This window comes from Lithobates pipiens, unplaced genomic scaffold (assembly GCF_037356315.1).
Source record: "Lithobates pipiens isolate NorthernLeopardFrog02 unplaced genomic scaffold, aLitPip1_a1.2 Scaffold_19, whole genome shotgun sequence".
NCBI lineage: Eukaryota > Metazoa > Chordata > Amphibia > Anura > Ranidae > Lithobates > Lithobates pipiens.
The window spans coordinates 17,043,560-17,115,648 of record NW_027507764.1 but is presented as its reverse complement, the minus strand read 5'-3'; the positions used below and the strand labels follow the sequence as shown (position 1 = coordinate 17,115,648).

The 72,089-nt window shown below is 45.5% G+C and overlaps 1 protein-coding gene across 1 annotated transcript; it reads right to left on the bottom strand.

Moving 5' to 3' along the window:
• Positions 1 to 32,942: 32,942 nt before the first annotated feature.
• On the bottom strand, positions 32,943 to 66,628 carry LOC143997915 (fucolectin-like). The gene is made up of 3 exons (XM_077493737.1): positions 66,502 to 66,628; positions 63,616 to 63,898; positions 32,943 to 33,647 (listed from the first exon to the last, which is right to left on the bottom strand). The coding sequence occupies exons 1-3, from the start codon at positions 66,572 to 66,574 to the stop codon at positions 33,479 to 33,481; spliced, it is 525 nt and encodes a 174-aa protein (XP_077349863.1). The 5' UTR covers positions 66,575 to 66,628; the 3' UTR covers positions 32,943 to 33,478.
• Between the last annotated feature and the right edge of the window lie 5,461 nt (positions 66,629 to 72,089).

The window sequence follows — 72,089 nt, the reverse complement described above, 5'->3', positions numbered from 1 at the left end:
CTCCAGTCAATTTCTGGGTAGTTAAAATCCCCCATTATTATCACTGTCCCAGCCCTTGCAGCCCTTTCCATCTGTGCAAGGAGCTGAGTCTCCACCTCCTCATTCACATTGGGTGGTCTATAACAAATTCCAACGATTAACTTTGAACTACATCCATCTAAATGCAGTTCCACCCATAATGCTTCGGACTCATCACACTCTCCATCCACCAGGTCCTCTTTCACACTTGATTTGAGATCACTTCTCACATAGAGACAGACCCCGCCACCTTTCCTTTTTACCCTGTCTCTCCGAAAGAGTGCATAGCCAGGAATATTAATAGCCCAGTCATGTGAGGATTGAAGCCAAGTTTCAGCAATACCGATTACATCATAGCTCTCCTCATGCACCACAGCTTCCAACTCACCTATTTTGCTTGGCAGACTTCTGGCATTGGTGAACAAACACATTAATGCATTATTACATTTTGCTCTGGTGTTTTTCATATTATTTTTAGTAGTACAAATTGCACTATAGTTTTCAATGGCTGTTTGCAACATGAGAAATTTCTTGTCACCTGCCATATCCCACCCCCCATCTATCCCCATTTCACCCTCCATTAATGTCTGACCCCTAACTGACCTGTCTGCCCAATGTACTTCTGGTTCACCCTCCCCCCTCAAACCCAGTGCATTTACAATAACCTAACCCATGTTCTGCTATATTTTACCACTATTGTTCTCACTTTGACAGATCTGCAAACAAATGCAAATGTCCGTATACAAACCATTTTAACTTGTTCCCTGGTCTCTGGAAAAAGGAACACACAAGTGATTACACACAATTCTTATGTTAATCAGCAGTATTGGATATTACTCAGGAAAAGTTTACAAAGACTGACAATAAGAGAAGAGTAAAGAAACACAAGCAAAAAAACAATACTCATAACAGAAACATCTTTTAACCACACAAAAGAAAAACCACAATACCAATTCAGAGGTTTATCCCTGAAAGTACAAAACAAAAAAAAAACAAAAAAATGTATATCTATATCAAGGTCCTCTATCATATTCTGAACCTGAAACTCCCATCAAACCTTTTTCATAGCCAGGAAACATTGACCAGAATATTCTTACCATACCTGCAGCTCACTAAGTTCTGCTAACATCGTTTCTCTCAGTGCTATATTTGAGTAACCATGCGTCTACCTCCATTTTGACTCTACGCAACTGTCCTACATATTGCTTTTTAGTTTGTAGACCCCGCATTTGCGTTTTACACAGAAAATGGGTTTGATTACTATGGGTTCCATGCTTTGGATGGCTACCCCACCTGGCTGAATAACACACATGAAGCCTTGGGGTCGTTTTCGGGTATAATTTCCTTTCGATATCATTATTCGCTGCCCGACAATATTTTGAAATGTGACCCCCCCCCCTTTTACACAAAAAACATTTTAGTTCTGGTTTCCCTGCATAGGCCATTTTTTTAGCATATGGCGCTCGAAACCCACATTGCTGGATAATATTACTGCGATTGGAATGAACAGACTTTACACTTTCGTTGTTTGAGGAGTCATCAGAAGTTTCAACTCCTGAATCAATTTCAAGTGCAGTTATCCCACCTTTATTTGCTTCTTCCACATCGATTCCCATCACAGTACTATCATTTGCAGTGATAATAGCATACGGGTTTTCTTCATGTTTCACTTCTAGTTTTTCTATACACTGAGCATGTGCGGAGGGTACCTCCACCATTGCACACTTGGAGGATAATTCCATTATGGCTGCTTGTGCCTTAAGCATTGTGATAACCTGCAAATTCTCAGCCTCCCTTTGATTCAAAGAGGCAATGCAACTTTCTCTTAATTTGCACGTTTGTTCTAATTCATCTAATCTCTGTTGCAATACACATTTCTCAGTCACTAATTGTTTAATCCGACTACGAGCATCTGCATCAGCCTTTTCAATCCCCATTGCTATATCACTTACCTGTTCCATCACTTTTTCTCTATCAGCAAACCATTCTAATTCTTTCTGTTCCGCAATTTCTTTCATTCTCAGCAACATGCATACAGAATTGACTATTCTCTTTTTCTTGCCCTTTTTTGAAGATTTTTTATACTTTATGGCATCATTATGAGTATTGCATTGTTTCAATAGATCATTGAATTGGTGTGTTAACGCATCCTTTCCTATACTGTTAAATTGAATAAAAGCATTTTTCCCAAGAAACTCTTCAAAGATATCCATTGACACGCTAATTAGCCTATCCACACTAAGGTTGCTCCACCAGTTGCTTAGACAATAGAAACCAGACAAACAACTAGATAACCCCCCACAAAGACACAGCTGTTTAAAAACTAGTTTACCTCTAGTCCTACCAACAAACAAAAAACAAAACAATAAAAAACAGATACGAACATTTAAATCTACAGTGACTTGTGGTTCTACAGCATACAAGACACAAGGCACACTCTTAATCAATGCCTTGGTCTTCTATTGAACCAGAGCTATTTCCCTCTCACGTGGGTAGAAATGAAAACCTATATTTCCCCCACTTTTTTTCTTTTTCCTCAAAGATGTATGGTCATTCCTGTCAATCTCTAACCAACACTTTGCATTAGCAATACACTAGACAAACAGATACCAAGCACACACAGAGACACAGATGAAGCTGTTTAGAAGCTAGCTTTGACCTGTAGTCCCACTCCAAATACAAAAAAACGCAAAAAAACCCGCAAAAAACAAAAAACAAATACAAATCCGTTTACCCACGAATTTCGTTAGGAGAACACACTCTTATTCAATGCCCTCCTATCCGATAGCAGGCCATAGGGAATTTCTATTGGGACCGAGCTTTGCCACAATCACGTGGATATTTCCACTTTTCCCTCAAAATTGTATGGTTTATCCTGTCAATCTGCGGTTATATCACATAACCAGGGATGATCAGTCCCTATCTCGCCAGTGCGCCAAATTGCCCTCTGGTTACAGGTTTGCAGCAAACACAACAATAACGTACATATATATATATATATCAGTCACAGTTCTCACCAGGTTTTACGCGTGCGTTTTCTACCAGTGAAATATCTCACAGAATTTTCCTGCTCATCCAAGCGTGGTTTCAGAATTCGCGAGCCAGCGCCAATCTTGTCCACGCTAGAGATGACTTTCAGTTCTGGGTGTCTGAGGATCTGTGCTTACAGGGACTCAAACAAAAATACCTTAGATTTTTGTGGATTCTGTGAAAAATACGTTTTACACGCCTTCTGGGGTGCCAAATGATGTAACTGATCAATTCAATTGATCAAATCTATTGTTATTATCAGTTATATATTCCTTTGTCTAGTCCCTATAGTTTAGTTAGTCTATCAATATGCCAAGCACATGTTATTGTTAATATCACAATATTACCACCATTGGCTATGAAATCAATACACGGTCTAAGATCAATTAAATCTCATTTATTTCCCAAGGAAATAAGAAAGCATGCATAAGGTATCAATAGAAGTTACAAGAATACATAGCATACAATCAAAGTACAATACAAGCCTTATACTTATCCGACCTTGGCAGCTAAGCCTCATGATGGAAGTGAGAGACCGAGCTCATTGTTGCAACCCTTTTTGTTAAACATACCTCAGCCATACCACACCCCATAGCCCACCCTACTTTTCCCGTGGACCAATCAGCGTCTCTGGGGCGTTTCCTCCCCCAGACTAATCACCTCGGACAGTCCTGCCATACTTGGCCTCTGGGGGGCAGTGTCTGCCCATGAATTGCAACGCCTCCGACTGGATTCCCATCTTGTTGTTCGATCTCGGACGCCCCTCCCGCTCACCAACTGTCTTCTTTGTTCTTGCAGACAGGCCGGCACCATATTGTCTTTGAAGTTCAGTACATTCCAGGTGGGCTGAATAGAACTCATTCTGCTATCCAGATTGTGTCTTGGTGTCACATTCCTTCCTTTTAAACAGGTGGGACTGCATGGTATCAATATGGCTGAGTTCGGCTGTACAAACAGCTGTGTAGATGTATAATATTAATTCCTGTTTGATTCCAACAGGCACTATTCCTCCCACTGACACCAATGATGGGGCACTATTCCTCCCACTGACACCAATGATGGGGCACTATTCCTCCCACTGATACCAATGATGGGGCACTATTCCTCCCACTGATACCAATGATGGGGCACTATTCATCCCACTGAAACCAATGATGGGACACTATTCCTCCCACTGACACCAATGATGGGACACTATTCCTCCCACTGACACCAATGATGGGACACTATTCCTCCCACTGACACCAATGATGGGACACTATTCATCCCACTGAAACCAATGATGGGACACTATTCCTCCCACTGATACCAATGATGGGGCACTATTCATCCCACTGAAACCAATGATGGGACACTATTCCTCCCACTGACACCAATGATGGGACACTATTCCTCCCACTGACACCAATGATGGGACACTATTCCTCCCACTGACACCAATGATGGGACACTATTCCTCCCACTGACACCAATGATGGGAAACTGTTCCTTCCACTGACACCAATGATGGGGCTAGGGATGAGCCGAACACCCCCCCGGTTCGGTTCGCACCAGAACTTTCGAACGGACCCCAAATTCGTACGAACGTTAGAACCCCATTGAAGTCTATGGGACTCAAACGTTCGAAATTAAAAGTGCTAAATTTAACGGCTAATATGCACTGATTTTAACCACTTCAATACAGGGCACTTTCGCCCCCTTCCTTCCCAGCCCAATTTTCAGCTTTCAGCGCTCTAGCGCTTTCAGTGACAATTGCGCGGTCATGCTACACTGTACCCAAATGAAATTTTTATCATTTTGTTCGCACAAATAGAGCTTTATTTTGGTGGTATTTATTCACGACTCCGTTTTTTTTTTTTTGCGATATAAGCGCAAAAAAGCGGAAATTTGGAAAAAAAAACCAATATTTTCTTTTTTCTACTTCAATAAAAATCCAATAAAATCAAATTTTGTCATAAATTTAAGCCAAAATGTATTCTGCTACATGTTTTTGGTAAAAAAAAATCCGTTAAGTGTATAATAATTGGTTTGTGTGATCACGGACATATGTACGCAAATGATCATGTACATATGTGTGCAGGTGATCACGTACATATGTGTGCAGATAATCATTGGGACATGTGATTTTAGTGGGACATATGTGGGGGACATGTTTTTATTATTAGGGACATGTGTTTTTATTATTTGGGGACATGTATGTTTTGGGGACATATGTGGGGACATTGTGTTTATACTGTGTGATGTGTTTACTGTGTGGTGTGTTTACTGTGTACACTAGACTGGTGATCAGTGAGTAAAAAGCTGTAAAAAGCAGCTCATACTCACTGATCAGCAGCCGGCTGCAGCGATCTGCTCTCCTCTCCACAGCGATGACTTCTGTGTGAGGAGAGGAGGAGCCGATTGCCTAGCAACCGGCTGTTTGTTTACATCACATGACAGCCGTGATTGGACACGGCCGTCATGTGATCAGGAGGGCCAATCACAGAGCCCTCCTGCTGATCTGAGATGCGCCGTGTCCGGGTGACACGGGCGCATCGGGATCGCGCCGCTGCGCGGGCACGCGCGCGCGCGATCCCGCTCCTCCTGATGGACGTTCCTGAACGTCCTATCAGGAGTAGGCGGCTCCCACCCGGCCGTATATGTGCATTGGCCGGGTGGGAAGTGGTTAATGATGATTAAAGTGAAAAAAAAAAGTTAAATATTCCTTTAAATATGGTGCCTGGGGGGTGTCTGTAGTATGCCTGTGAAGTGCCACGTGTTTCCCGTGTTTAGAACAGTCCCTGCACAAAATGACATTAAACGGAAATAACACCATTTAAAGCTGCTTGCGGTTTTAATGTTATATCTGGTTCCTGCAATATGGTTGAAAATTATTGAGAAAAATGGCATGGGCAGCCCTCCCTGACCATTACCAGCCTATTTGGGTCTTGTACGCATATTAAGGGGAACCCTGTACCAATATTTAAAAAAGGAAATGCGTGTGGCCCCCAGGCCCTATATACTCAGAACAGCAGTATACAGGCGGTGCAAACAAGACAGGGACTGTGTAGGTTTGTTGTGTTAAGTTGAATCTGTTTGTAATTTTCAACTGGTACATTTTTAAAGTGTAGCTCCAGTCAAAAAAACGATTTTTAAGCTTTTTGGAAAACATAGGGAAGGGTTATCACCCCTGTATAATTTGTTTTGTCGTCCATCTTTTTTCATCTCACTTGCTGTTGTCTCCTTCCGTTTGCAAGTAGGAGATGTTTGTAAGTTGGATGTTTGAAAGTAGAGGCCTGCCCTATATGCTCTGCAGAAATGGCGGAACAAGGTGTTGGTTTTGCCACAACATTGTAAGCCCTCAAAGTGACTCTTGGTGGGCGCTGGAGCGTCCTGCTGTGAACGATTATATCAAGAATTGTAATTACATGCCATTGTTGAACAGTGGTAGAAAAATTGACCTTTGGTGGTTGTGGTGCTGGTGCCACAACACTATAAGTCCTCACCGTTACTCTGGGTGGGCACAGGAAGGGGCCCTACTGTGAAATATTATATCAAGAATTGTAATTACATGTCCCTGTTAAACAGGGGCAGAAAAATTTGGCCTTAGGCACTGGTGCTGGTGCCACCACACTGCAACCTCTCCCATATACTCTAGTTTTATTGCAGCAATTAGCCCTGCTGCAAAGCATTGCATCAAAAATTGTACTTAAACGCCCCTGTTAAACAGGGGCATAAAAATTGGGCCTTAGGCATTGGTGCTGGTGCCACCACACTGCAACCTCTTCCATATACTCTAGTTTTATTGCAGGAATTAGCCCTGCTGCAAAGCATTGCATCAAAAATTGTACTTAAACGCCCCTGTTAAACAGGGGCAGAAAAATTGGGCTGATGGCATCAACCAGAACCAGAAATGTTCTTCCAACATATCAGCGGAGGAGGAAGAGGATAGACAATCAACATAACAGGACAGTCACTCAGCATCAGCATAGGCAGTCTTGAAGGGATGTGATATTTCAAAAAAAATTATTCTGTTACATCAGCTTCAGGTGCTTGGTAGCTGTGGGTGATCCAAGACTGATTCATCTTGATGAAGGTCAGTCGATCAACTGATTCGGTGGACAGGCGCACCCTGTGATCGGTAACAAAGCCACCAGCAGCACTGAAGGTGCGTTCCGAAAGAACGCTGGATGCAGGACAGGCCAGTAGCTCAATTGCATACTGTGCAAGCTCTGGCCAGTGATCCATCCTCAAGACCCAGTAAGCCAGAGGATTTTTGGTGGGAAAGGTGTCCAAGTCTGACCTTGCCTAGGTATTCCTGCACCATGTAAATCAGACGCTGGCGATGGGTGCTGGAACCGATCATACCTTGGGGCTGCGGACTAAAAAATTGTCTGAAAGCATCAGTCAGACGGCCAGCCTCTCCACCACTCCTTCTGACCGATGCCTCAGCAACACGTTGTCCAGGACCAGGAGTTTGTAACATCCCAGTCTCTGGGAACGCGTTGCACAGACCTTTCTGCAAGGCCTCCCGGAGATGTCTCATCCTCTGCTCCCTCTGCGATGGCAAGATAAGGTCGGCAACCTTACCCTTGTACCGTGGATCAAGGAGAGTGGCCAGCCAGTAATGGTCCCTCTCCTTGATCCGAAGAATACAAGGATCCTTCCGCAGGCTTTGCAGGATCAGGGAGGCCATGCAGCGTAGGTTAGCTGAGGCATTCGGTCCGGAGTCCTCTGGGTCACTAAGGACAACATGATCCGCAGCTACCTCCTCCCAGCCACGTACAAGTCCACGTGTTTCTTGGGACTGTAAATCATCCCTACAAGACTGCTGCTGCTGCTGCTGCTGATGCTGAGTGCCAGCCTCCACCTCCATGCTGACACAATCATCCTCCTCTTCCTCCTCCTCCTCTTCCTGTGTGATGGGTGGCACAGCAGGAACACTGTCTGGATAAAGGAGGCCTTGAGAGGCAAGGAAGTCCTCCTCTTCCTGCCTCTGTTCTGCCTCAAGTGCCCTGTCCATTATTCCACGCAGCGTATGCTCCAAGAGGTGGACAAGAGGTACAGTGTCACTGATGCATGCACTGTCACTGCTCACCATCCTTGTGGCCTCCTCAAACGGTGACAGGACAGCGCATGCATCCCTGAGAAAAAACCTGTCCTGGTGCCGTAGTCGCACAGGTACTCATTGATGGCCCTCTGCTGCGTGTGCAGCCGCTGCAGCATGGCCAACGTTGAGTTCCATCTGGTGGGCATGTCACATATAAGGCGGTTCTTGGGCAGGTTTAACTCCTTTTGGAGCTCAGCCAGCCGAGCACAGGCATTAAATGATCGGCAGAAATGCACACAGACTTTCCTGGCCTGCTTCAGGACATCCTGTAAGCCCGGGTACCTGCCCAAGAACCGCTGCACCACCAGGTTAAGGACGTGAGCTACACAGGGCACATGGGTCAGTTGTCCCTGTCGGAGGGCGGAGAGGAGATTGGTGCCATTGTCGCAAACCACCATTCCTGGCTTAAGCTGGCGTGGCGTCAACCACCTCTCGGCCTGCCCCTGCAGAGCTGACAAAACATCCGCCCCAGTGTGGCTCCTGTCCCCCAAACAAACCAGCGCAAGCACGGCATGGCATTGTTTTGCCTGCGTACTTGCGTAGCCCCTGGAACGCCTACGGAGCACCGCTGGTTCTGAGGACAGAGCACTGGAAGAGGCCATGGAGGAAGAAGAAGAGGAGGGGGTGGAGGAGAGAGGTGTGTCACAACCAATAGTAGCATTTTGGAGGCGTGGTGGCGGAACAACCTCCAACACTACTGCGCCTTGTCCTGCATCCTTCCCAGCTGCCAGAAGAGTGACCCAATGGGCCGTGAAAGACAGGTAACGTCCCTGTCCATGCCTGCTGGACCATGAGTCAGCGGTAATATGCACCTTACCGCTGAACACCCTGCCCAGCGAGGTAAGGACATTGCCTTCCACATGCCAGTAGAGAGCCGGAATCGCCTTCCATGAGAAAAAGTGGCGTTTGGGGACCTGCCACTGAGGAACCGCACATTGTACAAACTCACGGAAGGGGGCCGAGTCTACCAACTGAAAAGGCAGCAGTTGAAGTGCTAGCAATTTAGCCAAGCTAGCATTCAACCGCTGGGCATGTGGATGGCTGGGAGTGAACTTCTTTCGCCGGTCCAGCAGCTGGGGCAGGGACATTTGCCTGCTATAATCGGACGTGGGTGTACCGCTAGCAGAGTTCCCGGAAGCACTTGGCTGTGACACACCTAATTCTACACCTTCATTCCTCTCAGAGCAGGTTTCAGAGAGGACTGAAGGTCTAGTGGGGTTGGAGATGCCAGCTGATGAGGAGCAAGGAGAGGTCCGCTTTGTTCTTTGGTGTGGGTCTTTGAGCTACGCTTGCCAACGAGCTGCATGGCAGGTCAACATATGTCTGGTCAAGCATGTGGTGCCCAAGCGGCTGATGTTTTGGCCACGCGAGATACGCTTGAGACATATGTTGCAAATAGCAGCGGTGCGATCTGATGCACTCGTCTCAAAAAAGGCCCACACCAAAGATCTTTTAGAATAACGTGAAGAGGCAGCGCCCTGCATAGGCGGAGCTCTGCGGTGTGATTCAGTCGGTGTGCTGCCCCTAAGCTGGCCCCCGGAGGGCATCCTGCCTCGTTGGACATGTGCCTCCTCCTCCTCCTCCTCTCTCCTTCCAGGCACCCACGTGGAGTCAGTGCCCTCATCATCCCCTCCCTCTTCATCGCTGTAGCAAACCTGGCAGTATGCTGCAGCTTGTGGAACATGACTGCCAGATTGCTGTCCTTCTTGAGCATCCCCTCTCTCTGCGCTCACGCTACTACCTTCCTCTAACTGAGTGTCATCATCAGAGCCCACAAAACACTGGGCATCCTCCTGGAGCATGTACCCAACACTGTGCTCAAAGAGTTCAGGAGACTCCTCAGGAGGACGTGGTGGGTCTAGGGAAGGAATCACTGATGATGACATTGAGAGGAGGGAAGACGATGCGTTGGCAGCTGCTTTGCTAGTACCCTGAGACTGGGTGAGAGAGGATGAGGAGGATGAAGCTTGGTCATCCACTCTACCAAGTCGTGGCATGTTGCAGCTCAACATGTCCAGCTGCCGAAAAGAAGGACAAGCGTGTCCCATGGCCACGTGCTGATGACAATGCACCGCGTCCACGACCAGCACTGTTGTCTCTAGACACAGAGCCTGCTTGCCCTCTTTTATCGGCTCGGGCCTGTCTGCCTCTCCTTGCTGGCCTTCCAGACATGGTAATGGCCTGAAGGGAGTTGGGTAAAAAAGCAGTTGGGTAGTGTATATTGTGCTAGAGGCACACAACACCCACTAACTCCTGCAGATGCCTTTATTATAGAACACCAGAGATAAAGGGGTATATACAGATGTATACTGTGCTGTGCTGGAGGCACACACAACTTCCAATAACTCCTGCAGATGGCAAGTGGGCTCAAATAGAGAAGAGCTATGTAGGTGGATATAGCGGTATGTACTGGGTACAGAGCACGCAGACAGCACGCACTAGCTCCTAACACTACTGACTGCAAGCTCTATTATAAAAGATAGATCACTAGCTATATAGGTGAGGTGAATATAGCGGTGTATACTGCGGTCAGGGCACGCAGACAACAACCACTACACAACAGCAAGATCGAAAATCGCCTGAAAACGATTGGTGTGTACTGTGTTGAAGGTACACAGAACACCCACTAACTCCTGCAGATGCCTTTATTATAGAACACCAGAGATAAAGGGGTATATACAGATGTATACTGTGCTGTTCTGGAGGCACACACAACTTCCAATAACTCCTGCAGATGGCAAGTGGGCTCAAATAGAGAACAGCTATGTAGGTGGATATAGTGGTATGTACTGGGTACAGAGCACGCAGACAGCACGCACAAGCTCCTAACACTACTGACTGCAAGCTCTATTATAAAAGATAGATCACTAGCTATATAGGTGAGGTGAATATAGCGGTCTATACTGCGGTCAGGGCACGCAGACAACAACCACTACACAACAGCAAGATCGAAAATCGGCCGAAAAGGATCGGCGTGTACTGTGTTGAAGGTACACAGAACACCCACTGCTTCAGACGCCAACACACTACACAAGGCCGCCGCGCTGGCGGCCTTATATAGTGTGGGGCGTGCACTACACAGCCTGAGCTATGATTGGCCACAGGCATCCTGCCTGTGGCCAATCATGGCTCTCCTCGCTGCTGGCGCTGCGATTGGCCAAGCATGCGGGCTCACAGTGCATGCTTGGCCAATCATGAGCCAGCAATGCACTGCGCCATCACAGTGCATTGTGGGCCGTGAGCGCCACACGAATTTGGAGCGAACGGACCAAAATGTTCGGACTTCGCCGAACGGACGAACAGCCGATGTTCGAGTCGAACGTATGTTCGACTTGAACACGAAGCTCATCCCTAGATGGGGCATTATTCCTCCCACTGACACCAATGATGGGGCACTATTCCTCCCACTGACATCAATGATGATTCACTATTCCTCTCACTCACACCAACAACTGGTCACTATTCCTCCCACTGACACCAATGATGGGGCACTATTCCTCCCACTGCCACCAATGATGGGACACTATTCCTCCCACTGACACCAATGATGGGACACTTTTACTCCCACTGACACCAATGATGGGACACTATTCCTCCCACTGACACCAATGATGGGAAACTGTTCCTCCCACTGACACCAATGATGGGGCACTGTTCCTCCCACTGACACCAATGATGGGGCATTATTCCTCCCAGTGACACCAATGATGGGACACTATTCCTCCCACTGACACCAATGATGGGACACTATTCCTCCCACTGACACCAATGATGTGGCAATATTCCTCCCACTGACACCAATGATGGGGCACTATTCCTTCCACTGACACCAATGATGGGGCACTATTCCTCCCACTGACACCAATGAGGTGGCAATATTCCTCCCACTGACACCAATGATGGGGCACTATTCCTTCCACTGACACCAATGATGGGACACTATTCCTCCCACTGACACCAATGATGGGACACTATTCTTCCCACTGACACCAATGATGGGACAATATTCCTCCCACTGACACCAATGATGGGGCACTATTGATGTTATATTAAAAAGAATCAAGCGACCAAATTTATACAAAAGTAAAAAACAAAACCATATTATAAAACGTCAACAGAAAACAAAGAAATACACATCAACGTCCAGAATATATACAATATATACATAGTCTATTAGCAAAACATGTTTAGAAAACTATTTACATAAAGCAGCAGGGAGGGCCTAAGAGGCACAACCCATCACCTATGTACGCAGCCATTTATCAAAAATGAATCATAAATGAAAAAATCTTGGGTGACAAGAGACAGACAGCCACACCCGGGAAAGAGACTCCTGGCAGTCAGGGAGGCTTGAAACCCCTCCACGCCTTCAACCAAGCCCCCTGACTCCGCTTGTCTCTCTCAAGCACCCGAATCTTCTCCACTTCATGCAGAATGTCATACACCACCACCTCAACAGGAAGGATTTTATGCCAAATGCTGACCTGACACCGTGCGTTCCAGGTGAAATAACGGACTACTAGGCTAACTAGAAAAAGTGTATCCAAACAAAAAACCCCACCAGTATTGAATGCTCCGTACACCCACTCAGCATAACCCAGCCTGGAGAGGAAAGGGACACCGAGGGCCCGCCCCACCTGTTTGTACACCTCTATGTTAAAGGGGCAATGAAGCAGAAAATGGTCCATAGTCTCCTCCTCACCTGCACACTCCTCCCGAGGACAGCTACGATCCACCCCACTGCGGAATTTCAAATTGCCCCGAACATAGAGCCTCCCATGGAAGCACAACCAGGCCAGATCCCTAAATTTAGGGGGTACTCTGTCCAAATTAATCAATCTTAACCCTACCCTCAAAACTGGGCCTGGGCAATCCCTTAAGGCCAGTGGGTCATGAAAGACTTTGCTCAAGACTCGACTCATAAGAACTTTCCTCGGAACCGATCTGAGATCTTCAGCCGACAATCGCCACTGCCGCAGTAACTTCAGGCATGGAGCAACATAGGCTGGTAGCTGACCACGATGACCCCTGAGATTCTTCACTTGGCCACCTTCTTCCCAAAGTCGCAGAAAAGGCCTAAACCAAGATCTAAATATGCCTACCCATCCAGGAGGTTCCACTGCAAGCATATTACCAATGTTAAATTTGAGAAATAGCAGTGAAAAGAAAAGAACTGGGTTGACCATACCTAAGCCACCCTCCCTCCTGGATAGATAGATGACATTCCTCTTGATGGGGTTCAGTCTGTTCCCCCACAGCATCTGGAAGAACACACTACTGACCCTAGCATAGAGAGACACTGGCAAGATGCAGACAAAGCTGACATACAAGAAGATCGGAATCAGGTAAGTCTTAATCAGATCAACCCTTTCCCTCAAAGATAACTTCCATCTCTTCCAGCTGACCACCTTAGTATTGGCAATTTCCAGTCTGCCTTCCCAGTTTTTGAGGCCATAATCGCCGGGTCCAAATTCAATGCCAAGAATCTTAATTCTTTCCTGGGGCACTGGAAAGGTGTCCGGGAGATCAAACCCCTCACCTTCCTTTCCCATCCAAAAAACTTCACTCTTTTCCTGATTGATCTTGGAGCCTGATGCTTCAGAATACCGTGATGTCAGAGAGACCACCTCCTCTGCTTCATCATCCCCAGTGACAATCACCGACACATCGTCCGCATAGGCAACAACCCTCAAAGGTGGCTCACCCGGGAGCCCCACTGGCACCCCACACAACATGCCGCTCTCTAGCCTCCTGATGAAGGGGTCGATTGCAAACACATAGAGCAGGGGATTCAGAGGACAACCCTGGCGCACCCCGGAGCCAACCTCAAAGGACTGCCCAACCCAACCATTAACAAGAGGAAAGCTTTCTGTCCCCTTATACAAGACCTTTAACCAATCGACAAAACCACCCGGCAGACCGTACTTACTAAGGAGCAACCACAGGTACTCATGGTTAACACGATCAAAAGCCTTTGCCTGATCCAATGTCAGCAAATACTTTCCCCAGCCTGCAGCCCTGCACTGCTCCAAGGCCTCCCGGACAGCTAAAACCACTGTGAAGGTGCTTCTACCCTGGACCGAACAGTGCTGATGGCGAGAAAGCAAAGACTCTGCTACTGACGATAGGCGCCAAAAAATAATCTTTGCCAGTATCTTTCTATCAACATTAAGAAGGCTCATGGGGCGCCAATTCTCAATCATCTAAAGATCTTTACCCTTTGAAAGAAGAATCACAGCCGAGTGCCTCATGGAAAGGGAAAGCACCCCCTCAGCAAGGCAACTGTTAAAAACCTCTACCAAATGTGGGGCCAGAATAGACTTAAAGGCTTTGTAAAACTCAGCCATCAAGCCATCCGGTCCAGGTGATTTTTTGAGGGCAAGCTGATCAATTGCCCTCATCACCTCATCAACTGTGATGTCCTCTGTCAAATTCATCAATGGAACATCTCCACCATTTAGACCTGGAGTAGAGTCCAAAAAGCTGTCCATCTTGTCACGGTCAAGCTCTTTCCTCCCAAGAAGGTCAGCATAAAAGGACCTCACGACTTCCAGGATCCCTGACCTGGACTTTGTCAAGGAACCTGTACTGTCCTTAAGGCCAACAACTGTTTTAACAGCTACACCTTGTTTGCAGTTCTGGTAAGGGTCAGGTGAGTGGTACTTCCCATAGTCCCTCTCCAGAACCAAAGAGGCATGCCGGTCATATTGACACTTCCTGAGGAGGAGTTTCACTTCAGAGATTGCCCCAGGATCTCCTCCTATCAAGACAAGAATATCCAGCTTCCTCCGTAAACGTTGGTAGGTCATGTACTTATTAAACTGCTTTCCATTGGCTAGGCCCCTGAAGAATCCAGCGATCCTCTTTTTGGTCAGCTCCCACCACTCAGCCTTGCTGCTACAAAAGTCCAGGATGGTCACCTGAGCCTGAAAGAATTCCTCAAAGGATTGTCTAACATGTTCTTCCTTGAGTAGAGTCGAATTCAATCTCCAGGTGCCCTTGCCCCTCTGAGGGGCGTCTGAAGCATTCAGGACCACAGATAGCATACAGTGATCAGAGAACTCTACTGCCTGCACCACTGGGGGCGAGAAAGCAGAGGTCTCCTTAAAAAAAAACTATTTATCCTACTCTGACTACTACCTCGATGAAAGGTGAACCCGGTGTCACCTGGGAGGTGCTTAATGTGCACATCCACAAGACTAGCATCCCTAACCATACTATTTAAAAAAACGCTATCATATCCCAGCCTGTCCTTGAAGTCCTTCCTGTCCTTGGGCCTAGTTACTGTATTAAAGTCACCTCCAAAGACCACTTGCCGGGATGTAAAAAGAAATGGCTTGATCCTTGTAAAAAGGCATTTCCTGTCCCACTTTGTGTGCGGCCCATAAACATTAATTAGGCGCAGGTCCTGCCCCCCCACAAGGACGTCTAAGACCATACATCTCCCAATCTCCACCTCAATAACCCGCCGGACATTTACCATACCGGTTTTAAACAACACCGCCACACCGCCGTAAGGCTCGGCCGCAAGAGACCAGTAAGATGGACCATACCTCTACTCTCTCTTGGCCATATGAATATCTGCCAAGGAGGTGAGCCTAGTCTCTTGCAAAAATAAAATTTCAGCGTCTTATTGGCTGAACAAAAAGGCCATGGAATGAGCTCTTACTGACTTAATGCTGGCAACATTTATTGTCACCGCTTTTAACGGAGGGGGAACCGCCATTTGGGTTATTGGGTGGATTGCTTCTTAGCTCCCCTCTGCTGCTCATCACCAGAAGCCTCTCTCTTTCTTGAGGCCGCCTCAAACTCCATTTTAGAATCGGAACTTCGTTCTGAGGAAGCTCCAGATGAAGAAACATACCATTCAGAGGTCCTACGATGGTTGGAGACAGGCACTGGAGCCCGTTCCATCCTCACCACCTGCTTCCGCTTCCCAACCTTCCTTCTCTCCTCCAGGTACTGCAGATCAGCTTCAGAGATGCCATAATCTCTGTTTTTTTTTTTTTTGGAGTCTTCACAGAAAACTCCTTTATAGAGGAAGTAGCGACCTTTTTAGTACCTGCTACTACTCCTGGTGGGGGTGGTGTTCCCTTTGAGACAGACTTAGAGGGGGGGGGGGTAACTGACATGGGGGACACAGACTTGGAAGGACTTCTCCAGAGCAGAACTCTGTTCCGTTCGGCAGACACAAACAGCCGCACCATTCCATCTCAATAGGATCAATAGGGCCTATCCAGCCATCAGGTAGATTCATATAACATCTTACAACCTGTGGTGGTTTGGATTCAAGACACAGATTCCATTCCACACTGACCCGATTCATGTTTATGGGGAACAAGTACTATATATTTTTCCTCTAGAGTCACTGTCAATGTAGATAGACAACAAATATTATAATGGGACTAGGATAGTGAGTAAAGCCTTCGCGCTAATTCAAGGTAAAAAAATGTATATGAAGAAAAAGGGGGGGGGGGGTGATATTCCTCTTATAAACCAGTGCATAAATACATATATATAAAATATATATAAAAAAAGAAAGGGGTAATAATACTCTTATAACATGGTGCATAAATATGTGAATAGGCAAAAAATGCACTTGACCAATAATTTCAGACAAACGTTATACGTGTAAATATGCAATAAAGTGCTAGTGCATTGCAGCTGGACCTAAATGATATTACACATGATACCACAATAGCAATTAAAAATATAGAATGGTCCTGCGCAACCCAAATGTTAATAAAAAGTGCTACGTGCTTAAAATCAAAATTAATATAAGTGCATAAAAAAATATAAATGCATAAAAAAGGCACAAAGAACAGTCCCAAAAAACAGTCCCAAAATCTTGATTCAATAGCATCAAATGCGTTCAAGGAATGGTACAAAGAAAGATGTTCATATAAACACGGGAAACTCTATGCTCCCGGAACTCTCACCTCAGAACTTTTAAAAAACAGGCACATCAAGTATATCAGACAGCTTCCGTTCCGTTCTTAGCCACCAGAGGATCTTCAATAATAAATGATTGGAATACCATGTATATCCATGCTAGGCCACCAGAGGGCCAAACATCACTGTATTATTAGATGGTGTCTGCGATGGCGATATCTGCTGATATGTGCAGCTCAAAGAGGAAACATAGGGAGAGAAGAGGGGCTCTAATAGTGTAGTAATTTATTAAAAAATTGGGTACAATCAGTTAAAAATAAGATCAGACTCTCACATTTAAAATCTAAGACAGCGCATAAAGAAAGGTGTACTGGCGTCTTCCGCCAGTCTTACTTCACTTCCGGTATCGCGTCACGGCCACTCCCTACGCGTTGCGTCAATCACGTGACTTCTTCAGGGGATCGTGATTGGTCATGAGCACCTTCCTTAAATACACCATAACCGGAAGTGCCCGCACGGCCATCTTGGTCATGGTCATTTAGGAAAAATAAACAGATGGAAACCGGAAGTATAGATTCGGCCATCTTAGATATGGCAATGTTAAAATATACTTAGTATTGGTATCTGGGCAAGACTAATTAGATGATATAATGAATAGAGTGTTATAGCATCCATAGAGACAATAGACATCAAATTATTTAAATGATGTAAAACGTATCATAGCAGCGGTATGATTGGAAAAATATATATAATTGGGAAAATGAAAATAGAAATAAAATAAAAATGAAAATAAAGATAAAAATAAAAATAAAAACAAAAATAAATATAAAAATAAGAAATGAAAATGCAAATAAAATTAAAAATAAACATGAAAATAAAATTAAAAATAAACATGAAAATAAAAATGAAAATGAAAATAAAAATAAACATAAAAATAAAAATAAGCAACCCTGCATACCGGAAATGAAGTAAGACTTCAAATATATGTAAATAAAGTACAAACACGTCAAATCGAGTATGACCTATCAGGAAGAAAGTAACATACATACTTTCCTATACATGTATTAAAAGATCATAGAAAAAAGTTTTCCTTATTTTATATATATATATATATATATATATATATATATATATATATATATATATATATATATATAAATAAAGAAAATTTAAAATTACTCAAAAAGCAATTTAAATCAAATTCAACGTTTAGGCCTTCGGGAATGAAAGTTCTCATCGTATATATCCATCTGGACTCTTTTTGGCTGATGGTTCTAATCTTATGACTGCCCCTCCATGATGGGTTATATCTCTCAATCCCCCAAAACTGTAAATGGGAGGGGTCCCTATTATGTACTAAGTCAAAATGCCTAGAAACATTATGTTTAGGAAAACCCTTAACAATATTTTGAATATGTTCCTTTACTCTCGTTTTCAAAGCCCTCTTAGTTCTTCCTATATATTGTAAATTACAGCTACATTGTAGAGCATATACAACACCTTCAGTGTGGCATCCAATGAAATCGCGTATAGTGTAAGTATGTCCCGTAGTAGTGGCTTAAAATTCTGATCTCTTACTTTGGAATTTTTTTGAATTTCGACAGGCAAAACAGTTCCTACAAGGGAAGAAACCTTTCCCTGTAAAGAAAGTGTAACCTTTTTTAGGTGGTGGTTCTACTGATTTAACTATAATATCCCTTAGAGTAGGAGCCCTTCTATAAACAATATTGGGTTTCTCAGGTAAAATCATTCCTAGATCTTTGTCTTTTTTCAAAATATGCCAATGGCGACGAATAAGTTTGGATACTTCTTTATGTTGAACATTGTAATCTAGTATTAAAGAGGGAACCTCACGATTAAATTTGCTTTCGTTAGTCCTCTGTTGAAGCATCTTCTTCCTGTCCAGCACAGCAGAAAAGGGATATGAAGATACCCTTATTAAAGATCAGATTGAACAGGTCAGGGTGCTAGACAGGAAGAAGATGCGTTGAAGAGGACTAACGAAAGCAAATTTAATCGTGAGGTTCCCTCTTTAATACTAGATTACAATGTTCAACATAAAGAAGTATCCAAACTTATTCGTCGCCATTGGCATATTTTGAAAAAAGACAAAGATCTAGGAATGATTTTACCTGAGAAACCCAATATTGTTTATAGAAGGGCTCCTACTCTAAGGGATATTATAGTTAAATCAGTAGTAGAACTACCACCTAAAAATGGTTACACTTTCTTTACAGGGAAAGGTTTCTTCCCTAGTAGGAACTGTTTTGCCTGTCGAAATTCAAAAAAATTCCAAAGTAAGAGATCAGAATTTTCAGCCACTACTACGGGACATACTTACACACACTATACACGATTTCATTGGATGCCACACTGAAGGTGTTGTATATGCTCTACAATGTAGCTGTAATTTACAATATATAGGAAGAACTAAGAGGGCTTTGAAAACGAGAGTAAAGGAACATATACAAAATATTGTTAAGGGTTTTCCTAAACATAATGTTTCTAGGCATTTTGACTTAGTACATAATAGGGACCCCTCCCATTTACAGTTTTGGAGGATTGGGAGATATAACCCATCATGGAGGGGCAGTCATAAGATTAGAACCATCAGCCAAAAAGAGTCCAGATGGATATATACGATGAGAACTTTCATTCCCAAAGGCCTAAACGTTGAATTTGATTTAAATTGCTTTTTGAGTAATTTTTTATTTTCTTTATATATATATATATATATATATATATATATATATATATAAAATAAGGAAAACTTTTTTCTATGATCTTTTAATACATGTATAGGAAAGTATGTATGTTACTTTCTTCCTGATAGGTCATACTCGATTTGACGTGTTTGTACTTTTTTTACATATATTTGAAGTCTTACTTCATTTCCGGTATGCGGGGTTGTTTATTTTTATGTTTATTTTTATTTTTATGTTTATTTTTAATTTTATTTTCATGTTTATTTTTAATTTTATTTTCATGTTTATTTTTAATTTTATTTGCATTTTCATTTCTTATTTTTATATTTATTTTTGTTTTTGTTTTTATTTTTATTTTCATTTTTATTTTTTACTTTTATCTTCATTTTCATTTTTATTTTATTTCTATTTTCATTTTCCCAATTATATATATTTTTCCAATCATACCGCTGCTATGATACGTTTTACATCATTTATATAATTCGATGTCTATTGTCTCTATGGATGCTATAACACTCTATTCATTATATCATCTAATTAGTCTTGCCCAGATACCAATACTAAGTATATTTTAACATTGCCATATCTAAGATGGCCGAATCTATACTTCCGGTTTCCATCTGTTTATTTTTCCTAAATGACACTTCCGGTTATGGTGTATTTAAGGAAGGTGCTCATGACCAATCACGATCCCCTGAAGAAGTCACGTGATTGATGTAACGCGTAGGGAGTGGCCGCGACGCGATACCGGAAGTGAAGTAAGACTGGCGGAAGACGCCAGTACACCATCTTTCTTTATGCGCTGTCTTAGATTTTAAATGTGAGAGTCTGATCTTATTTTTAACTGATTGTACCCAATTTTTAATAAATTACTACACTATTAGAGCCCCTCTTCTCTCCCTATGTTTCCTCTTTGAGCTGCACATATCAGCATATATCGCCATCGCAGACACCATCTAATAATACAGTGATGTTTGGCCCTCTGGTGGCCTAGCATGGATATACATGGTATTCCAATCATTTATTATTGAAGATCCTCTGGTGGCTAAGAACGGAACAGAAGCTGTCTTATATACTTGATGTGCCTGTTTTTTAAAAGTTCTGAGGTGAGAGTTCTGGGAGCATAGAGTTTCCCGTGTTTATATGAACATCTTTCTTTGCACCATTGCTTGAACGCATTTGATGCTATTGAATCAAGATTTTGGGACTGTTTTTTGGGACTGTTCTTTGTGCCTTTTTTATGCATTTATATTTTTTTATGCACTTATATTAATTTTGATTTTAAGCACGTAGCACTTTTTATTAACATTTGGGTTGCGCAGGACCATTCTATATTTGTAATTATAGTGGGACTACTTCATCCTATGTGGATCATTGGTGGTCGCCATCTCCCTGGTCTGATGCCTTGCGTGCTGCTCTGAAGGACATAGCTCTCTTTTCGAGTTATGATTTCAGGGCCTCCGTAACGGTGATAGGTAGTGAGGAGGAAAAAATCACCATTTTACTCCCTTAGAAAGCCTGAAGATGGTGATTGGTTTTCGGGGTCTGTACACAGCTAGGTCCCACACACATGTGGTATCCCCGTACTTAAGAGAAGCAGCAGAATTTATTTTTGGGTATAATTTCACATATAAACATGGCATGTGTGAGCAATATATCATTTAGTGACAAGAGTGGATGCAGAAATCTGGGGTGGACCCAAGGGAGGATCCCCAGGATGGCCTCCCATAGTATGGGTCCTCCAGAGTCTGCTGGTGGCCGCATTGAAGAAACCAAAGGAGTTTTCAAAGAGAAGTTTGGCAATTATGATCAAAACGCCGCAATGTGGTCCAATTGAGGTGGACTGGAGAAGGACTCAGATGGAGGAGGGTGAGGTAGAGTGTTCCCTAAAGAGGTCAAGGTCTCCAGTAAGAGGGGAGGGAGTTCAGGCTAAGAAACACCTACCTCAATCATCCTGATGGCAGTTCCCACTCTGATAAAGGTGGCAATGATTAATGTTGCCAGCATAAAATCTGTAAGGGCTCGTAATATGGCCTTATTTTTGCTCAGCGAGATGGATGCTGATATTTTATATTTGCAAGAGACCCGGCTAAATAGCCTTGCCGATGTCCACCTGGCAGAGAGGGAGTGGAGGCCTGGGCCCTCCATCTGGTCTCTTGCGGCTGAGCCTTACAGCGGAGTTGCAGTACTTTTTACTGGCATGGTAAAGTGTTGACGGATTATCGAAATGGAGATTGGAAGGTGTATGGTCCTGGACGTCTCTGTGAAGGGGCATGATCTGCGTTTAATAAATATTTACGGACCACAAACTAAATGGGAGAGGAAATGCCTCTGTACGAAAATTAAGCCTTTCCTTTTTACATCTCGGCAAGTTGTCTTTGGAGGTGATTTTAACACGGTTTCTAGGCCCAAAGACAGGAAAGGCTCTACTCACAGTCTGAGATATGATAGCGTCACCACGGGGTACACATTTAAGCGGTTGTGAGAGCAGGATAGATAGTTTTTTTTTTTTAAGGGGGACTCTGCCTTTTCGGCTCCTGAGTGTCGTATGGTGGAGTTCTCTGATTACCTTTTGCTGTATGTTATTCTCAATACTTCAGATATGCCACCTAAAGGAAAGGGTATTTGGAGGATGAATTCGACTCTGCTGGATGACGAGGATGTAAGACAATTTTTGAGGATTTTTTTCAGGCTCAAGTAACAATCCTGGATTTCTGCAGTAGTAAGTCAGAGTGGTGGGAGCTTGCCAAAAGCCGGATTAGTGGGTTTTTCAAGGACATAGGAAAAAGGACACCTTCCTGGGGCCACAGCAGAAAGTCAAAGCATTGGGCATCGAGTTTGGCCCTGATGTTTTTGAAATACAATCTTGGTAACATGCTAGCAGAGAGACCGCCTGGATGGGTAGGTATTTTCCAGATCTGGTTTAGACCTTTTCTGGGCTGTTGGGAGAGTGGTGGGCCAGTGAAAAGCCTAAGGATCAAGCATGGTAAGCTCCCGAATTTTGTTGCCCCATGCCTGAAAATTCTTAAACAATGGCATGTGACAGCGGAGGATATCAGGTCCCTTCCTAGGAGACTCCTGGGTGAGAAGATTGTGGGTACTGTCTTTCATGCGCCACTGGCCTTAAGGGATCACCCAGGTCATATTATGAGAGAGGGTTTATGTTTAATAAATTCTGAGCTCTATGTTACGGGGAATGTGAAGTGCCGCTCTTTGAACAATCATGGTTGTCCAAGAGCAGAGTGTCGGGGAGAAGTGGAAACCATGGGCCACTTCTTGCTTCAGTGCCCTTTCAATATAGAAGTCTATAAAAAGGTGGGGAGGGCTCTGAATATTCCTTTCCTGCCTAGCATGTCTTATGCTGAGTGGGTGTATGGAGCACTGCAGAATCGCAAGGGATTTGATTTGGACACTCTTTTTCTAGCTGGCTTAGTAGTCTGTTATTGCACAGTGTCTGGTATCCCTTCGGCAGAAAGTCTTTCCTGTTCCGGTGCTGGTGTGTGAGATTCTTGGTGAGGTAGGGAAAATTCGGGGTCTGGAGAAAGACAGATGGCGGCAAAGGGTCTGGATAAAGGCGTGGAGGAATATCAGGCCTGTAGCTGCTGTTTGTTGATCTCTGTTTTCTCTCTGGACACTCCCTTAGATTTTCGAGGATAAACATAATTTTGAAGAAAGGCTACATGCACATGATAATCTGTTTCTTGGTCTGAATGTTATTCAAGTTGAGTAATGTGTAGAATTTTTGAAGATGTCTGTGTTATCTAGTGATATGTATATATATATATATATATATATATATATATATATATATATATGTAGCGCCGGCTCCTGAAGAGCACGCGCTATGTGTTTTTTCTGTTTAAAATTCCTAAAGCCACAGTTGGGTTTTAGGGTCAATTATACCAAATTATGGTTTCAGTACCAGTCTGGCTGGATTGCATTGGATTCTGCTTGGCCACAGGTGTCGCTGTCACCGCTGGCAGTTGTGAGAATGCAGTTTAGCTAGGCGCATTGAGCGAAGCCCAGTGGGAGTGTCGTCTTGCCAGCCCAGTGGGAGTGTCGTCATTCTGGGAGAGGGTACATAAGGTACTGACATCACGTGCTTCTGGGTTTTGGTCCGGAAGATCTTTCTGTCTGTTTGGTCCTGGTCCTCCTGACCAGCCCCCATGGCCCTCATGGCCTGGGGTGCAGATCCATCCAATTCTGAGTCTTGGGGCTGGCTAGCCCGAGGCAAAATAACTGGAAGGAGGATTCAAAGGTGGTCCCGTGCCATCTCATCTGTGGAGAGGCCCAGCAACTGGAGAAGCAACCAGGGGAGGACTCTTTGGGAGAAGGCCACGCATAAGGCTGGCTTCTCAGAAATAGCCTGGAGGCTCAGTTGAAAGACACCAAGTGAATCTACACTTATACGGTATTGCCGGACCGCCTGCGAGATACTGGTACCGTATGATAGCTCTCTAAATTTATCTACATCCTTCAGTTACATTCAAGTCTGTGGCAGAGACTTTATTCACAAGAGTTCTATATGCAAGTCTGTGGCAGAGGCTTTGCTTTACTCAAACACTCTATCGGCTGCTAGGCCTAGTGATAGGAGGTCTATCCGGTAGCTGTGAGAATCCAGTTGTGAGTGGCAATCCTCTGGATTTCTATAGTGAGAGACTTCCTATCTTTTGCAGTTCCAAGAGTACCTGAACTTCCTACCTAACCCTTTATCCTTCATTGAGAGACTGTTCTGTCTACTTGTTGTCAAATAAATATCCCAAAAGTGGATCCAGTGTCGGTTTCTGCAATTCTTTGGGCCATCTACCTCGGGGAACCCCTAGATGTACACGAGGTCAAGAAGTTAACGGTAAGCCCAATTAAACCAGCCGCTCCTTCGGGGGTCAGTGCTACACGTGGGGGTGTCGTCCGGGATCCTGTCACTCTGAAAACAAGCCCATCCCCTTAGTGCCAGTATGGACCCCCTCACAGTGGTGCGAAGCGGAAGGCACGTGCTCATAAGCGAGCGTGGCCATTGAACTCCCAGGAGAGGACTGGAGGGAGAACCAAGAAAAAAAAAAAGAAACAGGGAGAAAAGAAAGATTCCCCCAAGAAGAGCAGCGAGAGAACCGTTGCTTGATTACAAAAAAAATTCAAAAAGAACCACTTCAAAAACTTTACATAATGAATAGAAACCACTTATGTAAACCACAGACAGTTTAAAGTGGAAGTAAATACATGGATTTAAACAGTTAAAAAAAAAAAGGCATGCCGGGAATGCTAACTGCACATTGGCTGTGCTCTCAGCCATACTATTAAACCATCCAATGGCTGGTGTCATAACGAATCACATGTGCAGTACCATAGCAGTTGAAGATTAAACAGAGGTAAAGATGGCAGCTTCCTTGGCTGAAAATGATAGGGGAGTTTACTTCCACTTTAAAAAAAAAACAGACAACGTTGTCTAGTTAAAAAGGGGAAAATACAGCTGCACATACACTTACACACCTCTCACCAATATATCGCCACAGATACACCATATAAATACAGCCAATCAAGCTATTATACAGAGGGGTATGTAATGATTATCGGTATGTGGGTAGGGTGTTAGAGAGATCTACCAAGCTAAATAGAAAAATTATCGTCCAGCACCACCAAAAACAAGATTATAATGCACTATTACATGCTCGGTCAGAAATTTCCTTAGGTGGCAGTTCATAGATTAGCTTTGTTTGGTTAAGCAGCTAAGCAGTAAAGCATGACATTGTTGGTAGTTCATAAATTAGCTTTGTTTGATTGAGCGACTGCATAGCAAAGCATTATATTATTGTAGACACAGGCACATAGCAATCCTGGCATAGATAAGCATATTGGCACATCCGCAGCTTGAGCAAAAGCAGAGTAGGTGGAATAGGGGAAGCAAAGCAAAAGCAGAGCGTCACATATAGCCTATAGCTGAATCCTCAGCATTCTCATACCATGTTGTCAGCACTTCTTACCGCTACTTGCTTGCAGAACCATCCCTCACTTAGAATCAAGCAATCCACCGCCGGAGTAAGAAATCTCATACCAGTTGCACTGTGTGTTTGATAGTGCTAATCCATGCTGTATACGGCCGTTTATTCAAAAATTCCCGCCGCTCGTCTTGCACAAGCTGCCGCCATTCAGGTCGCACTCGTGTAGTGGGTTAGCAGTTTCCCCTGTAGGACGTGCTGACATCACACCCGCTGGAATCTTTTTAAAATTTTTATTTTTATTTTTAATGAAGGACTTTTCCCAACGGTGTATGTGTATTTTTTTAACTATTGTTTACACTTTCCTTGTGAAATGGTAGGTTTACTTTTGTACCCCCTTACCATTTCAAACAGCCAGGATCTGGGGGTCCTCTTGTTAAAGGGGGCTTCCAGATTCTGATAAGCCCCCCACCCGCAGACCACCACAACCACCAGCCAGGGTTGTGGGGATGAGGCCACATGGTGCTTTGAGGGGTCACAGTCCCCCAAAGCATCTTCCCAATGTTGAGGGCATGTGACCTGATACGGTTCAGGAGGGGGCGGGGCGCTTTCTAGTCCACCCTCTTTTCCTGCGGCCTGCCAGGTTTACGTGCTCAGATAAAGGGTCTGGTGTGGATTTTTAGGGGGAACTCCACGCCATTTTTTTTTTTTATTTGGTGTGGAGTTCCCCTTAAAATCCATACCAGACCTGAAGGGTCATTGACAAGTAAGGAGATACACAACACCGGGTGTCCTGCAGTTCGCAAAATGCCTGGGTCTGTACCTTTTCCCATTCGGTAAAATAAGGCTAGGTTGCGTATTGATGTAGTCGCAGATAATGCATCCGCCACACGTAAAAGTTCCCAGTCTTTTGCAGCTATCCGACCGAAAATTACCCATATACTCACTCTTGACCAAATGGTCTTTGCGTGAACAGGCTCGTTTAAAAGTAATGGACGATACTTTGGAAATATGGGGTTGCAACTTTGGATTGATTTGTAACAGATGCCAATGTTTGTGCAGGATCCTCTCAATAGTTTTATGTTGTTTACTGTAAGTGATAATTAGTCTAGTAATTGGTTTAGAATTCTCACATGATTTTTTTTAAAACAAAACGTCCGACCTTAATTGACCCCGTGCCCGTCTATACGGTTTCTTTAAACGTGTATCTATCTAGCAGGCTATTTTTCAAAAAACTAATTTCTGCTTCCCGGATTAATTCAGAATCCGTGGAGCAATTCCATCTTAGCCCTTGTACACACGGTCGGACAATCCGACAACAAAATCCGTCGGATTTTGTCCGACGGATTTTGTCTGAAACTTGTGTTGCATACACACGGTCGGACAAAGTCGTCAGAAAATCCGATCGTACGTAACATGACAACGTTATTTCGTTACGACGGGACTACGTTCAGGCTAGTAGCCAATAGCTTTGGTCTAGGAATTTGATCTGAGCATGCGTGGCACTTTGTCCGATCGGAATTCTCTACACACAATCGGACAAAGTCTGATCGGATCATGTTGTCGGACAGTTTTATAGCCCAGCTTTAAAACTTTGTCCCTTTGGATATTCCGACGGAAACAGTCCGATGGAGCCCACACACAGTCGGATTATCCGACAACACGGTCCGATCGGACATTTTCCGTCAGAATGTCCGACTGTATGTTCAAGGGCTTAGTCTTAGGTACTGTCCATAAGGAATGGACAGGAAAAAAAACCTAGGATGTGGGCTTGATGCATGTTGAATAGTATTACCAGCGGTCTCTTTGCGACGGATAATGTACCCTCAGACGATTTCATAATGTTTACATCAAAAAAAGTAATCGATGTACTACTGAAAGTCATTGTGAAAAACAAGTTAAAACCATTATTGTTAATGATCTGTATGAAAGACAACAAGTTTTCTGATGTACCGTCCCATACCATATGTATGTCATCTATATATCTAAACCATGCCAAAACATGGATAGTGTATGATGAAAAATTTTCATCAGATAACAAAGATTGTTCCCACTCCCCCAGGTACAGGTTGGCATATGATGGGGCACAACATGTCCCCATCGCAACCCCCTGCACCTGGAGGTAGTGGGATCCATTGAAAGAAAAAGTATTGTGCGTAAGAATAAAATCCAGCGCATCTACCAAAAAAGAATAGAATTTTCGATCATCTCTATGGGACTGTGATATAGTGTGTTTTATTGCTGCAAGATCTAAATTGTGCGGGATCCAACTATATAACATCTCAACGTCAATGGCAACTAAAAAGCAATCGGGTGGGATGTGTAAGCCTTCCAGATTTTATAATAAATGGATAGTGTTCTTGATGTATGAAAATAAGTTAGTAACGAATGGTCGAAGATGACTATCAATTCATTTACTTAAATTTTCCATCAGGGAACCACTCTCAGAAATGATGGGACGGCCTGGAGCATTTGTAGGATTTTTAAGAATTTTAGGTAGGCAATATAAAGTTGGAATGCGTGGGTATGGAGTTCTAATATATTCCGAAATATCTTTATTGATGGCCCCATTACAGAAAACATCATCTACTAACTCATAAAAGATACCATTGAATTTATCAATGGTGCTTTTTGAGATAGGTTTGTATCATTCTTTATTTGTGATCACTTTCTCACACATGGAAGTATACTGCTCATTGGTCGTGATAATAATATTACCACCCTTATTGGATTGCTTAATTGTCAGAAAGTGTTCTTTTTTAATTTTTTTCCAAGGCCTCTTGTTCTTCTTTGGTGAGATTACTATAAGATGTTTGAGATTTTCATTTTTTTATCTCAGTGGTAGTTGAGGCTATAAACGCAGCAAGATTAGGATTACTTGTAAATGTAGGAAATTTGTCAGACTTTTTAAAAAAAAATTGTTGTCATACACTATCCATGTTTTGTCGTGGTTTAGATATATAGGTGACATACATATGGTATGGGACGGTACATCAGAAATCTTGTTGGCTTTCATACAGATCATGAACAATAATGGCTTTAACTTGTTTTTCACAATGACTTTCAGTAGTACATTGATTACTTTTCTTGATGTAAACATTATGAAATCACTTGAGGGTACATTATCCAGCGGTCTTTATTGCAAAGAGACCTCTGGTAATACTATTCTACATGCATCCAGCTCACATTCCAGGTCTTTGGTCCTGTCCATTCCTTATGGACAGCACCTAAGATTAAGACGGAATTGCTCCATGGATTCTGAATTCATCCGGGAAGCAGATCTTTTGAAAAATAGGCTGCTAGATAGAGGCTACTCATCTACATGTTTAATAAAAGCGTATAGACGGGCACAGGGTCAATTAAGATCGGACATTTTGTTTTTGAAAAAATCATGTGAGAATTCTAAACCAATTACTAGACTAATTACCACTTACAGTAAACAACATAAAACTATTGGGAGGATCTTCCACAAACATTGGCATCTGTTACGAATCGATCCATATTCGCAAACCCCATATTTCTAAAGTACCGTCCATTACTTTTAGACGAGCCCGTTCATTCAAAGACCATTTGGTCAAGAGTGAGTACACGGGTAATTTTCGGTCGGTTAGCTGCAAAAGACTGGGAACTTTTACGTGTGGCGGATGCAATATCTGCCGCTACATCAATACGCAACGTTACCTTATTTTACCGAATGAGAAAAGGTACAGACCCAGGCACTTTGCGAACTGCAGGACACCTGGTGTTGTGTGTCTCCTTACTTGTCAATGTAAATGTTTTTACGTTGGTAAAACAAAACTAGAGTTCTGCAAAAGAGCAGCACGACACATCACTAGTATGAGATGCATGGATCCGAACCTCCCTTTGGGGCGACATCTGCGAGACCACCATGCAGAAATTTTTCCTCACTTCCAGTTCACCATCCTGGGTCGGATTCATCCAAATAACAGAGGTGGAGACTGGAATAAGATCTTGCTCCAAGGGAGGTCCGTTGGATCGCTGACCTCAATGCAACTACATTTCCAGGGCTAAATACCCAATTTAGTTTTCGCCCTCTCCTGGATGGTTTTGTATCCAGGGGATGTGAAAAGGAATAAATATTAGTGATCACAAATTTATTATATTATGCTTTTCAGATGCATAACTGTCTGATTGTTCTTATGCACTATCATTTGACAAATCTGATACAATGTATGTTTTCTGAATTTTAATTTTTCTTTATACTATGTATAGTCTGCATACTATTGTAAATATCCGTCATGCTAACCTGTTTTAAATTCTTACTGTAATTATTATTGTAATCTTTTTTGTAATTGGTTTTCCTCTAAAAGGTTTAAAGAATATGTACTAAATACAAATCTCTCTACAATCAAAGATTCAATTAAACATGTGTCCCAATCTCACTGGGTCACCCCAATAATGTCCAAGATACGGGTATAAAATTTTTTTTTTTATAATTAAGATGTTTTTTTGCTGCCTCGATGGGTCTCGTTTATGGTGCGCCCAGTTGTGCCCGGTGCACGGGGCCTTCCCCTTGTTTTATCCCCGAAAAAAATAAACCTTTTCCTTTGGGTGGTCGGGGATTTGGGGGCGGGCCTCTCTATACGCCGCTTGGCTGGGGGTGCATATATATTATTATTGCCCCCTATGTCTGTCGGCTATTGCGCCGGTGGGCTCTTTCTGCGTGATGCCCCCCGCCCATATGCTGGATGGGGTGGCGCCACTCAGTTTTTGCTCGGAGAGTTCCTATGAGTGGGATGCCCACTCATATGTGCTGCTTATTGGCATTGTTCTTATTGATGGCTTTTCCCATGGTGTATTTGGTTTTATTGCACGACGGTTGTTCATCTAAGTATACACTTCCTGGTAGTTTGAGGGCTGCCAGGAAACCACCTATAGGGTTTGTTTTTCTGGTGACGTCATTGCGCTGTACGTGACAGCGCTGTGCCATTCGCTAGTTGTTTCCTCTTCTCCGTACATCATTGCTGACACCAACGGCACAGGCTGCACTGCGCAGGCGCTGGCGGCTTTAAAACAGCTGGCGACGCTCTGATCAGTGCATTTGTTGCCCTTTCGGACATCACACATGAAATTACTTATGCTGTTTTGCATTTCTCTGGCCCAGATTGGAGGTGGGTATTAGATTACTTTTGCTTCATGTCTCACTGGCTTTTCCTGTTTGATACACAAGGGGACACACTGAATGGATAACTATCTCCATATGGAGAAATACAATCATTCAATATATATGCCCATTATTATCAGCTATGCTGTTCCTATTTACACTTCCTTTATATATTTTTTGTTTGGCAGCACGTATGTTATAACAACTTTTTTTTTAATTAATATAATGCATATACTTTGGTGGTATCCTTTGCCAGCATTTAAGTTGTTTATGGGTTGTAATTTACCATGAACAATATAAATGATAGATAAATAAAGAAATCCCCCTTTTTTAAATTGATGGGGTATAAATATAGATATGTTTCAAGAGTTTTATAACTGATAAGCTTAGTATAAGGTTTCCTCTTGTTTTATTCTTTGCTACATAGGGCAATCATTTAATTTTAATTTTTCATTTATTCTCTCTGTCTTTCTTTATTAGACTTTTGTGATGACAGCCACCTTTGGTTCCTTGGCACGGTCTGGCCGGCGTCTTTTTAACGATGACCCATCCTTAGGTTGGGAATCCTGGCAGCAAATCAAAACATTCCCACATAATAAAGGTTTTTTCTTTTTGAGGGAAAATTTTCCATATATATAATAATTTTTGTACAGAATCAATAGTGGTACGTACCTTGGACAAATATGGGTGTTAGCCCTTGTACACACGGTCGGACATTCTGATGGAATGTGTCCTATCAGACCGTTTTATTGGATATTCTGACTGTGTGTGGTCTCCATCGGACTGTTTCCGTCGGATATTCCTACTTTTCCAACTTGCCGGTAAAATCGGATATACTCCAATCATGTGTAGCCTACTCCGACGGTCAAAGTGCCACGCATGCTCAGATCAAATTGCTAGACCGAAGCTATTGGCTACTAGCCTGAACGTAGTCCCGTCGTAACGAAATAACGTCATCACGTTATGTACAATCAGATTTTCCGACAACTTTGTCCGACCGTGTGTATGCAACATTACTTCCAGATGTCTTCCGGAATTAATCCATAGGAATTACTCCGACGGATTTGGTTGTCGGAATCTCCAACCGTGTGTACGGGGGCTAACAGTGATATATTTTTTGCCTTAGTAGACATGCCTGCTAAAGGAATTTTCTCTTCTTGAATTTTTTTTTCAGATTTTAGTTATATCTGCTCTCCTGTAAATATGCCTCTGAAGAAGGGAATTTCTTCCTGAAACATGTCAGGCTGCTGGAGTATATATATAATTGTATAATCTATTCTGTTCAAAGATAGTATGTATATTTATGATTCATGCATTGGTATTATGTATGGACTTTTATGTCTATGCATATGTTGTGTCTTTTTTATCCTTTTTGAATAAACATAATTTTATGATTTAAAAAAATCTTGGTTCGCCTTAAAAGTCCCACTGTACCAGGGGGTACTGGTATTCCTTCTATTAGGGATTTTTTCTAAATATGAATGTTTGGGATGTTGGCAACAACTCTGAGAACTCTATGTTTCTCCTTATTGGTTCATTTACAATTAAGCACAGATGCGGAAGCACTGATTTGTAAATGGACAGTAATAGCAGTGATCTCTAATAGTCTGATGTAATGGGTCTCTAGTCTATGACTGTCTTCTGAAGCATTTCTACAGTTCCCACTAACTCCTATAGTATGTTTTCAGTCTCTGACTATCTCCTGTTACATGTCCAGAGTCTCTGAGCATTTTCTGTAGCATTTTATTTACTGAATATGGAGTACATGATGTCAGGGGCTCCTTATATCAAGAAAGTTAAAGTGACACTAAACTCTGATTTAAAAAAATTCTATCAGGGATTTTTTCTAAATATGTGCTTAAAGTGGAAGAAAAGTCCCCCCCCCCCCCTTCTATCTATCTTGCCTAACCTGTATAAAGAATATGTGTTTTTATACAGGTTATGCAGGAAAGGTAGGATTGGGGGGGGCTGGGGGTATGCAGACATTTTTTAAGAAAAGTTAGGATTTCCTTCCACTTTAATGACAGACCCCTTAACAATAATTCCATCTAATATTTTCTTTAACAAGATCAGTTACAATTGGCCTGAAGAGAAAAAAATACATACAAAAAAAAAAAAAACAAGGATGGACAACGCAGAAAAAAATAAGATAATGTGAAAGAAACTTTATTGTCTTTAGTAAGCACCTAAGTAAGGAAACACTATCATCACAAGAACAAGTTTGAACATCTTACATTTGAGGTTTCTCATCTCTTTCTGATTATCGTCACCAGGACAAATATATAAAGAAAATTTCCCCAATGAGGATACAGACAGCAGTGGTTCCAACCCTTCTATACTTCATCCAAAACTAGATGTTTTTAGCTATTTTTTAAGTGGTCTATTCATAAAAGATTTCCCACAAGAATTACGCAAATTTTATCCAAGATTCACATAATTGGATTCAACTGGAAAATCTTGTGAATCCTGAATGAAAACTGTCCCCTACGTGTAATACACATTATTTTTTATGTATAATGAAAATCAAATTCTTGAAAGATGTCTGTAAAGAGTTTCTTAAAACAGGATTACAATGTATAGAGCAGAAAATGTCCTCTAGCTGGATAGGAGAACAGTCGTATCATCAAGATGGACATGAAATTTGATGATGAACTTTAGGATTCCTTCTGTCGTGGTCCTCTGAGGTTTACCAGCAGACATGCTTCTCCTCAGCTACGGGGTCACTGTAGACCTCCACCTCGCACAAGTGCAGGAATTCATTGCGCCCCGGGATCACCACGCTGACGTATTGACCCTCCATTCCATTACAGCAGAAAATTGTTGTGGCATCAGAAACTTGGGTGACCTTACCGCACCTGTGGAGAACAAACAAGGATCAATGGAATGATACAGAAATTACACTTGTTTACTTGGAGGAGGTTTACTAAAGGCACCCAAAGTGTTCATTAATTCTATTGTCATGCCTGTTGGCCATTTAGGTTTCTCCAGAAGCCCACCTGAAAAATTCTCAGATAGCAACCTCTACCTCCTTGCATTGTTTTTTTTTTTTTTTTTTTTTAACAGAAGGAATGTTTATTGAAGTTGTAAAACATTATACATGAGAACAGTATATTCACATTACAAGAATCAGTCTCTCAACAGAAATAATAATGACAATTAAGTCTCCCTAGAGCCGTCCATGTTGATTAGCAATTCATCTCCTGCTGCATAGTGACTACCATTACCAGCATTTCAGCCTCCTATTGCATCTGGCAGTGGGAACATCTTTTCAGCTAAGGATGGGACAGTACCTATACATTGTGAACTCCCACTGTTATGCTACATGCAAGGGAAAAAAAGAAGGAGAGGGAGAGAGGTGGGGGGGGGGAGGAAGTCAGGAAGGGGAAGGAAAAGAGGAGAAAGGAGGAAGGGAGAGGAGAAGGAAGGGGAAAGGAAATAGGAGGAGGGGGGAGGGGGAGAGAAACAAAGAGGAATGCCACATAGAGATTTACCCATCTTCCCCCCACCAGAGCAGAGGTGTACCCTATTCGGGAGCATGTCTTTCCATGCTAGCTGTCACTCAGTCCTTGGCACCACTCAATCCGGCCAAATCCAACTAGACCATAATATGTCTAGCCTGCACCCAGGGTGCCCACATTTTTTCACATTTTTGGGGGCAGTTCCGTCCCATATATGTGTAGCGGGGTCTCTTTAAGGACTATAAAACTACTGTTCCCAGAACCCCGCTGGTTCCCAGGATGTTTTGAGTTATGCCCCAGAGACTTATGGGGGAGGGCATATAAGGAGGGGGAGAGGCCTAGTTCACTCTCTTTGGACACCCCCCTCTCTCCTAGCAAGAGGAGGCCTGTGCTGAACTGCTGAAGGCACAAGGCCTAAAGCCTGGGCCTTGTGCTCTTTTCCAAAGAGCCCTCTGCCAGCTTAGCTGCACCTGAGAGAAATTTTCTCATCTTTGCTGCAGTACACCAGAAGGATTGAAGACTCTGAGGTCGGTGGATTCCTGTTCCTAGACGAAAAGGCAGAGAAACCGGACTTGGACTTGTCCGGGTGGTGAGAGCTGTTTAAAGACAGATGCTTTATCTTTATTATTCGTTTGGATTACAAAGTTGTTCTTCAAGTGCACCACCGAAAGATTGCTAGCGAATATTGTTTCACTGGACTTCCATCTAGATCAGTCAGGCCTGACTGCATAGGTAGATAGTGTTGGGTGTTAGTTTACCCATGCAGGGAAGTAGCTGAAAAAGGGCAGCGTTAGAGTTGCATAGCAATACTTTATTATGCTGATTACTCTGTTTATCTTTATTACTGGTTACTGCAGGGACCTGATTATGTGTTGCAATCCAAATGTTTGATTCATGTTATTCCTTTTATAAAAACAATAAGTAAAGTCAGTTATATACTTTCAAGGATTGTCTATGAGCTTGAGTTATCCACCCACGCACACACACATATTTAGAGTATAAGCCATTTAATGTGTATTGCTAGATACTAACTGTGCCAAAGTGGGTAGTGCAGATTGCCGGGGGGTTGGCGGAGCTGTGCTCAGGACCCAAACCAAACTTGCGGCCCTCTTAAGTGAGGGTATCGCTATACGTGGGGGCTCGTAAATCCGGGATTTCTGAGACAGCGGTGAACACGCCAGAGGTACCGGCATGGACCCACAGGGAGTCAGAGCGTGGTGTGAAGCGGCTAAGGCCGACCCAAGGCAGTCAGTGGTCATTAGCCTCCCAGGGGAGAAATGGTCGACTGAGACCGTAGAGGAGTTAATGAAGTCAGTGTCCCCAGACCATGAACCATGGGTGATGGAGATAAAAGACCCAGACATCTCATATCAGTAATCGCTAGTGGAATACTGGGATGGGATGCCGGAGGCTTGCAAGTGCAACTGTGTACGGACACAAGACAACAGATCCTATAGGTTGGTGCACGCAACAAAGGAGGAGCCATCGCCAACGGGATCACCGCAGGCTGCGGCCCGTACCTCACCCGAGAGTCTCAGATCAGCACCGGCCACCCTTAGCGCAGAACTGTGTGCTGTCCTGGGGGAGATTGTGGCCCAGTGCAAGAAGGATCCCACAGATTACCCGATGTCGGGATACATAAAACTCCGGATGTTTTCAGGGAGGAAACCTGTACCTTCGGAAGAAGAGGGATTTGAAGAGTGGCTAGATAGCGCAACTCAGGCACTAGAGGAATGGGAAGTTCCAGAGCGCAGAAAGAAGCAGAGGATTGTGGAAAGTCTAAATGGGCCTGCTCTAGAGGCCGTACGCAACCTGAAGATGAACAGGACAGACTGTAATGCGCAGGAGTACCTAGATGTACTACAGATTGTGTTTGGTGGGACAGAGAAAATCTCTGAGCTTGCTTATCAGTTAGAGCATTGCTACCAGAAGAAAGGTGAAAAACTATCAGACTACATGGGACGTTTAGATAAAATCCTGCATAGGATGATCCTAAAGAAGGGGATCAGCCCAGGAAAAGTAGATGAGGCCCGTGCTCAACAGGTACTGAGGGGAGCTCAACCCATGGATCCTATTGCATGGACACTGCGTGCCCGACTGGATGGGAAGAATCTGGAGTACACTGACCTCATCCGAATGATCAGAGAGGAAGAGGCCCTACTGGAAGAGAAAAGGGAAGAACATCTCACCGAGTCCGTCAAACAACCGGTAGCAATAGTTACACCGGCCATGACTCCCGCTAGAGATGAGGAGGTGGACACTTTGAAGTTACAGATGTCCCAGGTGATAGAGATGTTGACTGCTATGATGGCGAAAGGTCAAGGGGGAGCCGAGAAATCAAGTCCTAGGAAGGAGTTGTTTCCAGATACACCAACACCAAGCCCCACTCGAGACCGAGAAGAGATGCTATGCTACAACTGCGGGGGCAGTGGCCACTTCATCAGTAGATGTTCCAGTCCCAAGAAGAAGAAGATAGATAACTGCCAGCCGGCGGGAAACTTCAGAGGGCCCCGGTGAGGGAGTCAACCGGGTGCCCATGCCTTTCAGTGAACTCCAAACTGAATAGAAGGAAGAGAGAGAGAGAAAACCAGACCCCTCAGAAGGAATGTCTACAAATAAAAGACAATAACATCCCTCAGCGGGTTTGTACTCCCATTACTGTGGGGAGGGTCAATGCATACCAGGTTCGAAAAAGAATAAAGTCTAAAACCAACTGGATGAAGACGGGTCCCCAGAAGAGGGTGGCCTCAACCCGGGCCTACCCAGAAGAATTGGTCGGTCCGTCCCCCACTGTCTCCATCCAGGTGGAAGGAGTCTACACGAAGGCCCTCCTGGACACTGGAGCTCAAGTGACTTTGTTGTACAGAGACTTCTATGATAGGCACTTGAGCCATTTGCCTATACAGAAGATAGAAGAGCTGGAGATATGGGGCCTGGGAACTCAGAGTTTCCCCTACGATGGTTACCTGCCCATAAAGCTGACCTTCGATCCATCTGTGGCGGGGAAAACAGAGGTGTTTGACACCCTGGCAGTTGTGTGTCCTAGACCGCCCGGGGCCAGCAAGATGTCCCTCATCATAGGGACCAATACGGATCTGGTGCGAAGACTTCTGACCCCTCTAGTGGAGACGAGTAACCATCAAGATCCCAATATCCATCCCATGCTGAAGACAGCCTACCAACGGTTGGTCCTAGAGCAGAAGACCCCAGGAGAGGGGATAGGGAAGGTGTGGAGACTTGGGAGAGAGGGAGTGGTGCTGCAGCCGGGAAAGGTAGCCTGCCTCAGTGCCACGGTGAAGCTTACCTGGGAGCAGCCTGGCCCCTTTGTCATGCTGGAATCCGATCCAAGGGAGGATCACTCAGGCCTGGAAGTGATACCGGAAGTGATTTCAATCAAGGCCCTGAAGAAGGCTCGAGGAAGAGTCCCAGTGAGTGTGAGAAACCCTACGGAGAGACCCATAGAGATCCCTGCCAGAATGCTGTTGGGGCAGGTGAGTCCTGCGGCCCCAGTCAGCTGGTCGGAAGTAAAAGGAACGGGTGAAGGAGGAGATGTTTGGGAAAAACTTTCCATGGAGAACCCGGACCTACCTGGAGCCTGGAAGGAGAGAGCCAAGGCCCAGCTGACTAGATGGGAGAGGATTTTCTCAAAGGATGAGTTTGATGTGGGATGTGCCAGGAGTGCCACCCACCGAATCCGCCTCCAAGAAGACAAACCCTTCAGAGAAAGGGTTAGGCGGGTCCCTCTAGCTGATCTGGAGGATCTGAGGGAGCAGCTTGCGGAGTTGAAGAAGACTGGTGTAATTCGGGAGTCTAGAAGTCCCTATGCCTCCCCCATAGTGGTGGTCAGAAAGAAGAATGGGTCGTTGAGGCTTTGTATCGACTACAGGACTCTCAACAGGAGGACCATCCCTGACCAGTATACCACACCGAGAATAGAGGATGCCCTACAGAGTTTGTCTGGTGCCAAGTGGTTCAGTGTAATGGACCTCAAGAGTGGGTACTACCAAATCCCCATGCACCAGGAAGACCGAGAGAAGACAGCTTTCATAACCCCAGTGGGATTCTTTGAATTCAACAGAATGCCTCAGGGCCTGTCTGGAGCCCCTGCTACCTTTCAACGCCTCATGGAGAAGACCGTTGGAGACATGAACCTCATAGAAGTCCTTGTGTGCTTGGACGATGTCATTGTCTTCGGGAAGACTTTGGAAGAACATGAGGCCAGGTTGGAGAAGGTGTTGAGAAGACTCAGCGAAGAGGGACTCAAGCTTTCTCCCGAGAAGTGCCGGTTTTACCAATCCTCTGTGAACTATCTGGGACACATAGTGTCTGAAAAGGGAGTGGCTACAGACCCTGAGAAGTTGGAGGCAGTTACCTCTTGGCCAAGACCGACAACAGTCACAGAGCTCAGATCTTTCCTGGGGTTCTGCTCCTATTATAGAAGATTTGTGGATGGGTTTGCCCGGATTGCCAAGCCACTAAACGAATTGCTCAAGACTGAAGGAGAAGAGGATGGCTTGGGACCCAGGAGGGCCGGTGAGTCGGTTCAAGATCAGTGGAGCCCAAGGTGTGAAGAGGCTTTCCGAACCTTGAAGAGGAGCCTTACCACGGCCCCAGTCCTGGCCTATGCCGACCCCACCAGACCATATGAGCTACATGTCGATGCCAGTCATGAGGGCCTAGGCGGAGTGCTCTATCAAGAGTATGAAGAGCAGCTGCGACCAGTGGCCTATGTGAGCCGGAGCCTGACTCCCTCGGAGAAGAACTACCCCACTCATAAATTGGAGTTCTTGGCCCTCAAATGGGCAGTAGTAGACAAACTGAAGGACTATCTCTATGGGGCGGAGTTTACCGTAAAGACAGATAACAATCCTCTGACCTACCTCTTCACTACTGCAAAGTTAGGTGCAACCGGACACAGATGGTTGGCTGCATTATCCGGATTCAACTTCAGTCTAAAGTACAGACCAGGGGCTGGAAATAGGGATGCAGATGCCCTGTCCCGAAGATCTCATGTCATGGTCAATGACTGGGAAGACTGGACCCAGGTAGCACCGGAAGGAGTGCGAGCACTCTGTCAGGGTGCTGAGTTTCAAGCAAGAGGGGGCCCCAGAGCAGAGGAGATAGGAGTCACCGCAGTGGGAGTCCCTCGACCCTACTGTGGGGTAACTCAACTAGCAGAGGAACTCCTGCCAAAGCTGTCCAGAAAGGAGCTGAGCTATGACCAACTGGAAAACCCCATGGGGAGATTGGTCCTTGAAGCTTTGGAGAACGAGAATCCAGAGGGACTTCGACATCACCCTTCCAAGGAGGCTCGCCTGCTGAGGAAAGAGTTGGATAAGTTACAGGTACATCAGGGAGTGGTCTACTGAAGGGGCCCCTCTGATAACTCAGAAGATAAGTGGCAGTTGTTTCTCCCAGAGAAGCACCGAGAGACGGTACTAATTGCCTTACATGACCAGCATGGCCATCTAGGGGCGGAGAGAACTTTCCAGCTTGTCAGAAGCCTGTTCTATTGTGCACGATGCATCCAGAGGAAGACTCTACCCCATCAAGCTGCCCCAATGGGCCACCTACAGAGTCAGGGTCCAATGGATCTGGTGTGCATTGACTTTCTCTGCCTCTAACCCGATTTGAGTGGATTGGGAAATGTTCTGGTGGTAACCGATCATTTCACCCGTTATGCCCAGGCTTTCCCCACCAAAGACCAAAAGGCCTCCACTGTGGCCAAGGTGCTCATGGAAAAATACTTTGTCCACTATGGATTACCACAGAGAATCCACTCAGACCAAGGAAGGGACTTTGAGAGTCGTCTGATCCGGAACCTACTGGACTCATTGGGAGTAGAGAAGACCAGGATTACACCTTATCATCCACAAGGAGATGCCCAACCTGAGAGGTTTAATCGGACCTTACTAAACATGCTTGGAACTCTAGAGACAGAGAATAAGCAACACTGGAGCCAACACATATCAGCTTTGGTGCACGCTTACAACTGCACCACAAGTGATGTGACAGGTTACTCCCCCTACCGGCTCATGTTTGGGAGAGAAGCAAGATTGCCGGTGGATCTGGCCTTTGGCATTTCCCTAGACCATGCCTCTGCTACCTCCCACAAGGGATATGTGGACCGACTTAGACACAATTTGAAAGTGGCCCATGAACGAGCTCAGGCGGCTTCGGACCAAAGGGGAGCCCGCAACAAGAGGAACTTCGATCTGAAGGTTCGAGTGCAAGACCTGCAGCCTGGGGACCGTGTACTGCTACGCAATCTGGGGATCCCTGGGAAGCACAAGCTTGCTGATAGATGGAGATCGGAGCCCTATGTCATTTGCAGAAAGCTACCTGGATTGCCTGTGTATAAGCTAAAACCAGAGGGGAAAGTGGGGCCCTTGAAGACTTGGCACAGGAATCATTTGCTCCCGCTTACTGAAGCAGTTAGAATACCTCCAGTGAGAAATCCACCTGAATCTGTTTCCATTCTGGATACCCCGGGACCTAGCACTCGGTCTCAGACCTCCCGGGTTAGAGATGGACAAGATTCCCAACGAGGTGAAGGTGGAAGAGGAGAGCTTGAGTGGCTGTGGCCTTCATTAACTCCAGGAAATTCTGCCATAGATCTCCCACCTACTGAGGATACACAGGATGGGACACTGAACCCAGAAGCTACAGAGTTCATTCCATCTAGTGGTGTGCCTGAAGGCTGGGAAGATATCCCTAGCATTTACTCAGAAGAGGAAGGAACCGATGTTCCAGAACCAGTGATGCTGTCAGAATATGTTCCTGAAGTAGAGCCTGTGGCACCAGAGCCTGAAGTCCCAAGAGAACAGAGAGCTCGCCGAGTTGTGAGACCCCCCAAGAAGCTAACCTACTCTCAAATGGGGGAGAGCTCTGAGGACTCTGTTGTGACTGCTAGAAGAAGTGCTGAACGCTCCAATCCTTCCACTGACCATTTGGTGGAGGGCAACCCCAGCTCACTCTCTGGCACAGTTAGGCAGGCCACTCATGTCAGTGTGACCTGTGGGACAGGGAATCCCACCTCTGAGTTCTGGTGGAAATTCCCTGTACCAACATCATACCCAGCACTTTCAAAATTGGTACAGGATATGTGTTAAAAGTTTATCTTTGGGGACCAAAGAGTTTAAGTGGGGGGAGTGTGTAGCGGGGTCTCTTTAAGGACTATAAAACTACTGTTCCCAGAACCCCGCTGGTTCCCAGGATGTTTTGAGTTAAAAAAGAAGGAGAGGGAGAGAGGTGGGGGGGGGGGGGGGAGGAAGTCAGGAAGGGGAAGGAAAAGAGGAGAAAGGAGGAAGGGAGAGGAGAAGGAAGGGGAAAGGAAATAGGAGGAGGGGGGAGGGGGAGAGAAACAAAGAGGAATGCCACATAGAGATTTACCCATCTTCCCCCCACCAGAGCAGAGGTGTACCCTATTCGGGAGCATGTCTTTCCATGCTAGCTGTCACTCAGTCCTTGGCACCACTCAATCCGGCCAAATCCAACTAGACCATAATATGTCTAGCCTGCACCCAGGGTGCCCACATTTTTTCACATTTTTGGGGGCAGTTCCGTCCCATATATGTGTAGCGGGGTCTCTTTAAGGACTATAAAACTACTGTTCCCAGAACCCCGCTGGTTCCCAGGATGTTTTGAGTTATGCCCCAGAGACTTATGGGGGAGGGCATATAAGGAGGGGGAGAGGCCTAGTTCACTCTCTTTGGACACCCCCCTCTCTCCTAGCAAGAGGAGGCCTGTGCTGAACTGCTGAAGGCACAAGGCCTAAAGCCTGGGCCTTGTGCTCTTTTCCAAAGAGCCCTCTGCCAGCTTAGCTGCACCTGAGAGACATTTTCTCATCTTTGCTGCAGTACACCAGAAGGATTGAAGACTCGGAGGTCGGTGGATTCCTGTTCCTAGACGAAAAGGCAGAGAAACCGGACTTGGACTTGTCCGGGTGGTGAGAGCTGTTTAAAGACAGATGCTTTATCTTTATTATTCGTTTGGATTACAAAGTTGTTCTTCAAGTGCACCACCGAAAGATTGCTAGCGAATATTGTTTCACTGGACTTCCATCTAGATCAGTCAGGCCTGACTGCATAGGTAGATAGTGTTGGGTGTTAGTTTACCCATGCAGGGAAGTAGCTGAAAAAGGGCAGCGTTAGAGTTGCATAGCAATACTTTATTATGCTGATTACTCTGTTTATCTTTATTACTGGTTACTGCAGGGACCTGATTATGTGTTGCAATCCAAATGTTTGATTCATGTTATTCCTTTTATAAAAACAATAAGTAAAGTCAGTTATATACTTTCAAGGATTGTCTATGAGCTTGAGTTATCCACCCACGCACACACACATATTTAGAGTATAAGCCATTTAATGTGTATTGCTAGATACTAACTGTGCCAAAGTGGGTAGTGCAGATTGCCGGGGGGTTGGCGGAGCTGTGTTTAGGACCCAAACCAAACTTGCGGCCCTCTTAAGTGAGGGTATCGCTATACGTGGGGGCTCGTAAATCCGGGATTTCTGAGACAGCGGTGAACGCGCCAGAGGTACCGGCATGGACCCACAGGGAGTCAGAGCGTGGTGTGAAGCGGCTAAGGCCGACCCAAGGCAGTCAGTGGTCATTAGCCTCCCAGGGGAGAAATGGTCGACTGAGACCGTAGAGGAGTTAATGAAGTCAGTGTCCCCAGACCATGAACCATGGGTGATGGAGATAAAAGACCCAGACATCTCATATCAGTAATCGCTAGTGGAATACTGGGATGGGATGCCGGAGGCTTGCAAGTGCAACTGTGTACGGACACAAGACAACAGATCCTATAGGTTGGTGCACGCAACAAAGGAGGAGCCATCGCCAACGGGATCACCGCAGGCTGCGGCCCGTACCTCACCCGAGAGTCTCAGATCAGCACCGGCCACCCTTAGCGCAGAACTGTGTGCTGTCCTGGGGGAGATTGTGGCCCAGTGCAAGAAGGATCCCACAGATTACCCGATGTCGGGATACATAAAACTCCGGATGTTTTCAGGGAGGAAACCTGTACCTTCGGAAGAAGAGGGATTTGAAGAGTGGCTAGATAGCGCAACTCAGGCACTAGAGGAATGGGAAGTTCCAGAGCGCAGAAAGAAGCAGAGGATTGTGGAAAGTCTAAATGGGCCTGCTCTAGAGGCCGTACGCAACCTGAAGATGAACAGGACAGACTGTAATGCGCAGGAGTACCTAGATGTACTACAGATTGTGTTTGGTGGGACAGAGAAAATCTCTGAGCTTGCTTATCAGTTAGAGCATTGCTACCAGAAGAAAGGTGAAAAACTATCAGACTACATGGGACGTTTAGATAAAATCCTGCATAGGATGATCCTAAAGAAGGGGATCAGCCCAGGAAAAGTAGATGAGGCCCGTGCTCAACAGGTACTGAGGGGAGCTCAACCCATGGATCCTATTGCATGGACACTGCGTGCCCGACTGGATGGGAAGAATCTGGAGTACACTGACCTCATCCGAATGATCAGAGAGGAAGAGGCCCTACTGGAAGAGAAAAGGGAAGAACATCTCACCGAGTCCGTCAAACAACCGGTAGCAATAGTTACACCGGCCATGACTCCCGCTAGAGATGAGGAGGTGGACACTTTGAAGTTACAGATGTCCCAGGTGATAGAGATGTTGACTGCTATGATGGCGAAAGGTCAAGGGGGAGCCGAGAAATCAAGTCCTAGGAAGGAGTTGTTTCCAGATACACCAACACCAAGCCCCACTCGAGACCGAGAAGAGATGCTATGCTACAACTGCGGGGGCAGTGGCCACTTCATCAGTAGATGTTCCAGTCCCAAGAAGAAGAAGATAGATAACTGCCAGCCGGCGGGAAACTTCAGAGGGCCCCGGTGAGGGAGTCAACCGGGTGCCCATGCCTTTCAGTGAACTCCAAACTGAATAGAAGGAAGAGAGAGAGAGAAAACCAGACCCCTCAGAAGGAATGTCTACAAATAAAAGACAATAACATCCCTCAGCGGGTTTGTACTCCCATTACTGTGGGGAGGGTCAATGCATACCAGGTTCGAAAAAGAATAAAGTCTAAAACCAACTGGATGAAGACGGGTCCCCAGAAGAGGGTGGCCTCAACCCGGGCCTACCCAGAAGAATTGGTCGGTCCGTCCCCCACTGTCTCCATCCAGGTGGAAGGAGTCTACACGAAGGCCCTCCTGGACACTGGAGCTCAAGTGACTTTGTTGTACAGAGACTTCTATGATAGGCACTTGAGCCATTTGCCTATACAGAAGATAGAAGAGCTGGAGATATGGGGCCTGGGAACTCAGAGTTTCCCCTACGATGGTTACCTGCCCATAAAGCTGACCTTCGATCCATCTGTGGCGGGGAAAACAGAGGTGTTTGACACCCTGGCAGTTGTGTGTCCTAGACCGCCCGGGGCCAGCAAGATGTCCCTCATCATAGGGACCAATACGGATCTGGTGCGAAGACTTCTGACCCCTCTAGTGGAGACGAGTAACCATCAAGATCCCAATATCCATCCCATGCTGAAGACAGCCTACCAACGGTTGGTCCTAGAGCAGAAGACCCCAGGAGAGGGGATAGGGAAGGTGTGGAGACTTGGGAGAGAGGGAGTGGTGCTGCAGCCGGGAAAGGTAGCCTGCCTCAGTGCCACGGTGAAGCTTACCTGGGAGCAGCCTGGCCCCTTTGTCATGCTGGAATCCGATCCAAGGGAGGATCACTCAGGCCTGGAAGTGATACCGGAAGTGATTTCAATCAAGGCCCTGAAGAAGGCTCGAGGAAGAGTCCCAGTGAGTGTGAGAAACCCTACGGAGAGACCCATAGAGATCCCTGCCAGAATGCTGTTGGGGCAGGTGAGTCCTGCGGCCCCAGTCAGCTGGTCGGAAGTAAAAGGAACGGGTGAAGGAGGAGATGTTTGGGAAAAACTTTCCATGGAGAACCCGGACCTACCTGGAGCCTGGAAGGAGAGAGCCAAGGCCCAGCTGACTAGATGGGAGAGGATTTTCTCAAAGGATGAGTTTGATGTGGGATGTGCCAGGAGTGCCACCCACCGAATCTGCCTCCAAGAAGACAAACCCTTCAGAGAAAGGGTTAGGCGGGTCCCTCTAGCTGATCTGGAGGATCTGAGGGAGCAGCTTGCGGAGTTGAAGAAGACTGGTGTAATTCGGGAGTCTAGAAGTCCCTATGCCTCCCCCATAGTGGTGGTCAGAAAGAAGAATGGGTCGTTGAGGCTTTGTATCGACTACAGGACTCTCAACAGGAGGACCATCCCTGACCAGTATACCACACCGAGAATAGAGGATGCCCTACAGAGTTTGTCTGGTGCCAAGTGGTTCAGTGTAATGGACCTCAAGAGTGGGTACTACCAAATCCCCATGCACCAGGAAGACCGAGAGAAGACAGCTTTCATAACCCCAGTGGGATTCTTTGAATTCAACAGAATGCCTCAGGGCCTGTCTGGAGCCCCTGCTACCTTTCAACGCCTTATGGAGAAGACCGTTGGAGACATGAACCTCATAGAAGTCCTTGTGTGCTTGGACGATGTCATTGTCTTCGGGAAGACTTTGGAAGAACATGAGGCCAGGTTGGAGAAGGTGTTGAGAAGACTCAGCGAAGAGGGACTCAAGCTTTCTCCCGAGAAGTGCCGGTTTTACCAATCCTCTGTGAACTATCTGGGACACATAGTGTCTGAAAAGGGAGTGGCTACAGACCCTGAGAAGTTGGAGGCAGTTACCTCTTGGCCAAGACCGACAACAGTCACAGAGCTCAGATCTTTCCTGGGGTTCTGCTCCTATTATAGAAGATTTGTGGATGGGTTTGCCCGGATTGCCAAGCCACTAAACGAATTGCTCAAGACTGAAGGAGAAGAGGATGGCTTGGGACCCAGGAGGGCCGGTGAGTCGGTTCAAGATCAGTGGAGCCCAAGGTGTGAAGAGGCTTTCCGAACCTTGAAGAGGAGCCTTACCACGGCCCCAGTCCTGGCCTATGCCGACCCCACCAGACCATATGAGCTACATGTCGATGCCAGTCATGAGGGCCTAGGCGGAGTGCTCTATCAAGAGTATGAAGAGCAGCTGCGACCAGTGGCCTATGTGAGCCGGAGCCTGACTCCCTCGGAGAAGAACTACCCCACTCATAAATTGGAGTTCTTGGCCCTCAAATGGGCAGTAGTAGACAAACTGAAGGACTATCTCTATGGGGCGGAGTTTACCGTAAAGACAGATAACAATCCTCTGACCTACCTCTTCACTACTGCAAAGTTAGGTGCAACCGGACACAGATGGTTGGCTGCATTATCCGGATTCAACTTCAGTCTAAAGTACAGACCAGGGGCTGGAAATAGGGATGCAGATGCCCTGTCCCGAAGATCTCATGTCATGGTCAATGACTGGGAAGACTGGACCCAGGTAGCACCGGAAGGAGTGCGAGCACTCTGTCAGGGTGCTGAGTTTCAAGCAAGAGGGGGCCCCAGAGCAGAGGAGATAGGAGTCACCGCAGTGGGAGTCCCTCGACCCTACTGTGGGGTAACTCAACTAGCAGAGGAACTCCTGCCAAAGCTGTCCAGAAAGGAGCTGAGCTATGACCAACTGGAAAACCCCATGGGGAGATTGGTCCTTGAAGCTTTGGAGAACGAGAATCCAGAGGGACTTCGACATCACCCTTCCAAGGAGGCTCGCCTGCTGAGGAAAGAGTTGGATAAGTTACAGGTACATCAGGGAGTGGTCTACTGAAGGGGCCCCTCTGATAACTCAGAAGATAAGTGGCAGTTGTTTCTCCCAGAGAAGCACCGAGAGACGGTACTAATTGCCTTACATGACCAGCATGGCCATCTAGGGGCGGAGAGAACTTTCCAGCTTGTCAGAAGCCTGTTCTATTGTGCACGATGCATCCAGAGGAAGACTCTACCCCATCAAGCTGCCCCAATGGGCCACCTACAGAGTCAGGGTCCAATGGATCTGGTGTGCATTGACTTTCTCTGCCTCTAACCCGATTTGAGTGGATTGGGAAATGTTCTGGTGGTAACCGATCATTTCACCCGTTATGCCCAGGCTTTCCCCACCAAAGACCAAAAGGCCTCCACTGTGGCCAAGGTGCTCATGGAAAAATACTTTGTCCACTATGGATTACCACAGAGAATCCACTCAGACCAAGGAAGGGACTTTGAGAGTCGTCTGATCCGGAACCTACTGGACTCATTGGGAGTAGAGAAGACCAGGATTACACCTTATCATCCACAAGGAGATGCCCAACCTGAGAGGTTTAATCGGACCTTACTAAACATGCTTGGAACTCTAGAGACAGAGAATAAGCAACACTGGAGCCAACACATATCAGCTTTGGTGCACGCTTACAACTGCACCACAAGTGATGTGACAGGTTACTCCCCCTACCGGCTCATGTTTGGGAGAGAAGCAAGATTGCCGGTGGATCTGGCCTTTGGCATTTCCCTAGACCATGCCTCTGCTACCTCCCACAAGGGATATGTGGACCGACTTAGACACAATTTGAAAGTGGCCCATGAACGAGCTCAGGCGGCTTCGGACCAAAGGGGAGCCCGCAACAAGAGGAACTTCGATCTGAAGGTTCGAGTGCAAGACCTGCAGCCTGGGGACCGTGTACTGCTACGCAATCTGGGGATCCCTGGGAAGCACAAGCTTGCTGATAGATGGAGATCGGAGCCCTATGTCATTTGCAGAAAGCTACCTGGATTGCCTGTGTATAAGCTAAAACCAGAGGGGAAAGTGGGGCCCTTGAAGACTTGGCACAGGAATCATTTGCTCCCGCTTACTGAAGCAGTTAGAATACCTCCAGTGAGAAATCCACCTGAATCTGTTTCCATTCTGGATACCCCGGGACCTAGCACTCGGTCTCAGACCTCCCGGGTTAGAGATGGACAAGATTCCCAACGAGGTGAAGGTGGAAGAGGAGAGCTTGAGTGGCTGTGGCCTTCATTAACTCCAGGAAATTCTGCCATAGATCTCCCACCTACTGAGGATACACAGGATGGGACACTGAACCCAGAAGCTACAGAGTTCATTCCATCTAGTGGTGTGCCTGAAGGCTGGGAAGATATCCCTAGCATTTACTCAGAAGAGGAAGGAACCGATGTTCCAGAACCAGTGATGCTGTCAGAATATGTTCCTGAAGTAGAGCCTGTGGCACCAGAGCCTGAAGTCCCAAGAGAACAGAGAGCTCGCCGAGTTGTGAGACCCCCCAAGAAGCTAACCTACTCTCAAATGGGGGAGAGCTCTGAGGACTCTGTTGTGACTGCTAGAAGAAGTGCTGAACGCTCCAATCCTTCCACTGACCATTTGGTGGAGGGCAACCCCAGCTCACTCTCTGGCACAGTTAGGCAGGCCACTCATGTCAGTGTGACCTGTGGGACAGGGAATCCCACCTCTGAGTTCTGGTGGAAATTCCCTGTACCAACATCATACCCAGCACTTTCAAAATTGGTACAGGATATGTGTTAAAAGTTTATCTTTGGGGACCAAAGAGTTTAAGTGGGGGGAGTGTGTAGCGGGGTCTCTTTAAGGACTATAAAACTACTGTTCCCAGAACCCCGCTGGTTCCCAGGATGTTTTGAGTTAAAAAAGAAGGAGAGGGAGAGAGGTGGGGGGGGGGGGAGGAAGTCAGGAAGGGGAAGGAAAAGAGGAGAAAGGAGGAAGGGAGAGGAGAAGGAAGGGGAAAGGAAATAGGAGGAGGGGGGAGGGGGAGAGAAACAAAGAGGAATGCCACATAGAGATTTACCCATCTTCCCCCCACCAGAGCAGAGGTGTACCCTATTCGGGAGCATGTCTTTCCATGCTAGCTGTCACTCAGTCCTTGGCACCACTCAATCCGGCCAAATCCAACTAGACCATAATATGTCTAGCCTGCACCCAGGGTGCCCACATTTTTTCACATTTTTGGGGGCAGTTCCGTCCCATATATGTGTAGCGGGGTCTCTTTAAGGACTATAAAACTACTGTTCCCAGAACCCCGCTGGTTCCCAGGATGTTTTGAGTTATGCCCCAGAGACTTATGGGGGAGGGCATATAAGGAGGGGGAGAGGCCTAGTTCACTCTCTTTGGACACCCCCCTCTCTCCTAGCAAGAGGAGGCCTGTGCTGAACTGCTGAAGGCACAAGGCCTAAAGCCTGGGCCTTGTGCTCTTAGTCTTTTCCAAAGAGCCCTCTGCCAGCTTAGCTGCACCTGAGAGACATTTTCTCATCTTTGCTGCAGTACACCAGAAGGATTGAAGACTCGGAGGTCGGTGGATTCCTGTTCCTAGACGAAAAGGCAGAGAAACCGGACTTGGACTTGTCCGGGTGGTGAGAGCTGTTTAAAGACAGATGCTTTATCTTTATTATTCGTTTGGATTACAAAGTTGTTCTTCAAGTGCACCACCGAAAGATTGCTAGCGAATATTGTTTCACTGGACTTCCATCTAGATCAGTCAGGCCTGACTGCATAGGTAGATAGTGTTGGGTGTTAGTTTACCCATGCAGGGAAGTAGCTGAAAAAGGGCAGCGTTAGAGTTGCATAGCAATACTTTATTATGCTGATTACTCTGTTTATCTTTATTACTGGTTACTGCAGGGACCTGATTATGTGTTGCAATCCAAATGTTTGATTCATGTTATTCCTTTTATAAAAACAATAAGTAAAGTCAGTTATATACTTTCAAGGATTGTCTATGAGCTTGAGTTATCCACCCACGCACACACACATATTTAGAGTATAAGCCATTTAATGTGTATTGCTAGATACTAACTGTGCCAAAGTGGGTAGTGCAGATTGCCGGGGGGTTGGCGGAGCTGTGTTTAGGACCCAAACCAAACTTGCGGCCCTCTTAAGTGAGGGTATCGCTATATATGTAAGTCTGCATAAGGGCAGAACCGAATTTATAAGTGCTCTCCATGCCGAGAGTTGAGGGGGCTCTGGGAGCTTCCATTTGGAAAGTATAGTTTTTCTAGCATACTAGGCCGCATAAAAAACAAATAGTCCAGTATGTTTGGTAGTATTCAAAGTGACAGTAATGCCCAATAAAAATATCAAAGGATCATTGTCTAACGACAGACTAGCAACCCTATTCATGTCAGCAATCACTGACTGCCAGAATGCTTGAATGAGAGGACATTCCCACACGATGTGGATAAAGGTGCCCACCAGCTGCCTGCATTTGGGGCAAATATCCGCCACCCCTGGGTAGATTCTGGATAGTTTGGAGGGAGTGTAGTACACTCTGTGTAGAAATTTGAGCTGGACAAAGTGGTCCCTGGCCGATATCATAAGTGGAATGCATTGCCGTAAGCCCTCAGTCCAGTCAAAACAGGAATATCCTTTTGCCATAGTTCAAACAGCTTAACTGTACCGGAGAGAACCCTGCAAGTGAGTCTCAAGTATATGGAGTATAATGTAAGGCCAATCTCAGCTTCTATTAGGAGGGACTCGACCGAGTGCACAGCAAGATCAACCCCATCCAGAAACTGCGCCCTTATAGCATGCCTAAGTTGCATGTACCTGAAGTACATCCACGGTGGCAAATGAAATTGCCGCCTCAGCTCTGCCAGGGAGAGGATTCGTCCTCCGAGCATTATGTGGTTAAGTTTGGTGATCTGGAATCTAGCCCAGACTTGGGGGTCTGGTACAGATTTAAGATGCGGCAAAGAGGGGTTCCCCCAGAGCGGAGTGTGAGCAGAGATGGTACCCACCTAACTAAGACATTTAGTAACCTGCTTCAAGGTCAGCAATGTTGTCTTCTTGGGAGTAGTCACGTGAGGGCCATACTTAGGTCCTCGGTACACAAGATTGTTGAGCTCAGAGTAGGATCCCAAGTTTACTGCCGGATTTGAAGTAACTTGAGTAAGCCAGCATCTCACTGTAACCAGTTGCGCAGCCCAGTAATATTTCTTAAAATTTGGAAGAGACAACCCACCTTCAGTTAGGGACATTTGCAATTTTAATTTAGCAACTGACTGTTTAGCGAAGAAGGCCTGAGGTATAGGGGCCGGGGAGAAAAGTCATCTTAATAAGATTAACTCTTCCCACTGGAGTGAGCGGAAGGTTCTTCCATACCCCACATTTACGAGTAAACTGTTGAAAGACAGGATATAGATTAACGTCAAGGTACTTCCTTGGGTCCCTCTGGATGTAAATACCCAAATAGTTGAAGTGGGATACCTGTTGCAAGGGGGGTTGTGGGTCTATTAATTGAAAGCCGTTTGGAGAGAGTGGCTGTAAATATAGCAGCATGTAGTCTGCATACATTGATACTTTCTCAACCAGAGGGGGAAAAGAAATGCCCTGAACTTTTCCAGAAGTCCGCAAGAGCTCCGCTAGCAGCTCGATTGCCAACGCAAAAAGGGCTGGAGAAAGAGGACAGCCCTGCCTGGTTCCTCGGTGGAGTGGGAAGGAGGGTAAAAGTACACCATTTGTCCGAACCCTGGCTGAAGGGGCCGAATAGAGCATCTGCAGCCAGGAGATATAGTTGGGCCCAAAACCAAACTTTTGAAGGACAAGCCACAAGTATTCCTACTCCACCGAGTCAAAGGCCTTTTCCACATCCAGCGAAGCAACCGCCTCTGTACCCCCCCCCCCCCAGCCATGGTATCAGTACCTTTTCCTGGCATAAACCCAGTCTGATCTCTGTGGACCAAAGATAGAATAACCTTACACAAGGGATTAGCCAGTACCTTCGCAAGGATCTTTGCTTCCACATTGAGCAGTGAAATGGATCTATAGGTGGAGCATAATTCGGAGTCCTTACCATGTTTTTGTATTACCACTATTACAGCTGCTGAAATCGAGGGGGGAGAGAAGAAGTCTCAAAGGAGGCCGAGAGCACCTCCAGCAACCTACAAGCCAGTATTTCCACATGGGCTTTATAGAACTCCGCTGGGAGACCATCTTCTCCCAGTGATTTCCCTGCCTGCATAGAACCAATGGCCTGCTGCAACTCCTTGAGGGTGAATCCAGTCTCCGGCGGGTCTCTTCCATCAGAACCGGAAGTTGGACACCCTCCAAAAAAAAGCCTGGAGTTTCGCTGCGGAGTATCTAACCCTGGAGGAATAGAGGTCTCTATAGAAAGAGGCAAAACAAGCATTTATGCCTCCAGGGTCTGACACCAGCTGTCCATCTGAATTCTTGATGTTGGCCATTCCCGTTGGGCTGATTGCTCTCTGGACAGCCATGCCAAGAGATGGCCAGTCCACTCACCCTGTTCGAAGACCCTTTGTGACTGGTGGAGTAGCAGCTTTTTGGCTGACATGGTCCGCAGTAGTATTACCTCGCGCAGAGCACACTGCAGGTATCCACGTGTCACTTCATGTCTAGTATGCACATAGTTTTGTTCAAGTGTAGCAGCCCTCTGTTCTGCCATGTCTAAGTCTTGCCCTGTCCTATCTTCTGTTGGTTGTACCCTTGTACATGAACTTTGAATTCGTCCCAGCTAGAGGGTGGGTTGGTTGCAGGGGGATTATAATTCCAGTAACTAGTGATATCTGCCTCGGCCTCAGGGGCAACCCTTTCACCCGAGATCCAGAAGCGGAATAGACGCCACAGGCAGACGGTGGGATCCTGGCAAACATTCAAGTGTAGCGGGACAGATGTGTGGTCAGATATCCCCCTCGGTAGAATAGATATTTCCTGGACCTTTCCCTCTTGCATTTTTGCAAGGATGTGAAAATCATTGTTTTTCACTCTTGTAATGTTGGAAGTGGGGAGTGAAATTCGAATAGTTTTCACATCCTTGCGACAAGATAGTACATGGGGGGGGGGTCAGGTTTTTGGAGGGATCTAAATGTCCTACAGATACAACTATAATGATAATGATTATTTTACAAAGCTGCCCACCCTTTTAATATCTACTAAACCCCATTGACTGCATAGGTTATTTTCTAGAAAAAGTGAATTTTGCCTTTAAAAAGCACAAAATCATACAATAACTAGGCAATAGAGATGACCAGAGTGATTTCTGGGGGACTGACTTAGTCTCACCAATTAAACCAAATCTATTTACCCACTTGATTTCCCTGGACATTTTTTCCCTAAATCCCCTTGCGTCCCAGAGTGTTTCCTCTGTTGATGTCTTGGTTCTGTATGGTATAGCTTGTTGGATTTAAAGTCTATTTCAGGGGTCTCCAAACTTTCTAAGCAATGGGCCTGTTTGCTGTCCTTCAGGCTTTAGGAGGGCTGGACTGTGGCCATTGGAAGTAGAAAATGCCCTGGTATCAGTGCCCCATCATTGGTTTTATTGGGAGGAATAGTGCCCCATTAATCATATCAGTGAAATGAATAGTGCCCCATTGATGGTGTCAATAGGGGAAAGGTGTCCCTTGGTGTGGAAATTTTATGAAGATGTATTTAATATGCATTGTCATAGTGTCTCCCAGTGTTAGTTCTCCAGCAACCCGCTCTAAAGAGCTGACTGGGGCAGACTGGCGCTGGTTGAGATCCGTTAGGTAGTGGAAAACTTCCTGAGGTTGGAGAGAGGTGTTTGCAGAGTGAGGATATGTCTGCCGGTGAAAGGGCCCCTGTGCGATGCACAGAACGATCATCTGGGGGAATGTGTTCAATCTGCAAAGACATTATCGGTTTAGCGGATATGCACTCGTGTCACCCCTGTATTCCTGATCAACATATTTTGGGTGCCATGACGTACACCTGCAGATAAGCTCCCATCAGCAAGAATGGTAGTCATTGGTTGTTGTATAAACTCATATCCTGTGTTGTCATATCCTGTCTTGTCATTTCCCATGGAGGAAGCGTTTGGCTGTTGGAGCCAGGGCTTCCCGTTTGTGATTTCTTTTGCTGTCTTTGAATAAAAGAGCCAGTGCACTGCTCGGCAGGGGGTCATGCTGAGATGAGGACGTAAGCATGGTCATGTCTGTTTACTGGGGAAATGCGGGAGACATGAGTTAAGTAACATGCATTATACCATTAGACTGATAGGGTGTGTGTTAGCGCAGGTGAGATTATGTACAGCGTATAGCCAGGACCTTATGGAGCAAACAGAACCTTCTTCACACCGGCAAGAAAGGGGGAGAACGGATCCCAGTCCAGGACATCAAACTTTGTTGTCCTGAGACATAGGGGTATGTTTTCTCTGTCCGATGCTTTAGGTAGGTTCTGCTTTGCAAAAGAACACATTTTTCATCTTTTGGTATAATGCTGGGATTTTTATTGTATGTTTGCTATGTGTAAGTAACCGTAAGTTGTGTATGATTTGTCAGTATTGATTGGGATTATTTGCCTCTGCTATGGGACCCATTTAATGAAACCTGGAATGTGTGTGTGACTGAGCAGTTTGATTTGGTTTAACGGGGGAGGGGCAGCCAGGCATGGCTTTCCCATCACTAACAATGGGGAAAGTTGGCTACTTTCTGTAGAGAATAACATGGGGGGAGCTCTTTTTGAGATGAAAACATCATGCATGCAAGTATGCATTTATTTGGGAACAAGAGTGTATGTTTGAGCCGTGTTATGGGGCGTTGTTGTTTGATTGGAGAGCCTGTGTTGTTTGGCTAACCAAGGTCCCTAGTAGTATATAGCCTAAAATGTTTGTAAGTGTTCATGTGGTGTCTCAAGTGTGTAATTTTGTGGAGAGAAGATTATGTTTCTAGTGAAGAAATCTTGGTTTGTGCTTGGTTTTGGCGGGATCAGCAACTGCATTTCATGTGTTGGTGTTTTAGTGTGGCCCTTTTGTTAGAAAAAAAGAAAAACAAAAATGTAGCGCTGAAAAGAGAGTATTGATAATGACAATGAAAAAAATATATAGTGAAGTGACTGGCACCAACCCAAATGGTACGATCCTAATACACAAAAAATGCAAAGGCTAATAGTCCACAGAGTCCATATATATGTCATCACAAAGAATACAAAGACTAATAAAAACAGTCCCCAGAGTCCATATATATGTCACCAATATGATGGCTCATAAGTTGCATAAGCAAAAAAAGGTGATCCCAAGGGCATCTGGGGAGATGACATCAAACAAAGCGTGAATAAAATGGGTACTCTTACCAGAGACAGAGGACCTATATGTGGGTAACACCAGGTCAAACGAGCTTGGACAAATGAATCCTCGACTCCACAGGAACCGTGCGACAGATCACCGATGGTCCACCAGTCAATGGAGGGGCTGTAGGTCCCTTCTTCAATGGAGGAGGGGTCAGCACTGTCTCGAAGGTTCAAAATTTTCTTCCAAAGGTCCCAATGGAAAAAAGATGATCTCCAACCAATATTCAATAATGGCGAGAAAACTCTCGGATGGAATCATATGTAAAACAAAAAGAACAACGGCTTCCCATCCTGTAGGTTAAAAACAGGATTTGCTGTTTATTGGCATAAAACCAGCATAAAACGCATAGGGAGAGGTTTCTATGTTCACTGTATTACTTTTATATCTGTGATCATGTTTTTTTAATTTTTTTTTGCACATGCTGGTTTTATGCCAAGAAACAGCAAATCCTGTGTTTGACCTACACAATGGGAAGCCATTTTGTTTTACATATGATTCTCTCCGACAGTTTTCTCGTCATTATTGAATATTGGTTGGAGATCATCTCTTTTCCATTGGGACCTTTGGAAGAAAATTTGGAACCTTCGAGACGGCGTTGACCCCTCCTCCATTGATGAAGGGACCTACAGCCCCTCCATTGGCTGGTGGACCATCGATCCACACACGGACACACGGAAAGTCCGGCGATTGCTAGCGTGATGACGTACAGCACGTACGACGGGACTAGAAAAAGGAAGTTTAATAGCCAGTAGCCAATAGCTTCCTTCTCGTACTTGCTTCTGAGCGTGCGTCATTCTTAGTCCGCCGGCCTAGCATACTCACAAACGTATTGTCCGCTGAAACCCAAGTTTACGGTGAAAAAGTCCGCTGAAGCCCACACACGATTGGATTGTCCGGTGAAATGCGATCCAGCGGACTAAGTACGCCGGACAATTCGATCGTGTGTACGCGGCATTAGAAGAAGTAAATGGCACACAGGGTTTTCCTTTGATGCAAATTGTGGGGGCTCCGGAATATCTGTTCTGAGCAGAGAAAATTGTGTTTGCAGTCTTTTTCGGGTTTTAGAATTCTTAGATTGGGTTCTGGAGTCCAGAGGCTTCAAAGAGTTGAGGAAAGGAAAAAGCCTCTAAGCCTGGGTTGAGGTATTACTGAAGGCCAGCAGGCTGTTTGGGGGGGTATGACCAACCTGCATAATCATGGGCCTGACATTGATTTAGGGGTCTACCCGGGAGACAATATGTCCCTGTCCAGCCTCAAGGGAGTGGGATAGAGAAGCAGGGAGCTACAAGAGAAAGAGCCGAGAGTAGCAGGGCTGCACATAACACAGCGGTGCTGAGAGATGATGCGAGGGACCAGACTAAAAACTAGAGTTGCCACCTCATCCCTTTAAACCCGAACACAAATTAATTACACAGGTTCTGAGGCTAATTTAAAGCAGATAAGGCTAAAAGTGAGTTTAATTACCACCTTAGAGTGGAAGTAAACCCTCCTATTGTTTTCAGCCAAGGAAGCTGCCATCTTGGCCTCCCTTTAATCTTTTTTTTACATTTGAAAGTTTATTGAAGAAATTAAGACATAAAACAAATGAAGCAAAACAACAATGTGTAAATCACATATGGTACAGAATTTGTCATTGAAGCACTGAATCAAAAAAAGGCAGGGATATACCAAGTTCTCCCATGGGCTGGGATCCTTAGTGCTACAGTGTATGCAGAAAACAAAAATCAGGCCGAGTTTGTTACCCAACCCGGCCCTATCCCACAGCCCAGCTCTTAAAATTCACTATTTACACATTCAGGTTAGGAAAGAAATGAAAGAGAAACGTGAGGGGGGGAAGAGAGAGAAAGAGATAAGGGAAGGCGGGGGAGGGAGTTATGTAAGGGCGGGTGAAAAGGACGTCTCAGAACAGGGAACCACCCGCATCCCCACGGTGAATGTTTAGTTCCCATTGGTATCAGCAGGTCCAGTAGGAAAGTGAATAATTAGTGCATCAGATCTAGGTAATCTCGAGAGTATCTAAAGGCAAACCATGGAGACCAAGTTGCATGGAAACGGTCCACTTCCTCCTCAGCCTGAGCCCTAGTATCCTCCATCTCGCAGATGTACGCTACTTTTAGTAGCCAGTCTTTCGCGGTGGGGACTTGGGGTGACTTCCATAATATTGGTATTAGAGATTTGGCTGCATTCAAAAGGTGTCTGGTGAGCGAATTTTTATATTTCCTGAACGAGAAGTTTGAAATGTGCAGTAGGCAGCAAGCTGCATCAAGTGTAAGTTTGGTCTCCGTAATTTTGCGTATCAGCCTTATCACTCTGTCCCAGAACACGCTAATGCGGTCGCATTGCCACCAGATGTGAATTAAAGTTCCCCTATCCCCACCACAACGCCAGCACGCCTCTGAGGTCTGTGGGTACCATGTATGCAGTTTCGCCGGTGTTGCATACCAGTGCGTTAAAATTTTATATGCTGTTTCCTGCATCCTGGTACTCAAAGAACATTTATGGGCTAAGGTACAAGCTCGGCTCCATTGAGCATCTGTGATTGTCACTCCCAGGTCGTCCGACCACTTCTGTCTCAAACTGCCTGTGTCTGGAACCTTCCTGTTGGTCAACCATTTGTAGGCTACCGAGGTCGTCCGCGGCACTCGTTCTCCTTTCAAACACAATGCTTCTATCTCTGTGTGTTCCCTGGAAAAGTCTCTACTACGGGTGCCCGTGGATACATAGTCCCTGACCTGGAAATATGTCCACCAGGACAGGGTGGGGATTTTGCTCTCCTCCTTCAAGTTGGTCAAGACCCTTATTTGTCGGTTAAGGAAACAGTGACCCGCCAAGAGCGGCTGTCCCCTCTCCCCAGAAAACAGGGAATGGTTACCCATACCCGGAGGGAAATCAGGATTCCCCCATAAAGGTGTCAAGGGGCTCAAAGGGGATGTGAACATGTTGTTCGACTTCTGTTTCGTGAGTTGGTGTAGTATGCGCAGCGTGGTGCCCACTGTCGGGTGGTCCTTTGTTTTATTTGGTAGCCTAGCGAAGGGAATCCAGGGGGAGAATCGCAGGGGAGTCGGGCTAAGCGCTTATTCGATTAATATCCAGTCCTTGACCCCTGCATGGCAGTGCCAATCAACCACTTGTGCCACGTGGGAGGCTTGGTAGTACCTACCGTAGTCTGGGATGCCCATCCCCCCTTTCCGACTTGCCCCTTGTTAAAAGTGAGAATCTAACGCGGGGAGGTTTATGCGCCCAAATGAGGCGCATTTGGATAGTCTGAAGGGATTTAAAAAAACTTTGCGGTATCTTTATGGGCAAGGTGCGTAGTAAATATAGGATTTTTGGCAGGACGGTCATTTTGCATATGGCCGCCCTGCCAAACCAGGAGAAATACCCAGAGTGCCATTTAGTAAGGTCTTGTTCAATCAATTTAAGAAGCGGGGGGAAATTTTTGGCAAAAAGCGAGGACAAGCTAGGTGTTAACATCACTCCCAGGTACTTGATGGCGTGGGTCTCCCACTTAAAAGGGCTGTTAGCTCGTGCAGACTGCAGGACGGACTCAGGAAGAGAAATATTCATCGCTTCCGATTTGGTATAATTAATTTTCATATTCGACAAAAACCCATAGGTGTTGAATTCTTTCATGAGAGCCGGAATGGAAATGTGCGGCCTGGTTATAAAAAACATGAGGTCGTCTGCAAAAGCAGCGACCTTGTATTCTTTCCCACACACCTGGTAGCCACCAATATTCTCGTTGGCTATCACGCAACGGATGAAGGGCTCCAGAGTGAGAATAAACAATAGGGGTGAGAGGGGGCAGCCCTGTCTAGTGCCGTTGCGGATGTCTATTGCGTTCGAGAGAGTACCGTTGATTTTCAACCGTGCCGACGGGTTTTGGTAAAGAGACGTTATCCAAGACATCATCTCGGAGCCCAGTCCCACCTGCCTGCACGTCTCGAACATGAAGTCCCACGCCACCCAATCGAAGGCCTTCTCCGCGTCTGTGGACAGGAGAAGGCCCTCGATCCTGAGCTCCCCGGAGGCGTGGACCAAATTCAATACTTTCGTGACATTGTCTCTCGCCTCCCTCCCCGGCATGAAGCCCGCCTGGTCCGGGCCTATCAAGTCATGCAATAGGGGCTTTAACCTGTTAGAGATGATTTTAGCAAGTATTTTAGCGTCAATGTTCAGGAGGGAAATCGGTCTGTAGCTGGCGCAATGTAGGGGGTCCTTCCCCGGTTTGGGCAAGACAGTGATGTGGGCTGACAAAAATTCTGAGGGGACCTGGCGCGGCTTCGAAAGGGAATTCAAGGCTGTCCTAAGGTGTGTCCCTAGTTTGTCTAGAAAGGTCTTATAATATATGGCCGTAAGCCCGTCGGGGCCTGGGCTCTTGCCCGGTTTAAGGTCCTTGACTGCAAGCTGAAGTTCTAGGGAGGTGATGGGAAGGTTTAAGGATTCGCTAACTTTCGCTTGAAGCGACGGGATTCCCGAGCGCCTAATATAGTCCCTAATTGCTTGTATTCTGTCTCCCTGCACATCATGAGGCCTATGTTGGGATGGGAGGTTGTAGAGGCTGGAGTAATACTTCTGGAAGTGACGTGCTATGTCCTCACTGGTCCTATCTATAAGACCCCCAGCACTGCGAATGCCCGCTACGGTAGTGCCCAGCCGTGGCCCCCTCAGTGCTCTAGCGAGGAAACGCCCCGTTTTGTCCCCTTGCTCGTAATACAGTTTGCGTCTGAAGTAGAGAATACGTCTAGTCTGGGAGTCTAAGATCAGTTTAAGAGCTTTTCTTGCGTCTAAAAGGGCAGTTGCCGACTGCATAGACAGGGACTGTTTGTGTAAAGTTTCTAAACGTTTGATTGTCTGTGTTAAATTCAGTACTTCCTTATCCCGTTCCCTCTTCCGTCGGGCACCCAGCTTGATGAACTCCCCCCTCATATAGCACTTGTGGGCCTCCCAGATCATCAAGGGCTCCATCCCCGGCGTCACATTATGACTAAAGAACTCAGTCAATTTATCATGAAGCCCAGGCAGCAACGCCGGGTCCGATATGAGGGAGGAGTTCAGTCGCCACGCGCCTCTGCCTCTAGTTGTGTCCGTCCAGTCTAGGCATGAGGAAATGGGGACATGGTCTGAAATGGTCTGGATGCCTATACAAGCCTCCTTGACAAGGTGGAGGTCTCTCCTGGACACAAACAAGTAGTCAATTCTGGAATGTCGGTTGTGGGGAATGGAATAAAATGAGTAATCTCTGTCGTCTGGGTGAAGAAAGCGCCATGTATCCACCAGGTCCAGGGAGTACAAAAGTGTTTTAATTTTTTTGAGTATTTTAAAGGTTATATAGGTTTTCCCAGTGGAAGTATCAACTAGGGGGTTGAGAGGGATGTTAAAATCGTCGCTGAGAATGAGTCGGCCGACCCCAAATCCCTCCAACTCCCTCACCACTTTTTGACAAAAAGTCAGATGGCCTGAGTTAGGGAAATAGACATTAGCCAGTGTGGTAGGCACTCCCATACAGTCGCCCTTTATAAAAATAAACCTGCCCCCGGGATCCACCAGTTTGCCTGTGACTTCGAAAGAGGCTTCTCTACTAAGAAGGATGGACACTCCCTTGGACTTGGAGGCGTCGTTTGTGGCATGGTGGGCTTCCGTAAAGAGGGAGTCTGTCAATTTGGGGACCTGGTTGGTCTTAAAGTGGGTTTCCTGTAAGAAAACTATCTTGGGCTTACCTTTTCTCAGTTCCCTCAGGAGGGCAGAGCGCTTCTCAGGAATGTTCAGTCCCTTGACATTGTGAGACACCACTGTGGGTGATCTTCCAAGCCCCGAATAGGCCATTGCTTGTACTTAGGAGTATGCGTGAGAGTGACAATCACCGGAGCTGTTGAGAGGAAGGGACAATTTAGGTACAAAAGTGGACCCCAGATGGCTACCCCGCCCGAGACGTCAGCAGGTAGCAAGAGTGGGGGAAATGGAAGGGGGGGGGGGAGGGGAGAGGGGACAAAAAGGTAGGATGCAGAAAAGGTGTGAAAAGAGAAGCAGACAGACAGGGTAGATATAGCAGGAGTGGAAAATCTCACTTATCCGGGCAATCACTGTCCAGATAAAACTAAGTAGTGTGCCGACGCCGGTTAGGACGTTCAGCCCACTTCAGGGGAACGTGGGAGGTCTGCGGGCAGAGATCGGGTCTGCAGCCCAGTCCTCTTCAATCTGGGAGGGTAGAGGCAAACAATCCAACAAGAAAGAAAAAAAAGGAAAAAATGAACTATCTGGGTAATGGGTCAGCCTCAACCCTGCCTATTTGAGTAGCAAATAAGATCTAAATGTGAGTCATACATCGCCAAACGGAATCTGTGGCAAGAAGCCTTCAAAACTAGATGAGCAAGCAACATAGCAAACAGAAAATTCCTCCCGCCTCCATCATTCAACATTTAACAGAAGATAGCCAACAAGGACGCTCAAGCCAGGGGCAGCAAACTTGCCCCCGACTCGAGCGTCCCCCCCCCCTCCACACACCCATATGAACACAAAAATTATCCCAAGCAGTATGCTAATCAAGGTCCATCATGTACCCTCCCAATCAACTTTTGAGTGCTTATCCGGCGTGATTGGGGGGGAGTGCAGCGGGCTCCTGTCTCCCCGTGCGGGGATAAATTCCTGGTACCACTCGGGGAGAGCAATGCGGTCAAGCTGTAGCGAATCGCAGAAATCTGGGAGATCCTCAGGGGTGCGGAGCACATGTTGTTTTCCATTGTGAGTCACTAGGAGTGCAAAGGGGAAGCGCCAGGTGTAACGAATGTCCTTAGCCCTCAGTGCTTCCAGGAGAGGTCGCAGGGCCCTACGATTCCGCAATGTAATTTGGGACAAGTCCTGAAACAATTTAATGTGTTCCCCATTAAAAACTATGTGATCGTTTCTGCGTGCTTTGGCCATGATCTCTTCTTTAAGAGCAAAATTGTGCAGACAGCAGATAATGTCCCGTGGGGGGAGGGTGTCCGGGCCTCTGGCTCTCCGGGCCCTGTGTGCCCTGACGAAATCTATGGCGGAGTCTTCTGGTCTCCCTAAGAGGCTGTTAAAAACCCGCTGGAGTGCAGGGACTATCTGGTCCGCACCCACCGATTCGGGGACCCCCCGGACCCTAATATTATTCCTCCTTCCCCTGTTGTCAAGGTCCTCCAAATGTCTGTTAACTTCTATGAAGTGCATTGCATGGGTGGATGCCACGCCGTCTAATCTCTGAATGGCATGGTCCCTGCGTCTGCCCGCTGTCTCTGCTGTGGCCATCTTCTCTGTGAGAACTAACAAGTTTGTTTTCAGGTCGGTTATAGCAGCAGAGAAGGAAGCCTTGATGTCCGCTGCAAAGCCGGACATATCTGCGTAGGTGAGGGGATGGTCAGGTCCGGTGTGTCTCCTACCTCCTTCCTCCGATGCAGACTGTGAGTCTTCACTGAACTCTTCGTCCCGCTGGGTCGGCGCCATCTTGGCTCCCGCCTGGCTTCTCCGCGTCTCGGCCTGGGACTTAAAGATTTCCGAAATATTCCTCTCCCTGGAGGTGGCTGCGTGTCGGCGGGGTCTGCTGTGCTGTGCTGAGTGGTTCTGCTTGCTCATCGTCAGGCGGTTAGCGGCGATGTAGCTCGCTGAGGCAGGGTGTCTGGCGGAGCTCCTTCACTATGCTGCCATCTCTCCCGTGCGCCAAGCCACGCCCCCCCTCCCTTTAATCTTTAACTGCTATGAAGCTGCACATGTGATCAGTTACGACACCAGCCATTGGATGGTTTGACAGTTTGGTTGAGAGCACCAATGTGACAGTTAACATTTCCGGCATGCCATGTTTTTTCAAACTGTTAGATCGATGGGTTTACTTCCGCTTTAATCAGCCACAGAACCTGTGTAATCAATATGTGTTCGGATGTAAAGAGATGAGGTGGCAACCCTACTAAAAACCTATGCTTGAGGCCTGAGAAGTAGTTCTGCAAGAGGAAGCCAGGAGGCTTAATATAAATTGTATTTGTGTTTAATATGATGGTGGGACCCCCTGTGAGGTCAACCCTTTTCTTAGAATGTTTACTTTCTCTTTAAATATATTCATAAGTAAAATCCAGTCATGTAGTAATGTCTCTTATTTTGGGTTCAGGGTGGTGCATAGGACCTTTGTCATTGAGCTTTTGTTTGCATCAGATGTGTTTTGTATTATCATACAAGTCTATGAGAAGGCAAAACTCTCTTGGAGTAGGTCAATGCAGATCAGAAAAGGTCACATGCACCTGTCAATGAATTCTGCATGATCTCTGAAGCCTCTCAAACTGATGCCATCGACACAAGCCCAAATCCCATTGACACAGGTAACCGTACAGTGTCCTGTTCCTGTGGTACTTACACCGGGTTGTTATTGTCTGGAGAATTTCCAATTCGGACCTCAGCGCCCATCATCCGGTACATTGAGCCGTCTGTTCGTCCAGTGACTACAACAACATTCACTTTGTATTTCTGTTTCAGGTCTACCTTCCACCAGGGTGATGGGTCCGCATTTGTGTGGGTACAGAAGCCATTATACCAGTTGGTATCTATCACACCATCAATGGCCTTTTTAGCGTAACCAATTGGATCGAGTGGATAATCAGAACTCTGTGAGGCTTCCCCGCTTCTGGCGATATTTGTGGCTGAAGAAAGAAAAACAAAACACACTCAATAATTATACATCGTGTACAAAGACAGCATGGATTCATGAAAGACAGAAGTCGTCAGACAAACCTGATTTCTTTTTATGAGGTGGTAAGTAAAACCTTGGACAGAGGGGTGGCAGTGGACGTGGTATACTTGGACAGAGGGGTGGCGGTGGACGTGGTATACTTGGACAGAGGAGTGGCGGTGGATGTGGTATACTTGGACAGAGGGGTGGCGGTGGACGTGGTATACTTGGACAGAGGGGTGCCGGTGGACGTGGTATACTTGGACAGAGGGGTGGCGGTGGATTTGGTATACTTGGATTTTGCGAAAGCGTTCGATAGAGTAGTGGTTAATGATTCTTACTCTGAATGGTCTAAGATTATCAGTGGTGTACCCCAAGGTTCAGTGCTGGGACCTTTATTTTTAATATCTTTATAAATGATATTGGGTCTGGGATCAAAAGTAACATTTCCGTCTTTGCAGATGACACCAAGCTATGCAGTGGAATATCGTCCTTACAGGATGTCTCCAATTTACAAGCCGACCTCAATGCTCTGTCTAATTGGGCGACTATGTGGCAGATGAGGTTTAATGTTGAGAAATGTAAAGTTCTGCACTTGGGGGCTAAGAATATGCATGCATCATACATACTAGGGCGAGTACAACTGGGAGAATCCATAGTGTTGAAGGATCTGGGGGTTTTGGTAGATCATAATCTCAATAATAGCATGCAATGCCAAGCTGCGGTTTCCAAAGTGAGCAAAGTCCTTTCTTATATTAAGAGAGGTATGGACTCCAGAGAGAAAGATATAATTTTGCCCCTGTACAGATCATTATTAAGACCTCATCTGGAATATGCAGTTCAGTTTTGGGCACCAGTTCAAAAAAAGGATATCTGGGAACTGGAGAAAGTGCAGAGAAGGGCAACCAAACTGATAAGAGGCATGGAGGAGCTCAGCTATGAGGAAAGTTTAGAGGAACTGAATTTATTCACTCTTGAGAAGAGGAGATTAAGGGGGGATATGATCAACATGTACAAATATATAAGGGGTCCATATAGTGAACTTGGTGTTGAGTTATTCACTTTACAGTCAACACCAAGGACAAGGGGGCACTCTTTACGTCTAGAGGAAAAGAGATTTCATCTCCAAATACGGAAAGGTTTCTTCACAGGAAGAGCTGTGAAAATGTGGCATAGACTCCCTGCAGAGGTGGTTCTGGCCAGCTCAGTAGATTGCTTTAAGAAAGGCCTGGATTATTTACTAAATGTACGTAATATAACTGGGTACTAACATTTATAGGTAAAGTTGAAAATCCGATGGCCTCTCGGGGGGAATCAGGAAGGAATTTTTTCCCCTGCTGTAGCAAATTGGATCATGCTCTGCTGGGGTTTTTTGCCTTCCTCTGGATCAACTGTGGGTATAGAATTGGGTATATGGGATTGTATGATATTATTATTTTTAATTTTTTTGGTTGAACTGGATGGACTTCTGTCTTTTTTTCAACCTGATTAACTATGTAACAAAGTAGTTCCATTGTTCTAAAGGGGCCTTCACCAAAAAAAAAACTGTAAACTGCAATGTTGTCAATAATTTCACTGAAACCGTTGGATTGATTTACTGGAGAGTGCAAAATCAGCATCCAGGTACATTTAGGGGTATACTTATTTTAACCAAATGAAAAATATGGATCATGAAAATTAATTTTTATGTTGGTTTTTCCAGCATATCACCTTTTTCGGTAGGCACTTGTAGTCATCCACAGTGGCAATACAAGTGGAGGAGAAAGTCGAAAGGAAACTAGTTCCCCTATATTCTTCTTAGTCACAAAGAGGTGGCATCTGATTGGATGCTGGCATCCCATATGGCATTGGTGGACATCTTGAGTCAGTAAGAATCTATTCAAGACCCTGGTTCCCGGGTTTGGTGTGCATTTCATGTGTGAATAGAGTAGGGACAGGTCACCCATCTGTCAGGGACAGTGATTAGCATCAGGGAGAGGTTCCAGATGAGTAGGGGGAAGTGCAGAGACATGCCATCCTTCCTGGAATCCTCCCCACTTTGATATGGACCGGCCAGGCCACATTCCACCCCTCAAAACAGGCACCGTCAGCACACCAGAGACCTTCCGCTATTACTCTTCGCTGTTTCATTCTGTGAGCGCTCCCAGTTGGGTTGCCTTCTTGCTGGGCATGTTGGGTATTCCTGAACTTCAATTTCAATACAATTCTGTTTTCTGCCACTGAACTCTGAGTGTTTACCACCCTGCACCTCCCCACACACTATTTCAATCAAGATCCAATGATGGCCTGTTCAAATGTTTAAAAAGTCAGCCACTTCTATAGATTGTTTTTACATTTTTATATGGCTATATTTTACTAAGAATAAGAGACAGGAATAGGCTGTATAAAAACTTTGGAATTGGTCTAGTTTCTAGGTGAGTGTTGTTGATACCTTTAGTGCATATCTCTTTAAAATACCTGAAGGAGTTCTTTTGATGACCTACCTGCTGCCATAAGAGTGTATTCAGACCCTCCTCCTCATCTAGTGCACCAAAGTAATTTTTATGTACTTTTTTACCTTTATATTATTCTTACCTCCAGGTGGAGGGCTGCAGCACCAAGCCAGACCCAACGACCCCAGGAAAAGCAAAGCCACCAAAGTCTTCATTCTGAAGGGGAAACCAAGACACAAAGAGTCTGTTACTATAGTATGTTACACGAAAAGGTGATTCTGCATCTCTTCCTCAGTATCATCTCTTCTTTCTCTGGTACTTAGAAATAGCTTTTCTTAGTATTAAAATAAATTCTCTTTCGATCAGATCTGTAATTTCATTAACAGTGTCTTGAGAAAGTATTCACATCCCTTGAAATTTTCCACATTTTGTCATGTTACAACCCAAAAACTTAAATGTATTTTACGGGGATTTTATGTGATAGACCAACACAAAGTGGCACATAATTGTGAAGTGGAAGGAAAACGATAAATGGATTTCTACATTTTTTCTAAATAAATATGTGGAAGGTGTGTGGGGAGTACATTTGTATTCAGCCCCCTTTACTCTGATACCCCTAACTAAAATCTAGTGGAACCAATTGCATTCAGAAGTCACCTAATTAGTAAATAGAATCCACCTGTGTTTAATTTAATCTCAATATAAATACAGCTGTTCTGTGAAGCCCTCAGAGGTTTTTTAAAGAACCTTAGTGAACAAACAGCATCATGAAGGCCAATGAACACACCAGACTGGTCAGGGATAAAGTTGTGGAGAAGTTTAAAGCAGGGTTAGGTTATAAAAAAAAATATCTCGAGCTCTGAACATCTCACGGAGCTCTGTTCAATCCATCATCCGAAAATGGAAAGAGTATTGCACAACTGCAACCCTACCAAGACATGGCCGTCCACCTAAACTGGCAGGCTGGGCAAGGAGAGCATTCATCAGAGAAGCAGCAAAGAGGTCCATGGTAACTCTGGAGGAGCTGCAGAGATCCACAGCTCAGGTAGGAGAATCTGTCCACAGGACAACTATTAGTTGTGTACTCCACACATCTGCCCTTTATGGATGAGTCACAAGAAGAAAACCATTGTTGTAAGAAAGTCATAAGAAGTCCCATTTGCAGTTTGCGAGAAGCCATGTGGGGGACACAGAAAACATGTGGAAGAAGGTGCTGTGGTCAGATGAGACCAAAATTTAACTTTTTGGCCTAAAAGCAAAACGCTATGTGTGGTGGAAAACTAACACTGCACATCACCCTAAAACACACCATCCCCACCGTGAAACATGGTGATGACAGCATCATGTTGTGGGGATTTTTTTCTTCAGCAGGGACAGGGAAGCTGGTCAGAGGTGATGGGAAAATGGATGGAGTCAAATACAAGACATCTTAGAAGAAAACCTGTTAGAGTCTACAAAAGACTTGAGACTGGGGAGGAGGTTCACCTTCCAGCAGGACAACGACCCTAGACATACAGCCAGAGCTACAATGGAATGGTTTAGGTCAAAGCATATTCATGTGTTAGAATTAGGACACAGCTTCCGAGAAGCAGCAACACGGAGCAATATCTCCTCCAACCCTGGACCACTCACCCCTATCAGACTCAACCCGGACTTCCAACCGGGTATGTCTACACACTTTCTCAGGAATAGATGGCCGTTTCCTGACGTACAAGCCCACCAATTTTTCCAAAGAGGTCTATTACTGGATCGCGATGCATTGCCCAGGACACCCGAATTAGACCCCCTTCCTCATTGGGTTTACTTTCAAATCCGACACTTCCTCCAGAAAATAAACACGGACACTTCACTTGACCGCTCACTCACCCCATTCGAGAGTCTCTGTTCCCAAACCTCGCCGCAACAACATGTAATCTCAGTCACATATTCACTTCTCTATTCCTCAATATCACCGAAAGAGGGGACTGCATGCAGAGCTTGGGAGAGGGACTTACAGTTAGAATTAACAGAGGAAAACTGGGAAAAGATATTCACACTCGCACATAAAGCGTCATTAAATGTCACGACACAAGAAAACAACTATAAAACGATATCAAGGTGGTACAGAACACCATCACTGATCCATAAGTATAACAAAGAGATTACGGACAGGTGCTGGAGATGCAACATTGAAATAGGCACATTCCTCCATGTTTGGTGGTCCTGCCCCAGACTACAGAGCTTTTGGATACAAGTCCACAACATCATTTCCCAAGTCACGACTGCCCAGCTAGACTACTCGCCTGCGAGATTTCTGCTTCACCACTCTGATATTCCTACTCTAGTTTATAAAAAATCGCTGTTTATGCACATGCTTAACGCAGCCAAATTATGCGTACCAGCTCATTGGGGATCCCCAGATATCCCTTCTATATCAGAGTGGTTCAAACGTATTGAGAAGATAGCAGAAATGGAAGAATTAATACACATTGCGAAAGACACCCCACATAAGTTTGCCAGAACTTGGGGACAATGGAATGAATTTAAAAACTCAGAGAGATATAAACTGTTCCTTAGGCCCCTTCAGGTAGGAACTACAGAGAACCAAACTGGTTGAGTCCAACCACCGCGGGCGGTGGAAGCCGGAGAGGCAAACATACCTGTTACTCCCTCACCTCCTTCACATTCTTTCTTTCTCTGTGCCCCCCCTCCCTTTGCCCTCCCCCCTCTCTCCCTTCCTTTACTTATCCACACAAATATTCCCCCTTTAACACACAGCCACTCATTTTACACCTTCAGTGAACGTTGACATTTTAGACGGTATAACAATTCGCTCACAATCAACCTCATACTTGATGACCGACTTACTTAAGGACAAAACCCGGTATTGTTTCATGGACATGACAGAGGACCTTTCACTCAGAACTACTCCAGCGAAGCATGTCAGCATTACTTAAGACAACTAAACGGTTGGGAAGGGATTAGCAACACTAAATGATGTAGAAGAACGTGTAACCTTCCCGCCTGGTTTGTGAGTTTTGTTCCAGACGCTCATTCGCACACTCGAGACGAAGTTGGAGGCATTTTGAGAGTGCTCTATTTCAATTTATGGTATGTACTGTACTGTAATGTTTATGCACGCATGTTATGTGCACTTTTGCTGTAACCATTACATTTTTCTTCTAATAAAATTTTGAATGGAAAAAAAAAAAAAAAAAAAAAGAATTAGGGATGAGTTTTCTGTTCGGGTTGAACATGAGTTCGACTCGAACATTGGCTGTTTGTCTGTTCATCGAAAAGCGAACATTATGGGCCGTTCAAGCCGAATTCGAGCGGCGTGTAACGGCCCATAATGCACTGCAGGAGCTCAGTGCATTGCTGTCTCATGATTGGCCAAGCATGCACTATGACCCGAATGCTTTGGCCAATCACAGCGCCGTCAGCAAAGAGAGCCATAATTCAATTATGGCTCAGGGAGTTAAGTCCACGCACCACACTATATAAGGTCGCCTGCACGTCGGCCCTGTGTATTGTGTCGCTGGCGTTGACTGAGACAGAGTGTGTCATTTCATTTAAATTGAGCAGGTAGGTGATTCAGTTAGCTGCAGTGTATTTAATATATATATATACTGCCAGTCTCATATATATATGTATATATATATATATATATATATATATATATATATATATATATATATATATATATCCACAGTATCCAGTTTAGCTAGATCTCACTGCAGTCCGTTCCTGGTGGTGTACTGTTTCTAATATACTTCAGGCAGGCAGGTGGTTCAGTTAGCTGCAGTTTATTTTATATATATATTATATATATGGATAGCTTCTAAGAACATTTTTGTTTCAGGGCACCACCACCAGTGCCTAAGGCCCAATTTTTCTGCCCCTGTTTAACAGGGGTGTATAATTATAATTTTTGCTGTAATATTTTGCAGCATGGCTCGTTCTTGTGCTCAACTACAGTATCTGTGAGGGGTTGCAGTGTTGTGGCACCACCAGTGCCTAAGGCCCAATTTTTCTGCCCCTGTTTAACAGGGGCATGTAATTACAATATTTGCAGTAATATTTCACAGCAGGGTCCGTTCCTGCGCTCAACAAGAGTATCTGTGAGGCTTTAGAGTGTTGTGCCCCCGCCACCGCCAAAGGCCCAATTTTTCTGCCCCTGTTCAACAGGGGCGTGTAATTACAATTTTTGATCTAATATTTCACAGCAGGGCCCGTTCCTGCACCCACCAAGAGTAACTGTGAGGGCTTACAGTATTATGGCACCACCACCACACCACCACCAAAGGCCCATTTTTTCTGCCCCTGTTCAACAGGGGCATGTCATTACATTTCTTGATATAATATTTCACAGCAGGGCCCGTTCCAGCACCCACCAAGAGGAACTGTGAGGGCTTACAGTGTTCTGGCATCACCAACACCTAAGGCCCAATTTTCTGCAGAGTATATATGGCAGGCCGTATAGTATATACAGACGGTCCCCTACTTTCAAACATCCGACTTACAAATGACTCCTACTCACAAATGGAGGGAGACAATAGGAAGTGAGAGGAAATCTACCCCTAGGAAGGGAACATTTTCTTCTGTAAGAGTTAATATGGGAAAAAGGTGTCTCGTCTGATGCTTTATCACCAATCCTTGTTTCCCTAATAACCCCAAATTTTAAAAATCCAATTATCATTGGGACAGAAAGTGAGGTGAAATCTTCTGAACAGAGGCACAGACAGCAAAACAAATGTTACAGGGGTTATACCCATTCCCTATGTTATCCAAAAAGCTTAAAAATTGATTTTTTGGCTGGAGCTACACTTACAAAATGTACCTGTTCCAAATTAAAAACAGATTCAACTTTAGAACAAACCTACAGTCCCTGTCTTGTTTGGACCGCCTGTATATGGCTGTTCAGAGTGGGGGGTACCCATGCCGTTTTTCTCAATAATTTTCATCCATATTGCCGGGACCCGACAATACATTACAGCCGCAAGCAGTTTTAAATGACTTTTATTCCTTTAGAAATGTCATTTTGTGCAGGGACTGTTCTAAACACGGGAAACACGTGCCACTTTACAGGCATACTATAGACACCCCACCAGGTACGATATTTAAAGGAATATTTCACTTTTATTTTTTCACGTTAAGCATTATTAAAATCACTGCTCCCGAAAAAACTGCACTTTTTAAAACTTTTTTTTGCATTTATACATGTCCCCTGGGGCAGGACCCAGGTCCCCAAACACTTTTTAGGACAGTAACTTGCATATTAGCCTTTAAAATTTGCACTTTTGATTTTTCATGTTCGAGTCCCATAGACTTTAATGGAGTTTGCGTGTTTTCGCACAAATTTTTGGTCTGTTGGCATGTGCTGTTGTGAACCGAACCTGGGGGATGTTTCAGCTCATCCCTAATTAGAATGGTCTAGTCAAAGTCTAGACTTAAATCCAATTGAGAATCTGTGGCAAGACCTGAAAATTGCTGTTCACAGACGCTCTCCATCCAATCCGACAGAGCTTGAGCTATTTTGCAAAGAAGAATGGGCACAAATGTCCCTCTCTAGATGTACAAAGCTGGTAGAGACAGCCCCAAAAAGACTTGCAGCTGTAATTGCAGTGAAAGGCGGTTCTACAAAGTATTGACTCCGGGCGGCGCCATACAAATGCCTCCCACACTATTCACATATTTATTTGTAAAAAAATTTGAAAACCATTTATCATTTTCCTTCCACAATTATGTGCC

Coding starts and splice junctions, on each gene's coding strand:
- LOC143997915 (XM_077493737.1), bottom strand. CDS start 66,574: ATGAAGACTTTGGTGGCTTTGCTTTTCCTGGGGTCGTTGGGTCTGGCT. Junction 63,899..66,501: donor CTGCAGCCCTCCACCTGGAG/GTAAGAATAATA, acceptor TTCTTTCTTCAG/CCACAAATATCGCCAGAAGC. Junction 33,648..63,615: donor CCAGACAATAACAACCCGGT/GTAAGTACCACA, acceptor TGTTCTCCACAG/GTGCGGTAAGGTCACCCAAG.